This window comes from Arachis hypogaea, chromosome 12 (genome assembly GCF_003086295.3).
Source record: "Arachis hypogaea cultivar Tifrunner chromosome 12, arahy.Tifrunner.gnm2.J5K5, whole genome shotgun sequence".
NCBI classification, from domain to species: Eukaryota; Viridiplantae; Streptophyta; class Magnoliopsida; order Fabales; family Fabaceae; genus Arachis; species Arachis hypogaea.
This window is the reverse complement of record NC_092047.1, coordinates 6095771-6167859: the sequence shown is the minus strand read 5'-3', so window position 1 is coordinate 6167859 and position 72089 is coordinate 6095771. Positions and strand designations below refer to the sequence as shown.

Sequence of the window (72089 nt, the reverse complement as noted above, 5' to 3'; positions counted from 1 at the left end):
TTCTAAACATTTTTACATTGGACAAACTAGTGTATAATAAAAAATTTTACTAATTAATTACAATTTTTTAAATTATTAGACAAATTACTTCTTAAATAAATTAAAGGATAAATTGATTCTTAATATTTTCAAAAGAAAAAGCTTTAACTTTCCTGAAAAAAATAAAGAATAAATTGATTCTTAACACTAACTTATTGATATATAACTGATTTAGTACTAACATTTTTTCAATTTAATTCTTTGTTGATCATTAAATCTGTCACTAATTTTATTATTAGCGAGAGATTACAAGCCTATTCCTTAACTATTGATTTAGTGGCCTATAATTTTTTAACCTAATTTTATGTTAGTCGCTAAATGAGTTACTATTAATTAAAATAGCGATAGTGATCGGTTTAGTGATAAACTACTGCCTCATAATATTTTGTTTTTTAGTCACTTAATTGATTGTTAATTTAACCATTAACTATCAATTTAAGAATCAACTTCTTAGTGAACAATTTAAAAATTAATAAATTTTCAACCAATATTTTTATGTTAGATGCTAAATCCATAGTCAGGAATAAAATTAGCCATCAATTTAACAACTAAAAATTTGGTTTCCAAAAATTCTCAAAATCTAACTTTTCGTCTTAGTGGTTAAATCAATCGCTAATTCTCATTTAACGAACAAATGGTGCGGCTTTGTGTCAGACCGATTTAGGAACCACGGTTTTTTGTCATAAAAAAAATTCGATCAGTCACAAAATAGCCGGTATTCCAAAATATTTTTGTAGATATAGTTGCCTCTATTGTAGTATTATATATGTTCCAATACTAAAATTTAAATTATTTTATTAATTTCATGTAAAAAAATATTTTATTAAACTTAACTACATATATTATATAAAGATAAAATATATTTTTCATCTTTAAAATTTGTTAAAAATTTTTAAAATATTCTTAAATTTTATTTTGTTTTAATTTTATTCTAAAATTTCAAATTACATCAAATATACTTCTGACGGTTAATTTTTTAAAAAATTTGGAATCAATTCAACAATAATTTTGTAAGAACAACCTTCAACACAAATAAACTAAATATAGTTGTCATATATTATTACTGAATTGGCATGAAAATTTAGCTATTAAAAATATATTTGATGCAAATTGAGGATTTCAGAAATAAAATTAAAACAACATAAAATTTAAAAATATTTTTAAAATTTTTGACAAATTTAAAAAATAAGAATATATTTTATCCATTATATAATTATCATATTAAGTTTGATTTAACACTAAAAAGAAAACTGCGTAATAAACTACAATATAACTCCCCTAACAAAAGCTGAAATTCCCTTCCCCAAAAAGAATAAACTAATATATATATAATAAATTGTTCAATATTTTCAAAACATGAAAACGAGAAATTTTATGGATATCCATTATTACTCTCATAATATCACCATATTAAGTTACACAGGTTTCTCACACCAAGGAACTTTATGGAACGCTTTCATTTGTCCCTCCAACCCCAAAGGAAAGGCCCCTTTATTCTTCACATTAAAATAGAACAAATTAAATATTAATGATATATGAAAAGTAAAACCATGGAAGCAAATTTACAAAAATTTATCATTTTCTTTCTATGAGGTATCAAAAATTTTTAGAGAAGAGAATGAGAAACACCAGCAGAGAGAGAAAAAGAGAAAAAGATCTAGAAAACTCTTTTTATAATGTGTGAATTAGAGAAAATGATTCCATTGACTAATTGTTACATTAACTCTTAGTCTTATATAGTAGCTCTTATAGTAACTACTAACAACCACTAACTATTCTCAATACTAGCTAACTAACTCTGCCAGCTCAGCGCAGCTTATTGGCTCAATTGCTATTTATCCCTAACATCCCCCCTCAAACTGAGGAAGGTTGTGAAACCAATCTCAGTTTGAACCTGAGACGTATAAATGCATCATGAGATAGAGGTTTTGTAAGGATATCGGCAACTTGATCAAAGGAGGGAATATGCACAACATATGCCTGTTGTTGAACAACCCTATCCCGAACAAAATGCAGGTCAATTTCAAAGTGCTTTGACCTGCTGTGAAGTATTGGATTTCTACTCATTATTACGGTACTCTGATTGTCACAGTACAGTGTAGGTGCTGGGCCTTGAGGAAGGTGCATTTCAGAGAGAAATGTCTGCAACCACATAGTATCCGTCATAGCATCAGCTAGCGCCCTGAACTCCGCTTCAGTGCTGGACCTGGACACTGAGACTTGTTTTTGGCTAGACCAAGTGATGATGTTCGATCCTAGGAACACACAGTAACCCGTAGTTGATTTGCGATCAACGGGATCAGCGGCCCAATCCGAGTCACAAAACGCTAAAATCCTGAAGTCCTCACTCTTATGGAACTCAAGCCCCATGTCTGTCGTGCCTGCCAGATAGCGCAAGTTGCACTTCACCGCTTTCCAATGTTGTTCTAAGGGAGAATGCAGAAACTGTGAGACTTTGTTCACAGCGTATGCAATGTCTGGCCTTGTTATGGTGGCGTATTACAAGCCACCAACCACCGATCGATACAGAGTTGGCCTATCAAACACTGCTCCTGAAGCATCAAGCCGAAGACCGCTCATTATAGGGGTAGGCATAGTACGAGCATCAGCCATATCAGCCTTCTTGAGCAAGTCCTTCACATACTTCGTTTGTTTCAGCACTAAGGAACCAGCAACTGTTCTTTCAGCCTCAATACCCATAAAGAAGCTCATTTCTCCCAAGTCCTTGAGCGTAAAGACCTCATTCAAATCAGTAATAAGCTTGTTTACCTCACTTGCAGCAGTGCCGGTCACTAGAATATCATCGACATACGCCAAAAGATAGATAGTGGAGAGGGAACTGTGCTTGACAAACAAGCAGGGGTTAGAGGTACTACTGTAAACCCAAAACTCTCGAGGGTACTCTTTAGCTTGAGGAACCATGCACGTGGAGCCTGCTTGAGGCCGTATAACGCTTTATCTAGCTTACACACTAAATTAGTGCCAAAATTGTAGCCGTCAGGTTGCACCATATAGACATTTTCAAACAAATCACCGTTGAGAAAGGCATTGTTAAAGTCAAACTGACGAATTCGTCACTGTCTCGACAAAGCAACTGCCAAGACAGCACGGACTGTTGCAGGTTTAGCCACCGGACTGAATACTTCCCCATAATCAAAGCCTTTCCTTTGATGAAAGCTTTTCGCCACCAGCCGCGCTTTGTACTTCTGGATACTTCCATCTGGCTGCTTTTTAATGCGGAATATCCATCGACATCCAATTGGGTCTTCTGCTGTTGAGGGGTCTACAAGCTTCTAAGTTTTGCACTTCATTAGGGCAGTATACTCTTCGTCCATAGCTGCCTTCCACTGTGGTGAGGTAAGAGCCTGAGCAACTGAAGAGGGCTCCACTTGTGTGAGATCAAGTGAGGAGGAGCAAAGCTGGGAAAAGTATGTCTTGGGCTTGAAAATACTTGCCTGACTTTTGGTTATCATAGGATGAGTGCGCCCAACCTTTGCTTTAGGCGCAGGAACAGCACATGTTGATTGTTCAGTTAACCCTGCATTACTTAAGGGAAACTCAAAAATAGAGTTAGAGATACAAGTGTCAGCAGTGAATGGGCAAGAATCAGTACAAATAGGACTGACAAAAGACTCAATTATGGTTGGTGGAGAGGTTGAGGTTGGATCGGATGGAACTGGAATTGGAAGAGGAGATATAACAGTGGCTGACTCTGGAACTCTCCTTTGATGAGTGGACAAATTAGATTGAAGAGGTGAGGACTCACGGGAACTTGATGAGGGTACTGCTGTGGCTGGGGAATCTATTCAGGGTATTAGTGTTGTGGGTGCTGGTGTACTAGGGGGTGACTCATGAGGAATTTCGAGAGGTATTGGTGGATGACACACATGAATAAGAATAGTGATAAGTTTGGTTGTTTGAGGAACTGACGCCTTTAGATTTGAGTCCTTATTAAAAAATAGCAACTGATAAGAAAATTCAGATTCGTCAAAGACTACATGCCTTGCAACATAGAGTTTTCCAGATGGACAAAGGCACTTGTATCCTTTGTGGTATGGTGAGTAACCCAAAAACAGACACTTGTGAGTCTTAACGTCAAATTTGTGTGGTTGGTAAGGGCGGAGCTGAGGAAAGCATGAGCATCTAAAGATTTTAAGGAACTTATAGTCTGGAGCTCTATTGTTCAAAAGTTCATAGGGTGATATGTATTGTGTGGTGACAGAGGGAAGCAAGTTAATGAGGTGAGTTGCAGTGAGGCAGGCTTCATCCCAGAATTTTAGAGGCATGGATGCTTGAGAGAAAAGGGTTAGAGCAGTTTCAATGACATGCCGATGCTTCCTCTCGGCTTTCCCATTCTGTTCATGGGTGTAGGGCAGCTAAGTCTATGTGCAATCCCATTCTCAATCAGAAATTTGGTAAAAGCTTGTGAGGTATATTCTTTTCCATTGTCAGTTTGAAGTATTTTAATCTTATGTCCATATTTATTTTCAATCAACAACTTGTATTGGACAAATGCTTGCAGGGCTTGGCTCTTGTTTTGGAGAAGATACAAACAGGTATATCTGGTTTTGGCATTAATAAAAATAATATAGTATCGAAATCCTGAAACACTAGTAATAGGAGAAGGACCCCATATATCTGAAAAAATTAACTCTAGAGGGTGGCTATAGACTGTTTGAGAATCAGAAAAAGGAAGATTATGGAGCTTGCCTTGGCAACACACATTACATAAGTAGTCTTTAGATAAAGATTTGCTTTTATTCATATAGCCAACATTACAACTTTGTAATACTTTTTCAACAATTCGTGCACTTGGATGCCCTAACCTCTTGTGCCACATATCAAACTCATACACTGACTTAGCATTACAGACAGTGCCTACATTATTAGTGTTACTTGCTACTGTAGAACTAGATGTAAAAGAACTGAGGTTACAGACTCTATGAGTGGATGACAGATGAGGGTTCTTAGACCCCGAATTGCCTGATTTATTGCTTGACGATGCTGCTCGTACAAGCACTCCAACATGCTCAAAATGGTATAACCCTCCTCTAAGAGACCCCTTTAATAGAATTTCCTTGGTCTCCTGAAATTTTACAAAACAATCAACAGGATGGAATTCAAAAAACACATGATTGTCAAGAGCAAACTTGGCGACACTTATTAGATTTTTGGTGATAGAAGGTACATGAAGCAGATTTAATAGTTTAAAGTAGTGAGGGTTGGTCTCATTGAACAGTATAGTTTTACCAATACTATTTATACTCATACCTTGGCCATTACCTGTTAGCACTTGATCTGTTCCTGCATACTCTGAGCCTGCAATCAAGTTGTTTGCATCAAAGGTCAAATGATGTGAAGTTCCGGTGTCCAGGTACCAGGCTTTGTCAGTAAGAGGTGTTGCTGTAGGTGTAGTGGTTAAGAGAGCTTGAGCTTGCTGGTCTTGTTGTGGCTGGTGGAAGGAAAAGGGAGGTGGTGCTGGTGCACTACTAGTAGTCTGATGTGGATTCTGGAAATTGTGATTGAAGCGGTGGAAGCATTCCTACACAGTGTGCCTAAATCGATTGCAGAGTTGACACTGTGGCCTGGAGTTACCATAGAAACCTGATCTGTCACCTCTAAAACCACCTCTTCCCCGGAATCTTCCTCTAAAATTCTGACCTCTACCTTGAAATTGTTGTTGCTGCTGTTGAAAATTAGGTTGATACAATTGATAGCTAGGTTGCTGACTTTTTGACCTTAAAACTACATTTTGTGCTAAATTCACCTGCATTGTGCCTAAAACAGTCCTTTTAAAATGCTCTACTAGTTCTTCCTGACCCACTAGTAGCGATTCTACTTCACTCTCAGTTATTTCATCAGCTCTAGCATTAATCATGGTTATAAAAGCACTATAATCCTCATTCAAACCTTGAGTCACAGCTTCTACAAATTTCTCACTTGAAAGAGGTGCACCTAGGGCAGAGAGAGCATTTGTTACCTTCTTGAGCTTAGACATGTACTCCATTACAGAACCTTGTAGCTTGATGCCTTTAATCTGTGTTTTAAGTTGCTTCACCTTTGATTTTAGCCGTTTTGCAAAATATTTCTCCAATTTGTACCAAATCTCACACGCAAATTCACAGTTCGCTACCTAACTTGTGAAGCTCGGATCTATTGAAGCAAACAGCCACGACACCAAGAATTGATCGTCCTGCTCCCAATCGAGGAACTCCTGAGTCTCGATCTCTGCTTGGCAATCTCCGTCGGTCCTGAATTGCTTCGGTATCTTCATCGGATTGAGGTGTTCCTTGAGTCTGTTGGATTTGATGAACGTCAGCGCTTGCCGTCTCCAAGGTATGAAATTATCTTCATCTAGCTTGAATGAAACTGTGTTTATTGCTCGCGCACTTGAGGTTGCGGAAGCTTGAGGCTCGCTCGGAGTAGCCATGGATCAGAACCTGAAAGCTCTGATACCATGTGAGGTATCAAAACTCTTCAGGGAAGAGAATGAGAAACACCAACAGAAAGAGAGAGAGAGAGAGAGAGAGAGAGAGAGAGAGAGAGAGAGATCTAGAAAACTTTTTTCATGGTGTGTGAATCAGAGAAAATGATTTCATTAGCTAATTGTTACATTGACTCTTAGTCTTATATAGTAGTTCTTATAGTAACTACTAACAGCCACTAACTATTCTCAATACTAGCTAACTAACTCTGCCAGCTCAGCACAGCTTACTGGCTCAATTGCTATTTATCCCTAACACTTTCCAGTAATTATCTTAAAGTTACATAGTTATATTTTATTTATCAAACATGAAACAAGATTTTTTTTTTTTATGAATTCCTTAAAACTTCTTAGATTCGAAATATCATTATTTTATATATATATATATATATATATATATATATATATATATATATATATATATATATATATATATATATATATATAAAATGAAGATCAAGAAGAATTTGGTAAAAATTTTACTTCCTAAAATATCTTTTTCATATATTCTAGAAAGAAAATACCTTTTGCCATTTCTAACAAGATTCAAACTCAAAATTTGCTAATATAAAATAATAAGAATAAAGCTCTACGTTCAAGCTTCAAATCACGCGTTCTTTCTCCTTTTCCATTTTTTTCTCCTTCTCCTTCTCATTCTCTTCCTCTTTGTATTTCTTCTTCTTTCAAATTCGTGCAGGTTCTTCTTTTTCTTCTTCTTCTTCTTCTTCTTCTTCTTCTTCTTCTTCTTCTTCTTCTTCTTCTTCTTCTAAATTTGCACACGCAGGTTTTTCTTTCCTTCTTCTTCTCCTCCTCTTTCTTCTCCTCCTCTTAAAGATTATCAATTCAATTTAGAACGTACACCTGCGTCCATTCAATTCAAAACAATTCAATTCAATTCATAATGAACCGAACATGTTGTTAAGGTGAAATAATTGTATAATACTAAATGAACGGAACATTATCCATGATATAAAATCAAATTCAAAACAGCTTTCTATATAATGAACTGAACACGTTATTAAGGTGAAACAATTGTATAGTATTAAATGAACGAAAGATTATCCATTATATAAAATTAAATTCAAAACAGGTTTCTGCATAATGAACCAAACACGTTATTAAAGTGAAACAATTGTATAGTACTAAATAAACGGAATATTATCCATTATATAAAATTAAATTCAAAATACCTGTGTCTACAATTTAGAGATTATCAATTCAATTCAATTCAGAACACCTGCGTCCATTCAATTCAATTCAGCAATTGCATTCCATTCAATTATATTGAAAAAATAATCCATTAGCAAAATGTTAGTATTGTTAGTGATGACCATAACAAAAGAGGAGAAGAAGAAGAAGAAGAAGAGGAGAAGGAGGAGAATCAGAAGAAAAATCTTCGTGCACGAAAAAGGAGGAGGAGGAGGAGGAATGCGTGAATTTGAAAGAAGAAGAAGACGTATGCGTGTATTTGAAAGAAGAAGAAGAAGAAACGCGTGTAATGACATTCTTTTAATGAGAGTGGTTTTTGTTGGTGTTGGACCTACTTAAATAAATTTGGATAAAAAAATACTTGAATGTGTAGCAATCCTAAAATAATAAAATGCTTAAAATATTGACTATCTCAAATTTATTATACATTTAGTAAAAGTAAAGTATTATTTTATTCTAAAAATTAAAATGCTGATAAATCTATCGATAAAATGAATAAAACTAATTTTATACATATGAAAAATAATTTTTGTGTGACAAAAGAACTCAAACATTAATTTATGGTGAATTCTATCATACCCTCTCTAAAATAAAGGGTAAATTACCCCTTGTGATATATCTAGTGATTATTGATAATTATCTTTCTACCAAAGTTTCAAGATTTACGTTATCTTCTCTTTTCTTTTCAATTAACGTTATGTTTCTCTTGATACTTGATAACAATGTCATTTTCATCATCTCCACCAAATACGCTTCTTCTTCTCCAATTTTAAAATTTTAATTCCTTTCAAATCGAATCACCATTTTCAATCAATTAAGTTAGGATTTTGAACTTGTTCTTATGTTTTTAATCTCCAATTTTAACTAGCACAACTATCAATTTTTCAGCTCTCTTCTTTCTAAGATATTTTTCATATTAGAAGATATTACGTTTGGAGAAAAGCAAGAGGGTATAGGTTTAAACTGAAGACAAAATTTGAATCAAAATCCTTAACTCTAAACAGCCACTATTAAACTGAATTAATCAAATATATAGAGAAAAAAATCTAAATCAAAATAACCTGAAAGCATAATTTGAACCAAGAAGATATATACAAATCAAGGCTATTATAATCTTGACGCCCTTAAGCACATCTCCCAGAACTTCTTGTGCGCCTCCGAAGACCTCACTTGGTACCCGAGCAACACGACGCCGTCTTCGTACACCAAGGCTTCCATGGCAGAAATCAAGTGCTGCACTCCTCATGTAAACCACGTCTATTGCCAAAACCACGTCAAACGGGGTTAAATGCCTGGATCTGATCCTTATTGTTCCAGTACAACACGGAGTGCTTCAGATTCTTGCATAGCACGAGCTTGTTCACCTTCAGGTTGCGCTTTAGCGCCGGCATCATAGTGAGAGGAGCGGCGGTGAGAGAAGGTTGAGTCAGCAGCCACGCGACTCCACGGTGAGACAGCGGCGCACGGTGGAGCAGAGAACAGGGTTCCACTCTCCTTTCACGGGTTCTCCACTATATATTTTGGGTAATTTGAAGTTTTGAACTGATTTTGGGTGAAATTGGGTTAGGGTTAGCTGCGGGGCTTCATCGAATCGACGCTATCCAAATTGATTATGCGTCACATTGAAGAGATCGGACGCCAATCACAATTATCTTGGCAAATTGCAGCAAATAGAAAAACCGCAAGTAATTTCTGGCCGCTATCCTCCGTGTTTCCTGTAGTGTTTGTATGACAGATATAAATTTGCACCATAAATAAAATTCTTGTAAGTAATTAATGACATGAATAATAAAATAATTAATTAATATTTGAGGCGAATGTGAATATTAAAATACTTATTTTATTTTATCTTATTATTATCTGAATAATAATTTAATATTTGTTGTGACAATATAATAGTTTAATATGCTCCCACTAATGCATTAGTTTTTTTTTTAAATTAGAGAAGAGGTGTATTTGGTGAAGATGATTAAAATGATACTGTTATTAAATTTCAAGAAAAACATTAAAAAAAGAGAAGATAACGTGAATTTTAGAGTTCTGATGAAAGGATAATTTATCAATAATTACTGTATATGTCACAAAAGGTAATTTACCCTTTATTTTAGAGAAGGTATGGTAGAGTTCACCTAATTTTATTTATATATAAATTTGCCAACATTTTAAAACGGTAATGAATAAAAATAATAATTTACTCATTTTTATAAATATAAATCTATTTTATTTATTTATAAATAAATTTATCAATATTCTAAACATTTATCCATAAAAATAATTGATTCACTAGTTTTTTTAAACAGCAATTGCGTGCCTTCATGAGCTATACAAATACAATCAAAATTTTGGGCCACCTGTGCTGATAAAGTCCTAGCTAGATTCTGCTATTCTTCTTGACACAATCCCACGTTATAAATAAAGTTCCAAAAAAGTTATGATGATGACCATGACTACTCCTGAAAATGGTGTTTTAGATACATGTGTTATGACCATGACTACTCTTGAAAAATGAAAATAATGGTGTTTAAGATACATGTGTTGTGAGCAGAAATTGAGTAATGTAGTTGATTTCTTCAATAACTTGTCGAAGAACAAAATTGTATAGTGTAGTCGATTTATCCATATCCCATTTTCTTCTTCAATAACTTATTAAATGAGAAAACTTTTTTGGATTAGCAATTTTTAGTATTTTTAATTATTATTTAATTAGTATGAATATTAAATTATTTTTAATAAATAAATTTTATTAATTTATGTGTATAAATTAAAAACATATAAATATAATTAATTCATATTAATTTATATGTATAAAATTCTGATAAATATAAGTATAAATTATATATTTTTTTATATATAAAATTTCTGTAAATATAAATAAAAATAATTTAAAATCAAATGCAAATAAAAAATAATAATATTTTTTAGTCATGTAGCATTGTTCTTATTAAATAAAAAAGAATTACGTTACGTGTACACTAAAATCAGCCATCATAATTAGCCACCAGTATAAAATACATACTAGAATATAAATACACATTAAAAATAAATTAAACTATACATATATTTATATATAAATATTATATTGATAGTTGATTTTAGTGGTTAATTTTAGTATACAAATAGTATTTTTGAATAAAAAATACATGATAATACACATCTATAATCATTAACCATGCTTAGTTGTATCATACAAATAAAGGATGGAAAAATCAGATGTGCGAGCATGGAATCTGGCTTATATATGCCAGGTCTTGAAATTTTTTTAGAAAGGAGGAAACGGCTAAAACCCCCTTAGAATTTTGAAAATGTCGACAAAAATAACCGTCATTTTGTTAGCTATACATGTCTTAATATATTATAAAATACTACAAAAATATCCATATATATATATATATTACTAAAAAAATTATTTTTAACGGTAATAAAAAACGTCACTAAAAAATTTTGACAGCAATTATACAATTGCCGATAAATATTTTTTTAATAGTCGCAAAAGGTATATAATTATCATTATAACATATAGTAATAACGGCATATATATATATATATATATAATTGTACAAAAAACATAAATTAAACAAGACATGTAATAATTATTATGCTATTGCTACTAATGCCACTAAAAGTAATTTTTGTTGTAGTGGTAGAAGTGCGAGGCACACGTGCAAGCACAGAGAATAGGTATAGGCAGGCACAAGCAGCATGGTAACAACAATGGAAAGACAACAACATAGTAGAGATAGCAACACAACGCAACGCAAAGAGAGAATGAAAAAGGTAGATCAAGAAGTGATTGAGTGAGGTGAGAGTGGAGAGTTCATAGAAAAAAAGAGTGATTATAATTGTGTGTGGCAGTTGTAAAGAGAAGACAGGAGGGTGACTGCGGAGTCGGTTAGGATTATATTAGATTTTGGGTTAAGTTGGATTTTACTCTTCCTATGATACTGGTATGTATCATTAGGTTCATAATATTAGCAATTTAAAAAAAACGAAAAATATCAAAAAAAAAAGAAAAAAAAAATGGTACAGTGGACGCTCGCTAGTCTGCACTGCCAATGCTCGCGGGCTAGGCAATACAAGTTTAGGCTATTTTTATTTGCAGTCTAAAATTTGAATCTCGACCCGTCTTTTTAGACGAATTAAACAGTTCGGCCTGTGCGAATTTCGCTCTTATTCTAGAGTGAATAATCTTCAAACTATTTTGGTATAGCTTGTCCTCGTGATGATCCTCTCGGAAGACTTCAGTTGAAAAGAGTTATACTTCGATTACCGTGAAATAATGAGAGTGGATACCTATACAAGACACTCCGACGCTCAAATCAATGTATGAAACTTTCATAAGGGGAGGTATTTAATGTTACAGTTCATCAATTACGATTATACTAATAATGAGAATTAAAAGTAGTTCATACGCTTGGATGATTTTCTATTGTAACAAATTGTATAACCAAATTAACAGAAATATGACCGTATTATAGCTCGGTCATATTGTAATGAACATATCAGGTCTATTTGCCATCTCTTTACTTAAGAATGTAAAATAAAGTAATTTTAGACTATTTTAAACTAATTTTTTATTATCTCCTAACTATTTTTTTTTTCTTATTTATTACCTGTTTCTAGCCACCATACTAAAGCTGTTTTTTGGGCCTAGAAGGTTGACTCAACTTATGTTCACATTATATTGTACTAGTTGCTAGATATGTTAAATAAATAAACAAAATTGGTAGGAAGGACATAATAGAAATTTAGGTCTCGAAACAGATAAAAGCCAAGTTAGAGCTATAACTATATTTGATTTACAGTTTTAATTAATATAAACTCTCCAAAGATTCTTGATAATCTGATGGCCAACTTGAAGGGTCACTAGGCCTTGGCCATATTAATATTGTAAGGGAGTTTGGCACTGGATTTTCCTTAAAAACATAATCCTTATCTCTAAACCTAAAAATTAGTCCTACCTAGTAGGGGTGCACAGACCCGGCCCGGCCCGAAGGTCCGACCCGGTCCTGAACACTTTTGGGGCTAATTTGGTGTGATTTCATCGGGTTTAGGGCCGGGTAAGGGTCTCAAAAATAGACCCGGTCATTATTTCGGGTCGGGTCCGGGCCATAGCTCGGGTCACTCGAAGTCGGCCCAGTGACCCGGTCATCATACACAATTAATATTTTGTGTTATTAGTGATGGATCATGACTATTCTTATGTGGAATTTAAGTATTGTAAATCTTAATATTTTGTGTTATTAGTCATTATAAGACTATAAGTTAATGTTTTATGTTTAGAATGCATAAGATTTTAGACTAATGTATAATATTATGTTATTTGTATTGATTTAAATATTTGGTATTATTAGACAATATTAGTATTGATTGTGGTTATACTTTAGTATTGATTGTGGTTATGTTTTAATTTTGAAGAAGGGTTGGTTCTTGTTATATTTTTCTAAGTGAATTTTACCATGTTAAATAATGGTTGGAGTCTTGAAAATTTGGATATTTTTACATGCTAGCTTACAAGAAGGTATCAACGTAATTTAATGTTAACGGCTCGGTTTTCACCCAGTTTTCACCCGGTATAATGGTGGCCCGAAAGTGTATTGGTTTCATCGGGTCTAGGCCGGGTTCGGGTCTAATAAATAGACCCAGTGTATATTTTGGATCGGGTCTGAGTCACATCAAACCCGGCTTTACCCGGCCCATGTGCACCCCTACTACCTAGTTAGTAAGGATGACTATATAACCCATACCCACAGGTATTTGCTCCTATGCACTCTGATATAATACAATATATATAATATTATTAAATAAAATATTAATATAAATCAATTGTAATAGATATACACACACAAAATTATTTTTATCCATCATCCAATTATATAATTCTTTTCACAATATATAGGTATCTAATTTTGTCATTTGCTATATTCTTGTTTTTTTTAATTCTTTTTCTTAACTTGTAACTTGCACTTCATGTTTCTATTTGTAAGTTTACATTAAAATGCCACTTTTAGTATAGATTTCAATAATCTTAATAGTTTATGTTTATTGGAACACTAATGTTTCATTTTTTTAGTGGAACATTTTAGATGTGACCGTTTTACATTTTTTTTTTTTTTTTTGGTATACGTTTTACATTACTTATTACTCTCAAATAAAGTGTCAATATTCTTGTGGGTGGAAACAAAATTGTAAAAGTTTTCTTTTTAAATTTTTGGGTTTAGAATTGTAAAAACTTTCATCCCATAGTAATCTATCAAGCCCAAGTGAGAGGTTTTTGTGTTTTGAAAGGCCTGGTGAGAGATTTGTTAGAATAGTATTAGCAGAAGTATGAAACACTGAAATGAAGGCATCAACATTTTTGCCAAAATTTTTCTTTTGGACGTAAACCTAAAATCTCAATGAAGGTGTCTTGAAGGCCCAATTTTCAACCAAGCTGGGAGCAATGTGAGTTAAACCTATTAACATATTAAACTTTTATTTGGGCTTCAATGTCAATAAAGCCCATTTGGATTTTTTTGTAATAGTCCATTTTTAGTTTCTTAGTTCTAACTTCCAAATGCATTTCCATTGCTGAAAGAAAATTGACTCCCTTTCCTTTTTTTTTTTTCATTTATCTTTCATCAATATAGCATAGCCAGAAAAACAAATTTAATTATACTATTAGTCTCTACAATTTTACTAAATTTATAATTAATTTTTTTTTACTTTGATCTTTGCACTACTTTTAATTTTATAATTATTTTTTTTAATGTCAAAAACATTAACATAATATTCCTCCCAACAAGCATATCGTCAAATATTAATTAAGTTCTTAACTGTAAGTATTTTTAATTTACGAAAAATTATTCTGTTAATTACTTAATTCTAACATATTTTACATCGGCAAGAACCTAATTATACAATTAAAAATAGTATAAGAACTCAATTGAAAGAGAAAAAATATAAGAAATTGTAAATTTGGAAACTATAGTAACTAACAAAATAATAAAAAATTACCCTAAAAAATAATATTCCCTTTAAGGAGAGCAAAAGTGGTTTAAAAATACTATATGTATTAATTTTCTATATTTCTTGAAAATCAATTTCATATGTTAATTAAATCTCTTTGAAACATAATTTTGCTAACTCTGTAAACTTAAAAAAACAAAACATGTATTTAACAGTTGATAATGTTGATGGTTAATTAATTTTTTTATGGTTCTTAATTATGAGTATAAAGGACAATATTGCTCTGAGACTATGTATGTAGTAGTTCAAGAAAATTTTCATGAAATATTGGAGGTTGAAGAAGATATAAAAACATGCCATAAATATGGGGATATTTTTTGTTGTATTTCTTGTGTGATGGAAACATTTTGCTTTGTAGATAGGAAACTTCTTTGTCCAGATTTAAATGCTTGACAAGTGACCAAACCCTACACACACCAAAGAAAAATGGAGTTATGTTCCTTGTTCCCTCCTAATCAAAATTTGGTAAAAGGACAAGCAATTTGCAGCTTATATATAAAAAAATATTTTTGGAGTTTTTTGCCATGCTCAGAGATTAGTCCTAGAAAATAAATTTAATTTAATTAATTTCAAATAAAAAACAAAGTCATTAAGTGAGTTCCAAGAGAATCTAGAATAGTTTGACCAGTCTAGGGGTCTTGAGAGTACTTTTAGCAGCTGAGTCTTGAAGTAGAGAAGTGGTCACCATTATTGTTTAGTTGTAAGCATTAAGACAATAGCCACATTGATTCATGTGCCTTTTTCTGATTGTTCAGCAAAAATATGCAGGTCATTTTTATAGTTTTATCATAGATTTATTTATTTTGTGTCTTAAATATATATGTTAAGATTATAAATTAAAAAATATTTTATTGAAAATATAAAAAATTTAAATTTTTAATGTATTTATTTTATAAATTTAATTTTGATGTATTGTCAATATAAAATAATTTTACACATACATTCAATTATATAACATCATATCAATAAAGGTAATTACTTTTTGCATTGACCTCGTGAACGGTCATTCAAAAGAACGGATGCAATTACACGATTATATAAAACGTTTTATACTGTTAATGTATCAAAATTATATTCTTGTTTTATATCTATTAAATTAAAAAATTTAAAACTTTTCATTAATAATAAACTCATTATAAGGTATTTAGATTCACATTTAATTTTAGGACATTGAAAGAGATATAGTGCTAAAAAAAAGGATTTTGTTAAGAATACTGGTTAGAAAAATGTTTAACATTTTTAGTACATTTAATATGTTAGAAAACTTTAAAATTTTTATTGAAGACAAAACGCTAAAGCTTTTTAATTGAAATAACTTTAATGATAGAAAAAAATCCAAAAATAATTAGAAAAAAAACCAATGTGTGAACTTAATTGAAAAATTAGAGTATATTAGACTATAACTAACTAAACTAATCTAATTTGTATGTATTAATAATGTGAACATAATTATTTATTGGGTCCAAAATTTATACAAGTAAGAGGACATTTGAACACGTTATCTAATAAAATTACTAATAGATCATGTTACTATATGGAAAAATATTACTCTCTTGTATTATTGATAATAATAATAATAATAATAATTACTATGTATAAGATTACCATATAGATGATGGTTTTTTCATTTAAATAAAATAAATTTTTTATTTATCCATTTAAATCAGAATACAAAAATTTATTAATTTGTGCATTTAGTTATGTTTTTGCTGACAAAAATAGCAAAAACAACAATTACATTATTAATACATTTAGTTGCATTGTGTTTTTTTTTTACTAACAAAGTACAACTAAATATTTAAAATGATATACTTTTGTATCTCGATTTAAATTAGTAAATACAAATTTATTTTATTTAATAAAAAAAAGGCCTATACGCTATAGACGATTGACAGTAATTTAAGTAAACATTTCTCATAAGAATAATGTAGCTTAAAAATTGAGAGTATCAATAATGACATGAATAAACCAAATAAGATATAATAGTAATTCAAAAAATTGAATATAATATTATACCAATAAACTATGTAAATAAATAAATGGTCATATTTATCCCCTTCTGCTTTCCTCAAGTTTTTACTGAGCAAAACCACATGGTTATTGGTTGTTTCTATATAAAAGATGTTGAAGGTGGTCCATAACCCCATCACGTGATTTGTGTCTCGGCTTGCTCACACAGCACGTGACACCATGAGAGAAAGAGTTTCATTTCATTTTTTTTTTTTACCCACGGTATCCCCAACCCGATAGGTCAAGGACTAATCTGTCATGGATTGGAGTTCCATTTAAGGGTTTGTTGTTGGCCAATGAATTACTGCATACACAAGGCGAAATTCAAACTCCTGACACTTGTTTAAGCGGACGAGTGAGCTGACCACTCGTCCAACCCAAGTTGGTTAAAGAGTTTCATTTCATAAGCTTAGTGACTTCAACTTGTTTGTTGTTTAACAAAGAAAGGGAAAAGGATAAAGGAGGATGCATCTCTTACTCAAAAGCCCTATTATATCCCCCAAAAGAAACACTTTCTTTTTTCTCATTCCATTATAGAAAAAGCCACTTTTAGCCTCTCTCTTATCCACCACCTTTTCCTCAAGCTCGCCAACTTGCTTTTTATAATTTTTCTCCATCTGAAAAATATTATACGAGATTTTGCTTTCAAAACCTTAAGCCCATAAAAAATATATAAATAATTATATTTTTAATATATTTTTTAATAAAAATTTTATTTTTAAATTTATAATATAAGTTTTTCTTATTTACTTATATTAATTTTTTTACTTTTTTTAGACTAATAAAAATCTAATTCTAAATTTTTTTAGGTTATAAAAATTATAATATTATATTATAAAATTATATTTTTTAAAAATATTTTTTTATGAGAAGTTATGTTTAAAATATAATTATTCATGTATTTTTTATTAATTTGAAATTTAAAAAAATAAAAAATCATGACAAATAATAATTATTCAATCCTTTTTTAGTATTAAAATATGAATATTAAGTTTTAATTATCTAATTTATATGAGAATTAATGGTTAAAATAGCACTAATATATTACCTTTGACACTCAATATTCAATAACTAGAATTAAACATGATTAATGTTTGGCTCCCTTAATGGATTCAACTTCCAATATCACTAACACACATAAACATGCACATGCATGCACACAAACACACACAACCTTCCCTTTATGCTTTCAATTATTATAATTAATTTATTGTTCATTACTACCATTCATCAATATTAAAGCTTGAGTTAAAATTAGTTTCTGACACTGTCCACCCATGCCACTAAAATCCATAAACTTTGTAGACATAGATTAAATAATTTCCATAGAAATTGATATTCTAACGTAGCTGCCCCCTCACACACACAGGCTGTCTCTGACTGCTATTTAAAATAATTCAATTTGTGTTACATAATCTAAAAAGTATAAAAATCTTGTTGTACAACTCAACAAGATGATCTTGTGACATATTATTTAATTATAATAATTGAAAATATTATTTTGTAATATTTAATTGTAATACAAAAATTATAATATAATTTAATTTTCAATAGATTATTATAATTAAGTCCTTAGAATACTTTAATATTATGAATTTTTATATAATTTAATAGATAGATTATTATTTAATATTATATGTTCAAGCCTAAATGCATTATTCATCTCAACACAAAAAATTATAATAATTAATAAATTATTCTAGAAACATTATTGACTTCCCTTTGTTAAAATATAGATATTTGATTAAAAGTTTTTAAATTACAAAGATCCAATTAAAAATTAGGCCACCCTGTAAGAACTTAGTAAATTTATTTAAATATATATTTATGGTACGTTGGTCAACATCATAATTTCACGCATTACTATACCTTTTATATCTTCCAGCTTAAATATCAAAATTGAACCAGCAGTGAGTTAATTAAAGAGTACTTCCAACATTTAATATTTTCATAAAGATTTTAAACGAGGGTGACTCAGATAAATTTTACACTGCAAATAAAGGAAGATTCATTTATTTTATTTTGCACTGTTAAGAAAAGGAACTCACACCATAGCCATGAAAATAAACAAAGACAACTTTATCGTAGCATTTTATTGCTGAATTTGTACTATGTATACCAATAATTTAATTCTGATGTACTCTTAATATAAGACAATTTTATATTAATATTTAATTATATAATATTATACTAATAAAAATAATTATTTTTTATATTAACAACATAAATAATTATATAAAAAAATAAATGTGATTAGATAATTTTATACAAAATTTTATATGATTAGTATATTAAAATTAAACTATATATAATAATTAAATTTCTTTTATAAAAAAAATAATACTATAAAATTAAATCATAAATTTATATTTTTATTATTTATATTTATTTTTTATTTTTTATTTTTTTTATTTTTTGTCTTGGAGTCCTTTTGTTATTACTTTTCAGTTTCCACCACCAGCCTTAAAGTTAAGGACTTGTGTAGAGTTGGATTTAGACTTCTCTCTCTTTGAACAATAGGAAACACTTTTTTTTCCTTTTCTTTCTTTGTGCTGTGCTGTAAATGCAAGAATTGTTGTTGAGTTTTACCGTGAACTTCTCTTGGTGATGGGGAAGAAAGGAAGTAGTAGTAGTAGTTCATGGTTGACTGCAGTCAAAAGAGCATTCAGATCTCCAACAAAGGACACTGAAAACAAAAGAAGCAATAGGAGAAGAAGTGAAGAAAGCTTTGATCAAGAAGAAGAAGAAGAGAAGGTAATTAATAAAAGAAAAAAAAGAAAGCACTCTTTCTTTGTTAATTTTCTTTAGCTAATGAAATTGTGAAAGTATGAACATTTTTTTTTTGTAGAAGAGAGAAAAGAAAAGATGGATTTTTAGAAAAGCTGTGAATCATGAAAGCAACAACAATAACAACACTAATCAACAAAACACAACAAAGTTGAAGCATAATCATAATCATGATGTGGCTACAGCAGCAACAACAGCTACTACTAATAATTGTTCTACAGCAACAACAAGTGGAGGATCAAGAAGTGAACAAGATCAAAAGCATGCTCTTGCAGTTGCTGTGGCAACAGCTGAAGCTGCCATGGCAACTGCTCAAGCTGCAGTTGAAGCTGCAAGGTTGAATAACCCCAGTAATAATACTACTAACAGTAATAATAATGGTGCTGCTAATCACCACCATCATCATGCTAGGGTGCATTATTCTGCTATAGTGATTCAAACAGCTTTTAGAGGATACTTGGTAAGTCAAGAATTGCACATTTTGAAGTTAGATCTATGTTGAAGAATACGTATTATGTATTGCTCTATAATTTTTGGCTGCATACATTATATTCTTTGTTTAGAACTTGTACTCGGGGTTGTTTTATAATTTTTTGCCGGATGATAAGCGCTTGATCCAGTAGAATTTGGGTAGGATTCGAATTCTTCCTAGAGCCATAGTATTGCAAAATGAAGCTAATATAAATATATGTTTTTTTTCAAGGCAAGAAGAGCACTAAGAGCATTGAAAGGGTTGGTGAAATTGCAAGCATTGGTAAGAGGACACAATGTAAGAAAACAAGCAAAGATGACACTAAGGTGCATGCAGGCACTTGTTAGGGTGCAAGCAAGGGTTCTTGATCAGAGAATAAGGTCTTCATCACATGATGGAAGCAGAAAATCCACATTCAGTGACACTGCTAGTGTTTGGGATCATTCCCGGTACCTTCAGGATATTTCTGATAGAAAATCACTAGTAAGTTCCTTTAACGAAACTCTCAATTTTTTTCTTTGTAATTAGTTTAATCAAAACTTTGTGGTGATATCTTTTCATGATTTCATATTATTCATTAAATCTTATATGTTAGTTTAGTTTAAACAAAATAAAAAGTACTTTTAGGTTATAATTGCAAGGAAATACTTGAGAACTTCTCTGTTTTGGTTTTGTTTTTGAAACTTTTTTTTTATGTGTGGTTTGATTTTTGGTAGTCAAGAGAAGGAAGCAGCATTGCAGATGATTGGGATGAACGTCCTCACACAGTTGAAGAAGTGAAGGCAATGTTGCAACAGAGAAAGGAAGCTGCCATAAAAAGGGACAAGTCCTTAACTCAAGCTTTTTCCCAGCAGGTTTTGTTTTTACTCTGTTTTCTCTCTGTTTTACTTTGTTTTCTCTGCTTCTCCCTAACTTGTGCATTCTTGATAGATATGGAGGAATGGAAGGAAATCGTCAATTGGAAACGAAGATGAACTTGAAGAGAGGCCTAAATGGCTTGACCGATGGATGGCCACGAAGCCTTGGGAGACAAGGGGAAGAGCTTCAACTGACCAAAGAGATCCAATTAAGACAGTAGAAATAGACACCTCGCAGCCTTACTCGTACCTTGGAACCAATTACAGGAGATCACATCCAAACTATCAATATAACCCTCACCACCATCAACCTCAAAGGCATTCCATCGCTTCACCGCTCCATAGAACACACCAAAATGGATCCCTTCACCCCTCCACTGCAACACCATCCCCGGCAAAATCTAGGTCGATACAAGTCCGGTCTGCGAGCCCTCGGTGTGTTAGAGATGATAGAAGCTACCACACTTCTCAGACACCAAGCTTGAGGTCTAATTATCATTACACCGGTAGCTTGTGTCAAAATGGCGGACGAGTAGGAACAAGTAGTGGTGGCAGCGGTACATTGCCTAATTACATGGCAGCAACCGAATCTGCGAAGGCTAGGATTCGGTCACAGAGTGCACCAAGACAGAGGCCGTCCACACCAGAGAGGGATAGAGTTGGTAGTGCAAAGAAAAGGCTCTCTTTTCCTGTTCCGCCTGATCCATATAATGTAGGAATAGGATATGGAAATTATGGCCATAGTTTAAGGAGTCCAAGTTTTAAGAGTGTGAGTGCTTCACATTTTGGGTTAGAGCAACAATCCAATTACTCTTCTTGCTGCACTGAGAGTCTTGGTGGTGAAGTTTCTCCTTCATCAACTAGTGATCTTAGAAGGTGGTTGAGGTAAATTTGTTACAAAGTCTTAGAATATGACCAAATGGTTTGGGATTCAATTCTTCTATCCAATTTTATTGTGTCTAGAGAAATGTTTTGTGTGAGAAAGGAAAATGTTTTGTGTATTCATTTTGTCTTGTGCACAAAATCGACATATATTTCTCTATTCTTGGATGCTCACATAATATTCAATAGGCAGAGATATATTTTCGCTTCGACTATAAAAAAAAATGAGTATAAATGACATAGTATTGTTATTTATTCGTTATCTTTATAATTTTGTGACGTTAAGAGGAATTTGAGTTAACCCTTCCACCTCAACTCACCTGCCACTTAAAAAAAATTATAATGTATTATTTTCTTGATAGAAAAATAAAAAAAAATTGATATTAAATGTTCTTGTATCATTCAAATTTTAATAGTTGTGTTTAGGGTGCCACAGTATTAAAAAGAAAAAGATATTTTAAAAATTTTATGAAATATGTGGTGGTCTACCTCACTTGGGATGTTGTATTGATGTTGAAAAAACTAGTTACAAACCATTTGAATGCTCTTTAATGACATTCATGTTACAATAACATGTACTCATTTTTTTTTTTGTAGTGTAGTGATTGGATGTGCACTACCTTCTAATTCCTTTATTCTTTTGTTCTAACTTATAATTAATTAATAAGTACATAGTAATATTTGCACGAGAAAAATAATATAATAATTGATATTAGCAATCACTTAATTTTCTTTTTTCTTAGAGTCTTTGGTCATGTCATGCTCTTCGACATTTATGTACTATACATGAATAATAATTGAGTTCTTGTGTTCTCTATTATTATCTAGTGTACTTTTTACTATCTACAATCTCACATGGTACCTGATATATGTCAGTACTACCACAAAATTATCAATATTTTAAATTTATGGCTAACCCAATATCTGGTATTTCATCATTCATATGGGTAAGGTAAACACTGTTGTATTAACTGTTGATCTTAATTATAAAAAATATATATAATATATATAATTAAAATTAACGATTAAAAATTATTAAAATATCAATGTATCGGTGTACCGATATATTTAAAAATTTTTCAATTAATTATTGTCCTATGATAATTAGCAATATGCCTAAATTTCAATGGGACTTTTTGCAAATTCTTATCTTTATTACTCTTTGAATTTTAACTTTAATTTATTTTATATTAGAATCAATAAATCGCCAATTTAATATTGATAATTTAGTTCTTAGATAAAATAAAATAAGTACACAGTTTATTAAATATAAATATTATTTGACAAATGTGTCTTAGAATACCTCTTTTTGTTATTTAGATTTTAAAATATTTTATCAAATATTTTTTTAGGAGTGAATGATGTATTTATTGTTTTTGGAGTAAATTATCAATATTTATATAATTTTTTATGTGTAAATTAGTAGTTTACTAGTTGTAAAATTGAAAAGAATTTACACTAAACGATATCATTCCAATCTTTAAATCAATTTAAACAAATGTCTAAATAAATTGATGAAATAATAATAATAATAAAATCAAATAAATGAAAGAGAAAAGAGATTTGATTAGGTATTTCCAACTATTATTAGCTCTCTGGGCATGGTGCTTTTTCATGCAATCACTTGGCTTGAAGCAAAAAAGGGTGAAAAAATGAATAAGTGCATTTAATGAGAAGATATCAACAACTCTGTTAAACTCTATACATTCTTAACCTTCTAAAAACCATGGATAGAATTAGAATCTTTTGTTTCTCTAAGAACTCTTAGTTGTGATTTTATGAAGGTGCTTCATCTCACTCACTCTAGCATAATATAAGGTCATGAACCATTTTTGCATTGTGCTATGTTTTCTGAATCATTATTACACAAGATAGGATTCAAACTTGAACAGCTTTTTTGCTTCACTGAAAGTTATAATAATCAGAGGGTATCTTGGAACTGTGAGCTGTCTTGGGTCCCATATCCTAGTGAGTAACAGTTGTTAGGTGCCACAGGGAATTTATAGCCTAAAGTCCATGATGACTATAATAATAAATAAATAAATTTTGGGTTGGGAATACTTATGAGTTATGATATGGTAATTACAAAATAGTACGCATGGACAAAGACTGAAATGCACATGGGAAACTTCATAATGGGCCCAAGTTTGGATCACAATGATATTTAACATTATATAAATTTACAGTTGAGGCTTTATCTTAGTGGTCCATCATCATGCCTCTTAAAATACTTTATCTTGGTTCTAAGTCTCATTAGAGACCGTGAATAAACCATTAATAAAGTTTGTGTGTTGAATCAAGTTGGGTTGGTCTAATAATTAATTCACTAGTTTGTTTAAACAAATATCGAGAAATTTGAATCTCATATTGTATATACAATAATGTATTGACTAACAGCAAAATCTTAAATAAATTTCAGTATCACGACAGATTAGTCCTTACGTTGAGAAAAGCCGTGAAAAATAAAAAAAAAAAGTCTGTGTGTTGAATTACCCAAAAAAAATGTGTGTTGAGTGTGAATGTTGTATGACAAAAAAAAAAACATTATAAATTTATAATAAAATATGATCCTAATTTTTGGTAACATATAATAATATGATGATCTGTCTGTTTGATGACTTGGTCCGACCCAAAAATGTGATTCTACCCAAATTTTTTTTAATCAAATTTTGCGTTTTTAAATTTGACCTATGTTTTGGGGCTAAATTTGAGTGATCTTTGAATTGGACTAAAATTAGTAGAACATAAATTAGTTTTTAAAAGCCTATAAATACAACCTGAATAAACTATTTATGAAAAAAAAATTTGATCAAATCAAATCTATAAATAAGTAGAACATAAATTATATAAGATAACAATAAAAAAAAGAAAGCATTACTTTTTGGTATATCATTCATTATGTGTATACTTTTTTATGGTAGAAAAGATAAGTTTTTATTTTTACTATATATATATATATATATATATATATATATATATATATATATATATATATAATACTTTTCAAAATATATATGATTTTTTATATTTATACTGCAAATAAAATAATTTTTTAATATCTTATTTTTGGTGTAGTTATCTTATATAATTGTCAAAGAATGCTAGAGTTGACACGACATTATTATAATATTATCGATCTGTGTTTATTAATACAAGTTGAAAACGTGCTTTGCATAATAATTGGGGATTGATGAAGGGAATTAAGTGTGGGATGATTAAGAGTGACGAAACTAATTAGAATCAAACTCATAATCATTTTTCAAGTTAAGTTTCAAGTATCTGTTGCCCGATTGTGTAGTATTATTATTAGTAGGTTGCAACGTCATCACTGACCATAAATTTAATGCTTTGTAATGAATTGAATTGTCAGCACAGTGTTATAAAATAAATTAGGATTTAGTTAACCTGTGCTTAATTTATTATTAATAAAAAAATTTAAATATTTTTATTTAATGAAAACAAAATAAATGGATTAAAAATTTAAAATTTTTATATTTTTAATAAAAAAATTTTACTAACAAAAATTTTATCACATGCTCTAGAATATCTGTTAGCTAAATCCAATAAATTAAATCACGAGGTGCAACAAAAATACAAAATTTACATTTAACTAGATCTTTCAAATATTTAGTTAGATGCTATATATATATATATATATATATATATATATATATATATATATATATATATATATATATATATATATATATATATATGTATATATTGTTACGTTCTAACTTCTAAATTGAGGCTTAGGCTAGTCATTTGTCATAATTAAATTTCGTCATAGAGTTTAAATATTTTTAATTTATTATGCTTTGTTATACATAAGTTTGCATATTTTAAATAATTTAAAATTTTAGATATTGTTGTAAACATTAAATTTGGTATAACATTTAGACTTTCTAACAAATTTCAAACTAAATTGATCTTAATAGTAAGTGAGACTTAGTGTTTAAAAAATAATTTATAATCATCTGCTAGTTGAATCAAGTCAATTAATTACATTATAAACCTAATTTAATATAAGTAAAGTTTGGTCTTTCTTTCTTTTTTTTTTCTCCTCTAAATATAAATTATTCCTCCTTCATATCCAATTTAATAACTTTTTAAATAATCAAATTTTATCTTATATATATATAATAATTTATTGTTTATTGACTAACAATAAATTTTTAATTAAAATTTAGATTTGTCACAAATTAATGGTTAGTCCGTCGGAATATGAATAAGTATCAAATGTGTTCGAATCGTGTGATCTTTTTTTTTTTTTTTTGAAGACATGGAATAATATGAGCTTTGAATGCTATGATAGCCCTTATTTTGTTTTGGGCAGAGAACAGTAGAACACTGTGATAGGGTATGGGGAAAATTATAAATGGGCCAAGCTAAAATATAGCGTGAAGGGCCTAACATTTTCTTTTTCGTACGTAGGAACTTTTTTTTTTGGGTTAGCGTCGTATATAGGAACTTGTAGCACTTATTTTACATTTATTGTGCTTACTAGTCGTACACAAAAAAGTTTTACTTAGGTTGACCCAGAAAATAAAAAGAAGTAATTTTACTCAGTTGATATTCCAAAAATTATTTTTAGTATTGTAAAATAAATAAGAAAGATGTTTAAAATATAAAATAAAAATGAGTAAATAAAAGACTCTAATATTAATATAATTAATTCAATAAGAATGATTCATATATTTATATGAAATAATCTAAAAAGAGAGAGATTAACAGCGTATAAAAAAAAGAATGTTTATTGCTGTGTGTTATTAACGGATGCTTAACCTCCTATTTATATACATATTAGGCTTTGATTTTTCAAACTTCATTAAAGCCTTTTGTCATTGAGAAACTGAGTCGTCCATGCATTAATGGGCATCCAACTCATCCCTTATCACAACACTCCCCTTGAATGACCATTTAGAATTATGTCTCGTTAAAACTTTACTAAAAAAAATTCAATGAGAAAAAAATTTTAGAGAAGGAAAAAGAGTACAAAATCCTTTGTGATGAAGACTATCTCATTAAAAACCTTGTCAAGAAAAACCCAATGGAAAAAAAACCTGATCAAGGAAAAAAGAGTACAGTCTCCCCCTCTTACTGACATCATTTAATGTCTCGAAATTGGCGCATCCCAATCTCATGTACCAATCTTTCAAAAGAGGATTTTGGGAGTGACTTTGTGAATAAATCTACCAGATTGTCAATTTGTTGGACATCAATTGTCCCTTGATTTTGAAGATCATGAGTGAAGAAGAATTTTGGAGAAATATGCTTTGTTCTATCACCCTTAATGTATCCACCTTTAAGTTGACCAATGCATGTTGTATTATTTTCAAACAGGACAGTTGGAGCTATCTTATGATCAATCAGTCCACATGATGAAAGAATATATTGGATCAAACTCCTGAGCTAAAAACACTCGCGACTTGCTTCATGAATCGCTAGTATTTCAACATGATTATAGGAGGTTGCTGCTATCGTATGTTTCATGGACTTCTATGATATAGTTGTACCACCATATGTGAACAGGTATCCTAATTAAGATCTCCCTTTGTGTGGATCAGACAAGTATCCAGCATCAGCATAGCCAACTAATTGTGACTTAGATCCATATGGATAAAACAATCCCATATCAATCATTACATGAAGATATCGAAAATTTTGTTTAATTCCATTCTAATGTCTTCTGGTTGGAAAGGAACTATACCTTGCTAGTAAATTCACCACAAATGATATGTCAGGTCGTGTGTTATTAGCAAGATACATTAGCGTTCCAATGGCACTAAGATATGGTACTTCAGGGCCAAGGATTACTTCATTTTCTTCTTTAGGATAGAATTAATCATTTTCCACATTCAAAGACCTTACGATCATTGGGGTACTTAATGGATGTGACTTATCCATATAAAATCTCTTTAAGATATTTTCTGTGTATGTTGTTTAATAAATAAAGATCCCATTTTTTGTATGCTCGATCTGCAGGTCGAGAAAACATTTTGTCTTTCCAAGATCTTTCATCTTAAACTCTTCTTTTAGAGTTCTATAATTGTTGGAATCTTTTCAGGAGTTCCAATGATATTTAAATCATCAACGTACACAATAATTATAATGAACCCAGATGCATATTTCTTTATGAAAACACATGGGCAGATATCAACATTCTTGAATCCATTTTTTGGCCAGATACTCAGTAAGACGATTATACCACATTCGTCCAGATTGTTTCACACCATATAAAGATCTTTGCAATTTAACTGAGTATAATCCCTGTGAATATTCATTGGATGGTTTAGATATCTTTAGTCTTTCAGTGACTTTCATATAAATATCACGATCTAATAAGCCGTATAAGTCGGCTGTTACCACATCCATTAAATGCATATGTAGTTTATGATATGCGGATAAACTGACCAAATAATGCAATGTTATTGCATCTACTACAAGGGAATCTGTTTCTTCATAATTTATACCGGGCCTTTGTGAACAACCTTGTGCTACAAGTCGAGCTTTGTAGTGTACAACTTTATTTTTCTCATTTCGTTTTCGTACAAATATCCATCGGTATCCAACAGGTTTTACATCTTTCGGTGTACGGACTACAGGTCCAAAGACTTCACGTTTTGCAAGTGAGTCTAACTCAGCCTTCATGGCTTCTTCCCATTTTGGCCAATCATTTCTTTGTCGACATTCTTCAACTGATCTTGGCTCAAGATCCTTACTTTCATGCATGATATTTAATGCCATATTATATGCAAATATTTCATTAACAACTGTCTTATTTCGGTCTCATTTCTCTCCTGTAAAGACATAATTTATCGAGATCTCGTTATTTTCACAATATTCAGGTACCTAAACGTTTTTTGGCGTTAAAACTATATTAGAATTTTGGACAACTGCAGGTGTCTTTACTATGTCTTTTTCAACAGGAATAGTATTTACCTCTTTTCTTTTTCGAGAATTTTTGTCTTTGGAACCGACAAGCCTGCCACGCTTCTGGCGTGAATTCGTTTCAGTGGCTATTTGTCCAACTAGGACATCAATTCGAATTTGGGCATTTTCTGCTAGTATATAAGATTTGGTTATCCTCTTTGTATCGGAAGATGCATCAGACAATTCATTTGCTATTCTTTGCAAATGTATAATCTTTTGAACTTCTAGTTCACATTACCCTGATCGAGGATCTAAATGCATCAAGGATGATGCATTCCAATTAAGTTCCTTTTTAGGAAGCTTATTCTCTCCCCCTAATGTTGGAAATTTTGATTCATCAAAATGGCAATATGTAAATTGGGCTTTAAATACATCCCCAGTTTGAATCTCAAGATACCTTACTATAGAGGAAGAATCATATCCAACATATATCCCCAATTTTTTTTTTGGGTCCCATTTTGGTACGAGAAGGTGGTGCAACGGAAAAATATATCGCACGCCCAAATATTCTTAAATGGGAAACATTTGACTGTTGGGCAAAAGCTAATTGCAGAGGAGAGAATTGATGATAACTTGTTGGCCTCAATCGAATAAGTGCTGCGGCATGTAAAATAGCATGCCCACAAACCGAGGTTGGGAGATTTGTTCTCATAAGTAAGAGTCAAGCAATTAATTGGAGGCGTTTAATAAGCAATGTTGCTAACCCATTTTGTGTGTGAACATGAGCTATTGGATGTTCAACACTTATTCCATTAGCCATACAATAAGTATCAAAAGCTTGGGAAGTAAATTCACCAGCATTATCAAGGCGAATTGTTTTGATTGGATTTTCTAGAAATTGTGCTTTTAATCGAATAATTTGAGCAAGTAATCTCGCAAACGCCAGGTTGCGAGAAGACAATAAGCACACATGTGACCATCTCGAAAATGTGTCTATTAGGACCATAAAATATCTAAAAGATCCACATGGTGGATGTATAGATCCACATATATTGCCTTAAATCCTTTCTAGGAATTCAGGAGGACTCAAATCCAATCTTTACTGGTGATGGCCTTAAAATTAACTTTCCTTAAGAACATGCAGCACAACAAAATTCACTAGATTTAAGAATCTGCTGGTTCTTTAGTGAATGTACATTGGAATTTTTAATAATTTTCTGCATCATGGTTGTTCCTGGATGACCCAATCGATCATGCTAAGTTATGAATTCATTTGGGCTAGTAAACTTCTGATTTACAATGGCATGTGATTCAATTGCACTAATCTTGGTATAATATAACCTAGATGAAAGTGAGGTAACTGAGAAAAGGATAAATAGGTCCCTGACCTTTTGTCCCGTAGACATTTTCATCCCTGACCATTGGAAAATACTTTTAAGTCCCTGACCTTCACAAAACTTGGACGGATCAGTCCCTCTGTCCAAATGCCTCCGTCAGGGACTGATCCGTCCAAATATTTCCGTCAGGGACTGATCCGTTCAAGTTTTGTGAAGGTCAGGGACTTAAAAGTATTTTTCAATGGTTAGGGACGAAAATGTCCACAGGACAAAAGGTCAGGGACCTATTTGTCCTTTTCTCCTTTTATTTGAATCATGAGTTGTGATACATAAATACTCATGATTTTTCTCATTCATTGTTTCAATATGATATCTATTTCGGCGAATATATTTGAAACCAATAAGTTTTTTAGAGACTTAGTAGACAATAGTGTATTATTTATTATGAATCTTGTTCCTCCAGAAAATAAAATTATAGCTCTTCCGGAGCCTTCTATCACATTGCCCGAGCCAATAATAGTATTAACATATTCTTCTTTTGGCACAAGATGGGTAAAATACACATTACTTTTGAGAATGGTATGCAAACTTGCACTATTCGCAAGGCAAACATCTTCACTATATATCCATGTCATTCTCTTCAAAGACAAATAATAAAATGAGTAGAAATATTTACACAGTAAAATCATTTCCTTGATTAAAAATATTTTTCTAAGAAGTATAGTATATACTAAAAATTTTATTATTATTATCTTAGCATATTCAAAAATTTTGAAATTCATAAACATAAATATTTTATCAAACATTATTCATATATATCACACTTAAAATTCAAATGCATAAAACTTAACAAGAAGTTTCTTATATTATTTATTCACATGAATATTTAACAAATGCACATATTAAACTATTCCATCATTGATTAAATGACCAATATTTTCTTCAGGATCCTCAAAGAAATCAGATACATCATAATAAGTGGTGTACTTTTCAGCATCATTTGAAACAAAATTTGTTTTCTTTTCTTTGTCGTCTTTTTTCAAAGATATTTGATAAAGATCGACTAGGTACATTGGGGTACGACAGGTACGTGACCAATGCCCTTTTTACAACAACGAAAATATTTATCCTCTGCTGATTTATTTTGCCCATTATTTCTTTCTTTATCCCACTTCTGGTGAGATCCTTTCTTGTGAACATAATTCTTTTTTCTTCCATAATTTTTCTTGTTACTAAAACCTTGCCATTTACCTCTTCTGGAGTAATGATTTATCGCATTTACTTCAGGAAATAGGGCGGTGCCAGCTAGGCGCGCTTCATGAATTTTTAAAAGCAATTCATTGTTGTGTTCAGTAACAAGAAGGCAAGAAATTAACTCAGAATATTTTTTAAATCCTTTTTCTCGATACTACTGTTGCAGGAGCACATTCGAGGCATGGAAGGTCGAGAAAGTTTTCTCTAATATATCATTATCAGTTATCTTTTCCCCACATAATTTCATTCGTGAGGTGATTCGAAACATTGTTGAATTATATTCATTTATAGATTTAAAATCCCGTAGACGTAAGTGTGTCCATTCATATCAGGCTTGAGGAAGTATCACCATCTTTTGATGATTGTACCTTTCTTCAAGGTCTTTCCACAGATCTACAAGATCTTTTAATGTGAGATATTCATTTTTCAATCCTTCGTCAAGATGACGACGAAGAAATATCATGGCCTTGGATTTATCCTTCTGAGATGCATTATCTTCAGCCTTAATGGTATCTCCAAGATCCATTGAATCAAGATGGATTTCAACATTTAGTATCTATGATAAATAATTATTTCCAGATATATCAAGAGCATTAAATTCAAGATGAGATAGTTTTAACATAATGAAAATTTGTTACCTGAGTCTTCCTAAAATTTGATCAGAGTCTCGTGCTGATAACGTGTTGTAAAATAAATAAGGAAGATGTACAAAATATAAAATAAAGATGTGTAAATAGAAGACTCTAATATTAATATAATTAACTCAATAAGAATGATTCATATATTTATATGAAGTAATGTAAATAGAAAGAGAGAGAGATTAACAGTGTATAAAGAAAAGGAGAATATTTATTGCTATGTGTTATTAACGGAGACTTAACCTCCTATTTATACACATATTAGGTTTTGATTTTTCAAACTTCATTAAAGCCTTTTGTCATTGAGAAACTGAGCCGCCCATGCATTAATGGGCATCCAACTCATCCCTTATCACAACATTTAATATGGAAATAAGAGTGGTGTTTTTGTCTAATATTTTGACAATTGGGGACGCAGGGGTATTACTGCAGCGTTGTCAGAGATTCGTCAAAACATGACTCACATGTCGTGTTCAACACGTATTTTGTGTGTTAGTTGTAATCTAAACGTATATCTAACATGTATTTTGTGTGTTGACTCACGTTATATGTTGGACCTGTTCTACTTACAACGTTTACCTACCTGCAATTACACTAAAAAAATTCATTTTCAACAAAAATATCTAATTTTTTTATAGGAAAAAATGAACCTTGATATTCTTTTGTTTTTAAATTAATTCTTATTCAATTTATTAAAATTAGTGTCTTTAAAAAAATACACCTAAATATATAAATTTTTCAATAAATTCAAAAAGTTAAAAAAAAATTTAATAATACATGTATAAAACTTGATCCGTCACCTTATAACTTGGTCTTTATTGTGCATTATGAGTCATAACTCAACTTTATTTGCCTTCGTTCTAAGTTTGTAACGGACAATCTTAATAATTATTATTCTGGCTTAATGATCAACGGTCATAACATCAGCTCTATTCATCAATCCTATGCCTATAAAGACACCAATTTATCTCAAAAGGAGACCACATGATAAGTTCTATTTTATGTCTAAGATTCTATATTCATAGAATTATTATATACCTCTTAAATACTTACTGACCTGACGTCAGAATGCCTTTTGCAGATACTCACCCTTCGTATTCTTCTTGCCGAAGTATAACATTCTTTGGAGATGAAAAGACAAGTTCAATTTTCTCTAAAGCGAAATATACCTCAAAAGTTCATCCACATAAAAACAAAACTTATTTTATACAATTATACTACGTCAACACAAAAAATTAATCATCGTATAAAAATAAGTATTTAGTATTCATAAAAAAAAATTGTTATGAAAAAATTAATTATTTTATTATGACAAATTTATTATTCTCTTATATATGCTTATTAGAATAAATAATCACTCTTTTTAAAAAATATATAAAACATATTTTTTAAATAATTATTCTATTATATCAAATTTTTTAATTAAAATATGGCCAATAATTTGTTTAAAAAATTTATGTAAAACGTATATAAATATCTACACATATATAGGGACTACTTTCACTTTTGTATTTTATATTTTTTTTTTATTTTTTTTCATCTATTTTTTCTTGTTTTTTGTTCATTTGTTTTTGTTTTCTTTGAAAAGTATACAACCAAACTTTTGTTTGTGGCGGCTGGCCAGTGAAAAAATAAAGAAGTTAATAAGAAACTTGGTATATAACTAGTTATTTACTAAGGGTATAATAGATATTTTACCAATTCTTTTAACTAAAGAGAAAATATAGATAAACAATATATAGTGAACAATATGAATAACGGTTTAAAAAAATAAAATTAAAATTAAATTCAGATATTTAATTAATTAAATAATTATTAACAGATTTTAAAATTAAAAAAAATTAGGATTAGCACATAAACACATTTATTTATACATATGTGATTACTTTTAATTCTACTATAATTAACCACTTTTCGATGACCGTGCCCGTTTCTCTCACATCTACGACTATTATTCAATGTCGTCGCCGGAAACAGTTGGTGAGACGTAGAAGAACATTGCTGTTTTTTCTCCCCGCCACACTAGCTTCTCTCCAAACCCCTTTCAGCGCCGCCGTTGTTCATCCCACCAGTCCTCTTCATCGGCGTCGACCTCTCCCTCCCCAAACACTATCGTCGCCTCCGAACTCTTGTTGTCGTCGCTCCTTGGACCACCAGCCTCACTCATCATCGTCGTTGCTTCACCAAACACCCTCATTAATGTGTTTGGGATTGTATACATGGTGTCGCTACTACTGCTTCGTGATATTTGGGCGGCGCTGTTGCTGTCTCGTTGTCATTCTCCCACTGCCGCTGTGATTCTCCTCCTCCTCTTCTTCTTTCTCTTTTTTCGGATGTGGATGTTCATTTTATTAGGTATATGGATGATTATTTTCATTCTAAAGTAGATGTTCATTTAATTTGGATTGAATTTATGTAGATACAATGAAATTTGCTAGATGTTCATTTTACTAAGTGTGTGTTTGGATTACGGTTTGCAAACGGGAGTTTGCATAGAATTGATTTTGCAAACTTGATTTTGATGAAAAGTAAGTTTGTGTTAACGTGATTTATGTTTGGCAATCTTTATGTCAAAATGGATTATAGTAAAATAAATGTTGTTTGGATTATACTATTCAAAATCACTTTTAGATGAAAAATTACTAAAAGAGACATCAATTAAAATAATTTTAAATATTATTCTATTATTTTACTTTAGATATTTGAATAAATCTTTTTAATTTATTTTATAATAATGTTAATATTTACTTACTAAATTAAAGTAACATATAAAAATTGACAATATAGGACTTTTTTGACATCTAACATTCATAATTTTATTAATACTTATGAATAATTTTTTATTTAATTTGTCTTTTTTAATGGGATCAATTAATCTATATTATAAAAAAGTTACAATAAAATATAATATATGAGAATTATAATTATAAATTTTACATCGTCGAATAAAAAATAAAAAAGACACTTTACATATTAAACATAAAGAACAGTAAATAATAAAAAAAATTCATATGAACTAAAAAACAATAAGAAATAAAAATATAAAAGGGAGTACTATACATTTTATAATATTAAATAAAAAAATATTTTATAATTTATTTTAGTGTCGTTAGTACTTTTTAATCTAGTGTCATTTTGGATTATAAATTTTTATTATTTATAACTCTTTTGTTACTTATAATTAGTATATAATAAAAACAAAAATAAAGTACAGTAAGAAGTACAATAAAAATAAAAAACAAAAACAAAAAAAAATCATACAAACATAGTATATAATAATCACAACCAACGACATATATTATATGAACAAAAAAATTATAATAAAAAGTAAATAAAATTCATATAAAAAATTAAATAAAAAAATAAAAAATTTTATACACAACATAAATATAGTACAATAAAAGATAAAAAAATAATTTATATAAACAAAAAATAATAAAAATATCATAAAAATTAATAAAAATAAAAATTTATATCAACAATAGTTGTCATATAAATAAAAAAAATACAATAAAAATATAACAATAAAAAATTAAAAAAATAACATCAGAAAAATAATATGAAAAATATTTATTATATAAATAAAAAATACAATTAAAAACATAAAAATCAAAATATGAAAGAAAGAACTAAAAATAAAAAAAAAATTAAAATCTTTACCTTGGCAGTGATGAAAATAAATCTAAAAAAAATTTGGAAAAAAAATTTGTAACCAAGAACATAAAGAGAAGAACATACAGAAAGTGTGAAATTATGTGGTTATGTACATCCTTTTTATAGAAGAAATGAATGGTACAATTGGTAGATATGGAATAAATTTCTTATCTATTTCCTCCAACAATAATTAACTTTCCCAACATGAATGCAGAAGCTTGAATTTTTAGCTTCACGTGAACATACGTTCAGAGGTAAAAGCACTTCTAGGTTAGGGGTTCCAAAAGGTTGCCAAACATGACAATGGGACGTTCAAGACGTTCAAACGGACTTTTCTATTCTCCAACGTGAATCAAAACACACCCTAAATATGTGGATGGTTATTTTCATTATAAACCGATGATTTGATGGAGAAAAAGCTCGACGACATTGAGGGAGAGATCCACAGCGCAATTAAAATTCAAATTTCTAACTAATAAATAATTATTAATAGATTTTAAAATTTAAAATCAATAATTTAATATTTAAAATTTAGAAATTAGTAACAACAGCAGCAGATGGTTAAAATTTAAAAAAATAAAATAAAAAGTTTTTTTTTATTTAATTTGAGTGAATTTTTTTTATTTTTGATGGACTAAAAAATAATTTATTATTCATATTATTTAAATTTTTTGTTGTCTACTCAGTGGAACCGCTAACTAAAATCTTCTCACATAACCAACGTGAAAACATCTTATGACCAAGAAAATATTCACTCATTTTATTGTGTATTATCTTTTATATCTTTAATACTTATGTTACATTATTTGCATTTGTTACACAATGTATCAATATAACAAATGATTCAATATTTTAATACATATTTTTTTCATGTTATATCAATTATGAAGTACGAATATCTTGTTGATTATTGTGTCTATATATCAAATATATTTTAAATATGACATTTTTTTATATTCGTCCGGCACGTATCTTTTTTGTTCAATCGTATTTTAGTAAAACATAAAAAATTTTTTGCAAACACATTTAGATATATCTAAATACCATCATGTATCAATGTGTCTAAACTTATTCTTAACATGTATTCTTGAGATGATTTAGAAATAGTATATATTATTATTTATCAAAATAAAAAATATTTTAAATATTATATATGATTAAAAAATTAAAAATAAAAGTTAAAAATTAATTTATATGTTAATATTAATAAAATATAAAAATATCATTATAATTTATTTAATTAAAATATTATAAAAAATATAAAGATCAAATTTTGAATGTATATCATTGGTCCATATAATAAAATTTTGATTAATTTTACTATGGGTACATGTAAATTTTATCATAATATACAAATAGTTTATTTATTTATCTGAATTTTGTGGTAATATTTCAATTAATATTTAGAAGATGCATTAAAAATTAGAAATAAAATTTAATCTCTAATTTTTTTATTTTTTTATAATATTTTAATTAGATAACATTTTGATATTATATAGTTTGTCCATATAATAATATTTTGACAAATATATGGGCCAAGTGTGGGCCAAGTGCCCAAGTATGTCCCAATAGTATGAACTTTGAATGCATATTATGATAGCCCCAAGTATAGGGGAAATGGTAAATGGACCAACCTAAAATGTGGCTCCACGGCCTATTTCTTAGTATAGAAACTCGTGGCACTAATCAATTCTGCCTTATATATATATATACGTATATAATAATTTAATAGTTATTAATAAATTTTTAAATAAAATTCAGATCTATAATAATTAATTTTTGGAATACCGTGAAAAAATCAAGATACTTACTTTTATATTTATTATTTTAAATTATTGTATTGTTGAGAAAAATTTTACTCACTTGATATCATCTCCTTTCTAAATTAATTATTTCTTTTAATTTTTTATTTTTTAAAATTAATATATTTAGATAAAAGATTATATGTGTAACACTCTAATTTTCAGCACGTCATGATCGTACTAAAAATGAGGCATTACTAATCTGTTTTCCGTATTTACTATCTAATATTGAGTCTTTAGTTCGATTTCACGTTTCAATTTTTAAGAAAAAGACGAAAAGTTTGTTTTTATTAATTAAAATCATATATCAAAGATCTCCAAGCAATACTAGTCACATAGTTAGTATGAATAATAAATATCATACAAAAGAATTCAAATGAAATTCAAATACAACTCCTATTCCTCTGTATAAAATAAAGGTTTAATTACTCTGTTGGTCTCTATAGTTTTGTGAAATTTTCAATTAGGTCCCTACAGTTTTTTTCCTTTCAATTGGGTCCCTGTCCCCAATTTTTTTTTTCAATTAGGTCCCTAGTGACGGTAAACGTTACAAAAAACGTTAAGAATGAGTGATTTGACCATTATAACCCTCACTTATCCCTTACAAATGAAGGAGACTCACTAGGGTTATGAGTTCTAAGTCTCTTCTTTTCGCCTCTTCCTCAAACTTCTGCTCCTCTGTTTACAACCCTTACCCTTACTATGTCAATACTCAAATCAGAGTCAGTTATCTTCAGGAGTCTGTAGTTCCAGAACCCTCGTCAAGAAGAGACATCTTTATTTTTGTGGTGAGGCAGTTGCTGTGATGTCTTCTTCGGCAGTAGCAAGCCATGGAAGAAGGTATGTTGATTGTGGGAGAATGCCAAAATGCAAGTTCTTCGAGTGGATTGATGATGAAGAAGATGAGAAGAGCGAATGGTTGAAGCAAAAGGAAAGGAGGGTTCGGTGCTTTTGTGGAGACACTCTGCTTCTTCGTAGTTCAAGTACATCAAAAAATTCAAACAGAAGATTCATTTCTTGCCCTAATAGGAGATGCAAGTTTTTTTGAGTGGGTTGATGGGAAAGAAAAAAGATATCTGGAGAAGATGGAGTGAACAGTTCACAGCAAGTACTTGAAAGGGTTAGAGAATTGGAGGCACAAGAAAGGAAGATAGACAGATTAAGTGTGGATCTAGAGAGATTAATTGCAGAGGTTGGAGAAGTAGATGCCTGGGTAAGAAGGTCATGTGCTAAGCTGAATTCAGTGGAGGAGCAATTTGCTAAGATGGAAGATAGTATGAAAAAGCAATACAAGATGCTAATTATGCTGGGCTTGATATTAGGTATTTTGATTGTTGCAGTGTTATATGTAAAGATGTAGAAAGCATGGATGTTATGATAATGTAATAGTCTATATAAGACAATAGTGTACTGTTTATGTTGGGTGCAATGAAGTTATATGAAATGTTTAATTTTTGTAAATGAAAGTTGTTCCTTTGCTATTTAATATGCATACAAGTATGATACTGAGAAAAAAGTAGGTAAAACAAAAGATTCATTGAATTATAATAGATACCATTGTTTTTTACATTATATAATGTAGGACACCTAGATAGCCACAAAATAAATGTGACACCCACTCATAACAGTTTTCTACCCACATAACAAAAGTGGTCCACAACACATAATAACAGTGGTCCAAACCATAAAGAAACCAGAGTCACAGGTGAACACAAATCCTACATAACACAACAGATATAAAAAAGAAACCCTAAACTCTCTTCAGCCTCAATCAAGTGTAAGGTCAACATGTTCAGACGGATGATTTGTTGCCTTCCTAACTCCAATCTTGAGTCTTCCACTTCTTCTCACACCAAAGATTTTGGTCTTAGGCAAAGGTTGAGATGCTGGTGCAGTGGGCAGTGATGCAGGTGTAGGCAAAGTGGTGGGTAGTGATGCTGGTGTGGGTAAGGTGGTAGGCAGTGATGGTGGTGCAGGCTGTGATGGTGGTGCATGGGTGTTTGTAGGCTGTCAGGGTGGGACAGGGGTGTGTGGTGGCTGGGATGGGGGTGCAGGGGTGTGTGGTGGCTGGGATGTGGGTGCAGGGGTGTGTAGTCAGAATAGCACCTTGTCATCAAATAGCACCTAATCCATTCAAACATAGTCAGAATTGGCTTGTCTCTTGCCTCTAGGATTCTTCCATTGAATGCCTCCGAGATGTTGTTCATCAGCATGTCACTCTTGGCCAGAAATATAAAGTGACTCTTTGTCCACAATTTTGGATCCAAAGCAAACAACTTGTCATAACAGTCTCTGTTGACCTCCTTTAGTTGATTCATCCTTCTTTCCCATTCTTCCACATAGGTAGCTTTGGCAATAGACAGAATTAGGTCTCTTAATACAGTACCACCCTCATATGCTTTTTTACAGTTGGCATATAAATGCCTCAAACAAAGCCTATGCTCCATTGTTGGCAATGCCTCTTGAAAGATTTGCATCAGCCCCTATTTTATTGATTCAGTCCAGAACACAATATACCCATGTAACAGATCAATATAGCATCTAAACATAGTCAGGTAAATGTTCACTAACATATCAAATTTTGAAAATTAATGTTCAAAAGCTTAGCCATTACATCTAAACATAGCATCACTAACATAGCAAATTTATGTTCACAAGCTTAGACATTGCATATATGATCATATACATATCAGATTAATATTCACAAGCCTCCAGTTGCATATATCATCATAAACATAGGAGACTTATATTCACAAACTCATATCAGTTGCATATGTCATCATATACATAGCAGATTTATATTCAAATCAAATTAGTTGCAAAAAATTAAAGTGATACCTTTGTTGGTCACTCATAAAAATTCACTTTTTTGATTCTCCAATGTCATTTAATAGCATCTCCAAGAACCACCCCCCAACTGTCCTTAGTCTCTGCCTCTACTGCAGCTATGGCTATCGAAAAGTAATTGTCATTTGGATCTCTGCCAACAGCAACTAGCAGCTGCTGTCCATGGTCGCCCTTCAAGTGACATCCATCCATGCCAATAATAGGTCTACAACCCGCCAAGAAGCCTTTCTTGACTGCATCAAGGCACATGTACATTCTCATAAATCGGGGCTGGTGCGCAAGAGAAGGCCTATCAACCAATATGCTCAGACTAGATCCTGGATTTACCCTAAGTATCTCTGTACAGTAATCCCTTAGTTTAGCATACTGTTGGATTGCCCGCCCATGTACCTCTTCTCTTGCCTTCCTCCTTGCCCAGTAAGCCTTATCAACACTGATATTGGCCATGTATTTGTCTTGTATAGTCTGAATAACTGTCGCAAGCTTCATCTCCTCCCCTCTACTAATGTTGTTGGCAATCTTCTTTGAGATCCAACTACTTGATGTAAGTCTTCCGCTATAGTTTCTTCCACATGTATGCTTTCCATTCAAAGTCTTGATCCGGAAACAGTCAGAACCCCCGACCTTACTCGCAAAACAAACCCACTTGCACTTTTCCTTTCTTCCTTTGCAAACAACTCTACACCTCACCTTATAATTTTTTCGAAACCTAATGTCCCTACCATTCAATAGGGCATGCTCCTTAACAGCCTCTTTGAATTGACTAAGTGATTTAAATTCCAGCCCCACCTGAAATTCATACTCTCTATTCATCTCTGCCTCATTGTACTTAGGGAACCTCCTCTTTTTTATCATATCATCAGAGTCCCCCTCATAACTATCTATGTCATCAGTTTGATATCCATCAGATAAGCCCCCAACTTGCTCATCACCCTCCTTTAAACCTTCATCACCTTCAGCTGTTCCAGCTGCTGCAGTTCTCTCATCATTTAGTGGGCCAGTAAATCCCCTAAATGCATTTGATGGTGGATCATTATCCTCCACCTCAAACCCAAACTGATCATCATGGTCACCATCATCAGCACTATCATCAAATACCTCTTCTTCAGTAGAAGGCTCTGACTCAGCATCCATTTCAACCTCTAGCAACCTATCATCATCAGCACTGTCTTCACCTTCCTCTGGCACATAATCAGCATCAGTTGAAGTGATCTCAATCCCTTTACTTTCTCTGGCTCCATCGACAACATATACCTCGCAATGTTTGCAGGAATTTGACACCAGTGACCTAGCCATTCTCATCGCATCCCCATCGGACTTCAACTCTCTAAGACCTGACTTCAAATCCATCCCGGGTTCCTTGTACCAAATCCTAGCGAAACCCTTATACCCTAGTTGCTTTAGCTGATTGACAATCTCTTGCAATGACCATTCATCAACCTCAAAATGTAAATCCTCCACAACCATTCCTCCTAAATACTCTAATCGTTGTCCACTGTCAACAAATTTGCCACCATGATGGATTTCGATACTGAAATCCAAATCACCCATAACTGCATACCAAAAAAAAAATAATGCCATAAATTCCTCTTCAAACAGTTTCAGAAACAAAAGGAAGCTCTAATAAACAGAATGACAAACTTTCCCAGGAGAAAAGAACAAAAACCCTTCAACGAGTGAAACGTTGAGCGTTGTCTTACCTAGAGGTAGAAGCAACGTCTACGACGACGGCAATGATACCGGAGACGCCAAACCCTCCAGCAATATTCCAGTGGAGTTGATCTCTGCAGATGAGGGAGTTGGGAAGCAACGAATGTGAACGACTTTCTTCTCTAAGTTTTGGAGAAGAGACCGAACAGTTTCTAAGTCTGGGAGGGTAAAATGGTATTTCAGAAAAATATGAGTGAAAGATAATTAGAGATTTCACATAAAGTTACAGAATCTTTAACTTAGGAATGGAATATTCCGTTAAATCTAACTGTTTGGTCACGGTAGGGACCTAATTGAAAAAAAAATTGGGGGCAGGGACCCAATTGAAAGGAAAAAAAGTGTAGGGACCTAATTGAAAATTTCGCGAAACTATAGGGACCAATAGAGTAATTAAACCTATAATAAAATCTTAACTGGCGAGGGATTTCTAGAAATACGGTTCAACACATAAACTTAACTCAAATAAGACTAATAATTCCCCGCAGCTTCAAATTGAGTCTTCGAACCTGTGTCACTGAAAGGGTGAAAAATTTTGGGGTGAGAACAAATCACGCGTTCTCAGTAGAAAATGGGAATGCCGTAAGAGTAATGAAATAAAATGCAAATAATTAACTTTACTCAATAAAATTATATTTTTATCAAACCTTTTGAAAATACTTTTTACTATTACTTTATATAATTAATTACCTTCTTTAAATTTTCGAACTTAAGATAAATCTCAATCACAACCTCAGTTCTCAGTCACCTCAATACACAAACAAATAGCAATAAGACAAACAGTACAATCACAGAGAGACAGGATAAGCAAACACAATCAAATGCAAATGTGCAAACAATAATGATGCATGTCTAGTCCTATCGCAGGTAATGAGCTCATTTGTCGGTTTCGACCCGCACCCGACGCAATCCGACTCGCAAGTCAGATAAGGCATTCAAGCGGCATAACCTCTGCAAGTTTCTACTTCTTGCAGACGCTGATTCTCCAACTGAAGTATGCCGAACATGACCTCTGCAAGTACTTGCAGGTGCTGATTCTCCAACTGAAGCATGTGCCACTTTCTCCTGGAAGTCATTCCATACACACGGACATCCCCGCACAATCATTCACACACAAAGCCCACGACCTCCAGTTTACGTATCGCCGTCCTCACTGAGCCGTCTCTATTGTGTCAAGTGGGCATTACGTATCACCGTCCTCACTAGACACTTGACACTAAGACCCAACAACACTCAATATATATCTTTTCAGTCACTACTCTCTGCTCTTCTATGGCAGAGGTCCTTTTACTTAATAAACCGGATTCAAGTCATTTTTATTTAAAACCAACACCTCTCTTTATAACATTTTCAAACCTCCGAAACCACTTTACTTACAACAAGTTCTTTCATACAAAAATCAGTTCTTTCTTAACCATGATTTTCCAACCCAACTTCAAAACCATTTCAAATTTAAACCTCTTTAAAAGAATCATTTATTAAATAAATATCACGGTAGGGTCTCGAGACTTTAGGGAGGACGACAATCAAACTCAAAACATAAAGTCTTTCTTAATAAATCAAACCCAAACATAAATCTTTTCTTAATAAATCAAAAGTCAAATAATACTATTTCTCAAGTCCAACCTTTTTCTAAATATTTCAAACAAAATATTAAGTTTTATAATAAAATTTTGACAGCATCTCCCCTTAAACTCAGACTTTGCCACCCCTTTCGGGTCCCAATCAAACCATTCTTAACCTCTTTTCAAATATTTCCAAAATCAGAAATCATTTTCAAATCTCAGTTCAATACCAACAAATCAAACCGACTTTTCAACTCAACAATTAGAATTCTTAGCATTCCTAAATAATCAAGAAATCAAATACATATTCATCACATTCAGTCACAAATGTAATTCAAAATTAACATTCAATCATTTCAAATAATCATAAATTATTTGCAAATATCTACTAAACTTTCATAGCATTCATAAATTAAAACAGTTAATTTTAACATGAAATTTTCTACCTTCGTACGAAATCAGGATCAACGAAAATTTTGAAGAAACTTTTTGACCGAACTGCTGAAGAAGAAAACGTCAGAAATCGTCTGTGCCTCCTAAAACTCTAATAGCTGAACTCAAAAAAAAGAGAAATTACATCACTGTCAACTTTTACCAAATAAAAATAATACCAACATATAAAAAAAGAAAATGCAAACACTTTACCAAATTAAATTTTTTATTAAAATTACAGTTCACAAGAAATCGAAATTAGAAGTTCATTGAGGAGGTCACGGTTCTCTTTCTCTTTCTCGGCACTTTGCTTTCTTTTTTCTTCAAAGAATGAAAGCCATGCGTGTATGATGATGATTAATTAAAAGGGTGGATTATGTGTCACATTCATATACATATATATGCATGCATAAGCCATGTTTCTAATTCTTTTTGGTCATATATATATAAAGGCAGCTATGCATTACACGTTTTCAATTTTCAATCCCCTTTTTTTTTTTTTACTTTGTTCCCCTTAGTAATTTTGGTTTATGGAATGGAACCAATAATAATAATAATAATAATAATAATAATAATAATAATTATTATTATTATTATTATAACAATAAAAATCAATTTAATTTTTATTTTATTAAATTATTTTTTTAATAAATAATTTAAATTTAATAAAATAAATAATAATAATAATAATAATAAATCAATTTAATTTTTATTTTATTAAATTATTTTTTTGATAAATAATTTAAATTTAATAGAATAAGTAATAATTAAATTAAACTTCAATAGTTATAAAATTCAATTTAATTATTTTTATTAAAAATAATTTTCTTAAAAATTACATCTCAATATAATATATTAGTTCATAAATAACTAATTATTTAAAAATTTTTAAAAAATTCGAAGTGTTACAATATAAAAATATAAAATTAAAAAATAAAATTATAGTTTTTTTTTTTTTTTAATGAGATGGAACATCAATAAAAGAGACATCTTAGTCACACAAATGTAGCACTTATTTTAAATTTCTTTTCTATTTATTATACTTCATATCACTTTTCTTATCTTCCTTTAATTCATTTTGTTATCTTTAGAAGGTAAGATTGCCTATGCACGAAATTTAATTACACATAGAGAAAGTATAAAAAATTAATGTTTAGTTAAATTAGTCTATTTTAGTATTAAGAATTTATAATTTAGAGTACAAAGTTAAGAGTTTATAGGATCTAGAATTTAAGATAAATAAATAATTTAAAAAACTAAAATTAGCTAAAAAAATTTAATTATCTCATATTATCCATTTTAACTTTTGAGTTACTCATTTTTCTTTTCTTTTTTCTTTTATAAGTGTATCTTAAATTATTTGTACACAATATGTCAATATCCCAAATGATAAGATATCTGATGAATATGTTTCTTGCGTTCATAATAATTTTTAAAATTTTAAAAATATTTATTCCATTTATAATATCTATATAGTATTAATTTCTTTTTTAATATTTACTCCTATCTAATATATAAATATATAAATAATGTAAATTGAAAGAATAAAATATGTGTAGCCTTAATTACATTACTTGAAGTTTAAATAATTGTGTTAATTAATCACTTCCCTGTCTTCTTTTTTCACTTCACAACCTTATGGTACATAATATTTTACTAAATGCATTGTTGTCCTATTTTTTTGTTGGGAGAGGGGATTTGTTTTGGTACAAAAAATAAACCAACTCTCAATTACTTCCTCAGCAAGAAAATATATTTTTAAGGTAGTAGTTTTCGTTTTCATCAATATCAAAAATATAGATCATACTTTTAAGTTATTATCTCGATTGGACATTCACCCACAAATTATGCTAGGGTAAGAAAATTAAACTAGTACTTACTTATAAGAAATCTGATGAATTAAATGGAAGAGTCCATGAATAATGATGGTCCTTAATAATAACTACTTACCTTACGACACCCAACTCTATCTATTATGAGTGAATATTTTATCTGAATCCTGATAATTACTTCAAAAAAATAATAAGATCTCCAAAAAAAATACTCAATTCAGTCTTTTATTTTTTTTTTTAGATTTTTTTTGTCAAAAATCTCATTTTCTTTTGAGGTAATTATCATGAGCTATTTTAGATTTTTTTCATCTATTTATTCGTTCAAACGGAAGTAAATTAACTAATGTTCTTCAAAATTATTTCTCTTGGATTTTTTAATGTTTTATAATAAACAATTTAAATACAATAATCTAATAGTTGGCTTCTATTAAATAAAATGAACCATTATTCAAAAAAAATAAAAATAAATACTATTCTGAAATTTTGATATTAGGGCCAAATAATAATCTTTGAAAAAGAAAAAAAAATGTTATCAGATTCAAAAGTATTCTTATATACTTAAAAGAAAAAAAAAATGTTATCAGATTCAAAAGTATTCTTATATACTTAAAATAGCAAATAAATATAACCTTAAAAATCATAACACGAAATCATAGAGACATAATGATAATATAAACTACTATCTAATAATATTATATACATTTTTTGTTACCTATTAATTAGTATATATATACACACATTTTTTTATTATGTGTATCATCACTGCTTTGAATCCTCCTATATGAGGAATGTCTTGTGAGTTTGTCTTATTGTATTATGGCTTCCCATTCTTCATCATTTATTCATGTCATGCTTTCTCCTCTGCTTTTTAATTTTGACCCTGCATTTTGCTTTTTTCAGTTTCTCAAACCAACACCAAAGAGAATCTACTTCTTTATTATATTTCTCTAGGTCAAGCCAATAATAATGATAATATGCCAAAATAAAATACTATAACACTATTTTAGTTTTTTTATTTATTTTAAAAAATATTAAAAAATCATCAAAATTTATTATTTTTTATTATCATTTGGTCAGTAATAATTTGTACTCATATTTATAAATATCTATACACAAAAAATATATAATTTACAATTATATTTACAAAAATTTATACACATGAATCACTACAATTTGTATTCATATTTTGTAGAGTTTGCATACATATATAATTTTAAGTCAGTATTTGACAATAATAATTTATACTCATATTTATAAAAATTTATACACAAAAAATATATAATTTGCACTTATATTTATTAGAATTTATATACATAAATTAATATAATTTAATATTTATAATGACTAATAATGACCAAAATTATAAAAAAGTGATGACCATATAGAGTTTCTCTTTTATTTTTTTAAATATTCGCTAACATACAACTCTACATGAAGCTAGCTATATATATATATATACCTTGATTACCTGTTTAATGCATATGATATTGCCTCTATACCTATTGCAGCTTATATTACCAGTTAATTAATTTAATTGTGAATACTCCAAATTATTCCAGCTTAGCTTGTACGGAAAAATTCAGAATAATAATCATGAAGAGAAGAATTACATGAATCTGACCCCACTATCCACAAAAATAAAAGAAAAGAAAATTAAAGAAGAACAATTCAAATAAGACTTGAGGAGATGTTAGAAAAAAACAGTGACTCAAACACAACTTTAGACATTTGGTTTCTAAATATGATATATATATTTCTTTTAATTTCTGAATTATTGACTTATAAAATAATAAATAAATTAAATCACACTGATATATGAGATATGGTTAGATTATACACCACATAACATAGAATAAGATTATCCATCGTTCAAATTTTATAAAAAAAATAATATTGAACTAAATATCATCATCATATATGACTTGCATTTTAAGAAAAATTGTTACTCTACTATATCCATTTATAAATAAAATAAAAATTGAAAAAATAAAAATACCATGTATACTAATATTAAAATTTTTTTAAAGAAGGTCGGTTTACCATTAAAAAAAAAATTGAAACTGTTAGTGGATTTAAAAACATCATCACCAGGCCTCCACTAACAGTAAACAATTAAAGGCATTCGTATATTTATATAGATATGTGGCAGGCTTGTGTGTTCTTATATGTGTTGTCTTCAACAATTGAGTTGGTGGACTATAGAACAATATTATATCACTTCTAACTAATTTGGGTTGGTCGAGTGGTCAGTTCACTCGTCCGCTTAAGTAAGTATCGGGGGTTCGAATTTCGCCTTATGCATGCAGCAACCATTGACCAGCAGCAGACTCTTAAATGAAGCTCAGATCTGCGACGAATTAATTCTTAATCTGTCGAATTAGAAGATACCGTAAAAAAAAAATATTATATCACTTCTAAGAAGCATATATTATATATTATTTATTTGTCAACCCTTCGTTTCAAAGGCTGCAAGAGCAATATTGAAGGTACAACAGCACTTGATTATTATTTTTTTGTAACCCCTCCATTTATTTATTTGTGATTCAAATTTAGGACAGGTGTATTTCTAGCTCCATGACTACTAACCCCTGTGACCAGAAAAAAAAAAACTAATAATGAATAATAATCAGTTGATGACAAATAAACTATACTTTTTTTTCAAGTTAAAATAATAATCCTACCCACTTATCACGTGTAGCAGATACACAGACTGTAATTAGCACCATTACTTGATTTTTGGAAAAAAGCTAGGTCAGCTAATGAGATTAACAAGTATTTTAATTAAGAGCAGTTATTAAAAAAAAACAGAAAATTTTAATTTTTATGTTTTTAATACATTTTTAATATATTAAATATATAAAAATTTAATATTCTTAAGAAGTGTTTTTAACTAATTTAGTTTGTTATAAAATACTTATTTCAAAAATTTAAGCTAATAATATAAAGAGACACGTGAATAATTATATTTCTAATATATTTCTTTACGTATGAATATCTTTTGAATTTGTCTTATATTGATTTTTTTTCCTTTTTTTCGTGAATAACAAGATTTTTATCATAAAAATGATGATACTATATATTATAAAATAACTTCTTTCAAAAATTTAAATTAAATAAAAAATATATAAATAATTATATTTTTAATATGGTTGATAAAAAATTAATAAGTATTTAATATATAAAATATATAAATAGCTCATGGATCAAAGAAATTATTTTTAACATACCACACTAAATGCATTACTATATATTTAACCTTGACCTTGAGTTTATACCAAGAAATGATGAATTAAAGGTATGTCCTATATAGTTTCCTTGTCCTACACTCATCCTTAATAAGCAAGACACATACATCATATATTTATAGAACACAAACATTTTTCTAAGTTTAGAAACATTATTCAACCATGTCTCAAATTACATCATTCATGTTATTCCCAAGATCAACAATAATAGTTGTACTATTGTTATTTCTCTTAGTCTCTTTGGTTTCTTCTACTCCTCCTGAGGATCCAATCAAATGTTCTTCACCAAACAACACAACATGCACCATCACAAACTCTTATGGGATCTTCCCAGACAGATCCGAGTGCAAAGCATCTCGCGTTGTGTATGCAGCAACAGAGCAAGAGCTCGTGTCAACAATAGCAGAGTTGACGAAGAACAAAACCAAAATGAAAGTAGCAACAAGATTCTCACACAGCATACCAAAGTTGGTATGCCCTGAGGGGCAAAATGGGATTTTAATAAGCACAAAGTACCTAAACAAGATTTTGAAGGTTGATGTGAATGCAAGGACTATAACAGTGGAAAGTGGTGTGACATTGAAGCAATTAATCAATGAAGCTTCTAAATTTGGATTGGTTTTGCCATATACACCATATTGGTGGGGTTTGAGTATTGGTGGACTCATTGGAACAGGTGCTCATGGAAGCACATTGTTTGGGAAAGGAAGTTCAGTTCATGATTATGTTTTGGAGCTTAGGATTGTTGTTCCTTCTTCTTCTCAAGATGGTTTTGCTAGGGTTCTTAGCCTTGATCAACAAAATGAAGATCTCAATGCTGCAAAAGTTTCCCTTGGAGTTCTTGGTGTTATTTCACAGGTATCATCATTTACATACTTTGATCTTTTATTATTATTATTATTATTATTATTACCTATGTGTTGTTTTTTTTTAATATTGTGAGAAAATAAATAAAATATAGAGACATTAAACCAATAAATATAGAAAAAATTTATTTAGTCGTTAGTTCACTAGTTCGCCTAAATAAGTATTTGAAGTTCGAATCCAATTTTATGCATGCAACAATTCATTCAAACCCTTAAATTGAGCTCTGATCCGTAACAGATTGGTTATTCACTTACCGGATCGAGAGATATCATAAAAAACAAAAAATATAAAAAAATTTGTCTTTCAGTGTCTTCACATTTTAAATGAACAAAAAATATAAAGATATTTACTTATTTATTCAAATTAACTAAAAGATAAAATTAAACTATTTAAGTTTTCTTAGATAATAAGCTGGGGATAATAATTTATCTCAAAATAAAAACATTTTATCTGTTTCATTTTTTAAATAATATTGTTGAATGCAAAAATATCCTATATTTTAATACTCAAAGACTCTCCAAAAGTATCCTTAAATCCTCAATATATAATCTTAGCTTGTTAAAGTGTAGTTAGTTTAAAGCATGAATATGGTAGATTCAAACTTTTACTCCAACCAACTTTTTCTCATATGTTTGAGCATGCTTCAAAAAGGTTGTAGAATAATTCATAGACAAGGTTGAATTATAACTTCTTGTTTTGCACACATTTCCCACAATAAAACTTGTTCTATTTTAATGCATGAAAAGATATGCTCAGAACATTATTTTCCTTTTGTTAATGATGAAACATCATTGAAATGGACCAATGAGGAGTATTATATATCAACACCAAATAAATGAATGAATAAACAAATAAATTGAACATCTATTTTGCCAAGGTTGTGAACAACATATGCTCCTAATAATTAAAATATTCTTCAATCACCATTTAATTATTATATATATATAATTACAATTATTCCATTATATTAGGTAGAAAACAATAAAATTTTGAAACATATTTAAAATTATTGGCCACCCCATAACGCTCTTTGTCCTCTTGTCATCTATCACCGAATTCCGAGAATATAACCAAAAGGTAACAAACAATAAGAATGCAATAGTACATGTCTACATGATCACATTATAAATACAAAACAATTAGCTAGCTAGATCAATAGTACTTCACTTTTGTTTATAGGTTTTTTCTTTTGTTCAAATTTAAATTCAAATCTTGGCATGAGTTTGATGAGGACATGCCCATAATTCCCAATTCTTTTGAATTAATGTTATATCTTATGGTTAATTATTTTAGAGTTATTTATAATTTTATTAAATTTTTTATTAAAAAATAAATTTTTTAGAATATTTATTTTTATATTTGATACAGAATAAATTGTGAAATATTTTAAAAGTAAATATTTTTATATTATTGCATTATTTTTGAGAAATGACAACTAGTAATTAAGAATTTAATTATAATTTTTTATTTAGTATAAAGATCTAAAAATAATAAACTTTTAAATTGTAAGACCTAATTAAAAATTTAATAAAATTATAAGAATTAATAAAATAGTTAAATATATATTTTATTAACATTTCAATAGGTTCTAACATATCTATTGAACTTTTTTTTAGATATTACTATAATTTATTAAATTAAAATATTAAAAATATTATCAATTATATAATACGTAAAATTTGTTTAATCATGATTATATTTTAATGGTTAAAAAATATGTATAAAGAATATAACAAAAAAATTTATTAAATTTGACTCGCTCCTCTCGCTCGTCATAACACTTTTAAAATTAATTTAAAAAATTTATAGGTAGGAGATTTTGGATCTCACACGTGAGAAATGAGAGGTCAAATCATGATACTGTATTATTGTTAGATGGATGGAAAAAAAGTCTCCATTTTTAATTTATTATTTACATATTTCTAAAATGTCATATCAAATAATACATTTGTTTGACAACCTAAAATAACAAATATTAAAAATAGTGACCACTATTTTTTTATTGATATTAAACTGAAAATAAGCAAGCAATATAATTGATCTATCCACTTAAAAATGAATATGCTAAAACCCAAAAAGAAAATCCTAAAAAAAATGCTTAATATAATAATAATTAGCATATGATGATTGTTCTTATTATACAACCTAATAAGTAGATTATAATTAATTAATTAAATTGCCCCAATAAATATAATACATTACCATAAATTTAGACCTAGGACTCCTCCTCAAGCTCTCATAGCTTTCTTTTGATGAATAAAGAAGCATTGACCACTTAGGTGATTTTGAACATGATATTTCTATTTATACATCAAAATTAATGTCTCTTCATTATTGATAGTGACCTTATTTTTTGTTTGATGTGATGCATTGTGCTTATTATTAATAATTAAACATATATATGTTTTCAACACTATTAAATTTCTTCATTCATATGGAGGAGTGCTACTATATTTGGAAATTTATAGGTATATGATATAATATGTTAACTGACAAAAAAGAACCTACAAAAGTGGTAAGGAAAATAATTGAAATAAAGAGAAAGAAAAGTATAGATTAGCAGCAAAGGAATTAAACGTTCTTATTGGCCTCTTTGATAAGGGATTTCCATTCACACACGATGTCATAGATTGGACCTTAATTAATGAATTTTTTTTTTTTTTAATGCAAGCTAAGTTAGATCAGTTTTAATTTTTTTATTGAAATAATTAAGACCTCTCTTCATCATTTAGATTTTTTCATGGTTGATAGAATCAAACCGAACCCATCGGTCCAGCCTAAAAATCAATTTAAAAAAATATTAGTGGTTTTTTGTTTTGTTTTTTATAATTAGCAGCAAGTTTAAAAAGTTCATAAAAAACATACTTTATTATTGATGAGTAAATTGACTACAAGGACGTACATTTATCAATTAAGACTTGATCAAGGAGGAAAAAGTTGGAAATGGTTAAATGTATCACTATCAATAATCCTTTAATTTGTAAATCACTCTTTCTTAGTTATTTAATTAATAATATAAGACTCGTCAATCGTGAACATTATATTATATTATGTATGTAATTTTTTTTTTGAATGTATCATGTAAGAAGCTTTAGGCTTATATGATTATGATTATTATTACATTTTTTTTTTTTTTTGCAGATTACTCTACAGTTAGAACCAATGTTTAAGAGATCAATAACGTATTTGACAAAAGATGATTCGGATTTGGGAGAGAAAGTAGGAACTTTTGGACATGAACATGAATTCGCAGACATGATTTGGTACCCAAGTCAGCATAAGGTTGTGTATCGTGTCGATGATCGTGTCCCTCTCGCCACCTCCGGCAACGGCCTCTATGATTTCATCCCATTCCGCCCCACTTCCTCCGTCGAACTCGCGCTCGTTAGAACCACAGGTTTGCTTAATTTTAAAAGGATAATATTAGGTAGAAAAAAAAAAAAAACAGTGAAAATTTGTCTTATTTAGCATTAATTAATTGTCGTAACAAGTAATGAATGCTAAATAAGGTAAGTTATAGCTATTTTTGACTGATTTTTTTTGTTACCAAACATTTTCATTTACGCTAAATAAAATTTTTTGAGCTTTTGTAAATGGCAAAAAAAAAGTAAAATAAAAAATCTATAATCGAAATTCGTTTTAATTTTTTACATTACGATTTTGTTAAGTAGACAATGACTTTTGTAAACAATATAAACAATGGGCTTTAGAATAAAAAAAACACTTCGCACCTAAATTACTTCCTAAACTTTAACATTAAGATAATCATATTCTGCATACATAGTGAATTGAACATCAGTCATTATTAACCGTGCATGCGTAAATCGTATCAAAAGAAATAACCATCCAATTAAAAATAATGAATATAATTATCTGCATACCTATTGAATTGAATATCTGACATATCCATTGTTCACATTGTTTAGTATTCTCATTGTCTATCTATACTTTTTCTTTACATAAATATTTTAAACAGTTATTTAAATATTTCTAAATTTTTTTGTATGCTACAGAGGATATCCAAGAATCCACTAGTGATGCCAATGGAAAGTGCTTGCTTGCAAAGACAACAACTAGTACCCTACTCAATGCTGCTTATGGACTCAGTAACAATGGTAATTTCAACAAAATAAAAATAAATATGTGATATTTTTTAATTTCTCCTTATTTTCTTTTATAGTTTATTATATTAAAAAAAGCATAGTCATTTTTGAGGTTGATAAAAGTAGTTAGATTCCGAGATTTTATTCGTGATTTTTTCAATTTCATTACAAAATATATTTTTTATGATAGACATTATTTCGACACTAATATTTTATTAACAATCAATATAGGCGTTCTTTTATTTATTTATAGGTTTAATTATTCTATTGGTCCCTATAGTTACATGAAATTTTGAATTAGGTCCTTATACTTTTTTCCTTTTTAATTGAGTCCCTCCACTATTTTTTTTAATTAAGTCCCTCTTAATAGTAATTGACTTAATTTTATAGGGATCCAACTAAAAAAAAAAGAATTAGTATAAGGACCTAAATAAAAGAAAAAAAATGTAAGGACCCAATTAAAAAAAAAATTTGGTGCAAGAACTCAATTAAAAGGAAAAAAAGTATAGGGACCTAATTGAAAATTTTACGAAACTACAGGAACCAACAGAATAATTAAACCTTATTTATAAGAAAATAATTTATATATTTTTTGTACTTGGATATGTATATTTTTAGGTATAATTTTTACTGGATACCCTGTAATTGGATTTCAAAACCGGCTTCAAGCATCTGGAACATGCTTAGATAGTCTTCAAGATGCAAAGATCACAGCATGTGCATGGGATTCAAGAATCAAAGGAGAGTTTTTTCACCAAACCACATTCAGCATTGGATTATCACAAGCAAAGAATTTCATTGAAGATGTTCAAAAGTTAGTTCAATTAGAACCCAAGGGCTTATGTGGCATGGAAATTTACAACGGTATCCTTATGCGTTATGTCACGGCTTCAAGTGCCTATTTGGGAAAACAAGAGGATGCTATTGACTTTGACATCACTTATTATAGGAGCAAAGACCCTTTTGCCCCTAGGCTCTATGAAGACATTCTTGAAGAGATTGAACAACTTGGGATATTCAAATATGGAGGGTTACCACATTGGGGTAAGAATAGGAACTTGGCATTTGAAGGGGTGATTAAGAGGTACAAGAATTTCCAAAAATTCTTGAAAGTAAAAGAGAGGTATGATCCACAAGGGCTATTCTCTAGTGAGTGGAGTGATCAAGTTCTTGGGATTAAAGGGAGTGTCACAATATTGAAGGATGGTTGTGCTTTGGAAGGTTTATGCATTTGTTCACAAGATAGCCATTGCAATCCAAGCAAAGGGTACTTTTGTAGGCCAGGCAAAGTTTACAAGGAAGCTAGGGTTTGCACTCGCTTGAAATCAACATGAACGACTAGAAAATTACATATTACAGATGAATATTAACGACAGATTTTATTTGTTAATTTTAGTATACTAAATTATTCTGTTTTATTATTATTTAATAGTAACAAAAACAGATTAAGTTAGTATACTAAAATTAATGACTCATCAACTCATATATTGTCAATTAATTAAGGCTAATCAAGCTTAATTGACAACATTATGTTGAAAAATAATATTACTCGTTGATGACATTTGTATATGTAAGACTATTATTGTTTGTGCATATAGTGAGGATAGTGGATTCTCTTCTTCACCTAGGTAGAATTATTATGTATAAATAAAGGAAAGTATTACATTTATGTAAATGTTTGAGTTTTCTAATTAGAAAATGTATGTGTGGAAAATTATGTATTAATAACTATGATTTTAATTATGTATATATAATGGTGGATTCGATAGAAATATTTCACTTATATTATTTTTTTTTCTTTCCAGGGTGATATGAACACTAACAATATTAAACATTAGAACATCTAATGATATCCATATATTCACCCTCTCTTTGATTGGAAAAAATATTACGAGTCAATATTTTTTATTAATATTAGCTAATATTTTAGTTAATATTTAATTTTTATACTATTAAAATTTATAATTTAAAGTTTAAGATTTAAAATCTAATCTTTGGTGTCTAAAATTAATTAAATATTAATAAAAAATAATGAATTTTATTCGTCACATACCATTATAAAAAATATATTGTAATACTAAATTAGTATAGATATCCGTGTGATAGATTGAAAATTTCTATTTTTTTTATATTTATGTCTAAAATATACTTCTAAAATAAGCTATTTATGAATATATTTGTCTTAAAATAACTTTAGATATTTTTTGTTAATTATGCTAATATCAAACTAACAATCTATAAAATAAAAAAATTCACAAGGTACTTATATTTAATAAGAAAAAAGTATCGTATGTAGTAAACAAATAACTCAATGTCTATAAAAAAGATGAATTAAAATAATTTAAAGCAAATTTTATATGTATTCACTAAATATTGTCAAATTAATAATAATAATAATAATAATAATAATAATAATAATAATAATAATAATAATATTGTGTATGATTGATTGCATAATATTTTAAAAAAAAATTAAAAAGAAAAATATATATAAACTGTCACTAAAATATACTATGTTAGTATGGTTGACGCCATATCTTAATTCGTCGTAGAATAATATAATGAGCCGATTGAAATATCATATATATGTAGGCTTATATATACAACTCTAAAATAATGTTCATGAGACATGTAAGTTGTATCAATAAAACTATTTTATATAATAAAAATATTATTCGTACATCAAAATTAACTACTAATATAATTGTGTATAAATATATATAGTTTAATTTATTTTTAATATATATTTATATTTTAACATGTATTTTATACTGATGACTGATTTTGGTATATACATAGTTCAATATATAATAGTAATTACAAATTAGTTTATTACAAAACTATTTTATATAAATTTTTGTTCTTTGTTTTTTGGTCAGACTCTATAACTCTTATATCGAAATGCTAATTGGGTCAAATATAAGAATTTTTTGTGGCTTTTTCATTATTTTGGGTCATCATAGAAAGTAAAGTATCAACTCTACACATTCTTATGGGCTGAGGCTGAGGCAGAATCTATGGGCTTAGTTAGGAGAATTAGGTTTGAAAAACGCCGCAAAACCCAACCCGAAATTGAAGGCACCACTTTCACATAAAAACGCAAACACCACACTTTCTCTCACCATCGTGTTCTTTCTCTCTCTGTCTCGGACAACACTCTCTCTATCTTGAAGGGCATCAACAACTACAACACAGAAACACAGAACCCTCTTCCCTCTCTCCCTCTTCACACAAAAATCTCACATACAAATCACATACATGGTATGCAAAGTCACTTCCTTTTTCTCTCTAGTAATATTCTCTCCAATAAAATATGCCACCTTTTCTTCTTCTTCTTCTTCATCTTGTTCTTCTTCTGGGTTCTGGGTTGTGGAGCTCTCAAAAATTAATGCCCCACTTCACATACCCTTCTCTTCTCACCATTCTCATATATCTCATAATTCAAACCCCCAATTTACCATTAAAGGATCAATCTTTTCTGTTTTTTGGTATGTTTACTTCCCCCCTTTTTTATACCCATCTGTTATTCGCTTATTCCTCTTTGAATTTTGAGTATATATGTTTTCGCCCCTTTTTAGATTTTTACAAAAAAGGATTTTTTTTTTCCAATTTAGCTTGTGTTTGAATTTTGAAGCTTTTGAAATTTAGAAATTTGAATTTTTCATGTTTGGATCCAAGAATTTAACAGTGGAATTTGATTAAGAAACACAGATCGAGACTCCCTTTTTCATGTATTTTAGGTGTTTGTTAGAATGTTTCATTAAATTAGCTGACATCCCTCTTTTGAGCTTGAGATTAGCAATATATTTTGTGGTTTTAGCTTGAACATTTTAATGGTAATATACATTTTGTATGCATCTAACTATAAACCCTATGAAGTTATTTCAGTAAATAAAGGAAATTGTGTTGCAATTAGGTTCATTCATTTAGCATTTTTGTGAAAACAGTAAATGCTTCAGCTGGCCTTGTGTGTCTGTGAGTTAACCATGCGGCAACCTAGGTTCATTCAGTTCTTGTGATTATTGTGTAGACCTTCAGGTATTAGTGACAAGGATTTGAATCAATCATGTCGGAAGGTGCTGAAATCGATGAGCGTGTGGACTTTGATGATGAGAATTACATGGAAGAGATGGATGACGATGATGTCGAGGAACAATCAGATGGCGATGATGAGGATGATGATGATGATGGGGATGGCGATGATAATAATAACAACGATAATGCGAACGATAATGATGACGACGATGACGACGACGACGATGATGGAGTGGATGGACAAGGTGAGGAAAATGCTGAAGAACAGGAATATGAAGACTCGGGGGAGGAGGCTGGTGGGAAAGACCAAATGGCCAAAGGGGATAGAAGTGGCATTACCACTGGGTCCGAAGGAGATGGGCTGAAACCACCTTTCATCGATGAAGAAGAGAAACAGAAGCATGATGAACTTCTTGCACTGCCTCCTCATGGTTCTGAAGTTTTTATTGGTGGACTTCCTCGGGATGTTTGCGAGGATGATTTGAGGGAATTGTGCGAATCGTTGGGTGAAATTTTTGAGGTCAGAACTGCTTATGTGATGCATTTTGTTATGGTCTTATGGAAGACTCTAGTTTTTTGGCAAGTGAGAGAGAAAAGCTGAAATATCTAGTTAGAAGTTTATTTTTGTTGTTACTTTTTCAGGTGCGATTGATGAAAGACAGGGACAGTGGAGAAGGTAAGGGGTATGCTTTTGTGGCTTTCAAAACAAAAGAGGTTGCACAAAATGCCATAGAAGAGATACACAATAAGAAATATAAGGTATTCATGGTGCTTTCTGCAATCGATCTTATATGGTGATTAGTTTTGATCTTTTAATCAAAGTCGAGATTTTCCTGTGACAGGGTAAAACTTTGAGGTGTTCACTATCTGAGACAAAACAAAGATTGTTCATTGGTAATGTTCCGAAAACTTGGACTGAGGAGGAATTTAGGAGAGTAGTCGAGGGTGTTGGTCCTGGAGTTGAAGTCATTGAGCTCTTTAAGGTGCAGTCTTCAACTAATCTATGCTGATAATATATACTTACATATGTTGCAAGTCCTTTAGTGCTATTCGGTTGTGTTTATTGCAGGACGTTCAAAATCCTAGCAGGAACCGTGGGTTTGCGTTCGTGTCGTATTACAATAATGCATGCGCGGATTATTCAAGGCAGAAAATGTCAACTGCAGGTTTTAAGCTGGAAGGTAATACCCCAACTGTCACATGGGCAGATCCAAAGAATTCAACTGATCATTCAGCTGCTTCCCAGGTAAATTCCTTGATGAAGGTTGAACAGTAATATAAGTGGTTTTATATAAAAGGGAATCCTGTCACCCATAATAATGAATAATGAACTAATCAACTAACCATAAATTTACATATTTGTTTTGTTGGTTTAAATATGTTTTTAGTCCCTATAAAATATAAATATAGGACATTTTTTAATATTAGACACACACACATGGACACATTTTTGCCCTTGTTCCTTATAAGTACTTTAGAATATACAATTTAGTTTTTAAAATATTGCCAATTTCACTTTTGGTCCTTACAAATATTTTTTTAATTTTATTTTTCACTTATTATTAGATCTAAGTGGTAGGAGCAAAAAATCTAATAAAGAGAAGACGGACCAAAACAAATGTAAAAAACTGTAGACGGGAAAATAAAATCATATTTACACCTAGAAAACTGTTTTTTGGGAATTCTCAGGTTAAAGCTCTTTATGTGAAGAACATACCTGAGAATACTACTACCGAACAACTTAAGGAACTGTTCTCTCGTCATGGAGAAGTAACAAAAGTGGTCATGCCACCTAGCAAAGCCGGAGGGAAGCGTGATTTTGGTTTCATCCATTATGCAGAGAGGTCAAGTGCATTAAAGGCCGTAAAAGACTCAGAGAAATACGAAGTTGATGGTACTTCTTTATGATTCAAAGTTATAAACTAGGTTTCTGTCTGACTCATATGTTAAAACATACACCTCTTTGTGATGAATTGGAACTTCAGGCCAATTGCTTGAGGTTGTTCTTGCGAAACCTCAAGCTGAGAAAAAACCCGATATGGGTTACGGCTATAATCCTGGACTTGCACATCCTGGGTTTGGTGGTGCCTTTGCTGGAAATCCGTATGGCTCGGCAATAGGTGCTGCAGGAGCTGGATATGGTGTTGCTCCTAGCTTTCAACAGGTAATTACCGATCCACAATCAACTCTTTTGCTTCTTGATCTATTATATCTCCAGTATGTCATGTTGTTGCATCTCATGTTATGGATCATCATCTACGTATGAGCAGCCGCAGCAACCAGTGATATATGGTAGGGGTCCAATGCCGGCTGGAATGCAGATGGTTCCGATGGTATTGCCAGATGGTAGAATCGGCTATGTCTTGTAAGTTATTACTACTCTTGGACTCAGGCATGTTTGAATTAATAGCTTATTGAAGTCCTTGTATTCTGATATGTAGTAACAAAAATTCTCATTTTTTTAATTTTTCAATAATCTTGTGAAAATGCTTATTTTTAAGAGTAAATGCTCAAATCAGTCTCTTAAATTTTGCATACGAGTCAAATTGGTCCCCCTAAATTATCTAATGTGCATCACGTTAGTCCCTAACCCAACATCATTTTGTTGCATCCTATGTGGTACTTAATAGTTCAATTCTGCCTGGGTCAAATTACACGAGGACGGAAAAAGGGTTACAGACCAATTTGATTCAACAGAAATTTGAGGGACTAATTTGACTCGCATAAAATTTTCGGGATCAATTTGAACATTTACTCCTTATCTTAACTTCTCTAAAAACACTACTATACATAGATTTTTTGTGTAGTAATAAGCCATATGGTCAAATGGGATAGTTTAAAATATGACTATTGACTTCCAAAATGTTTAAATAAACAAGTCATGGAGTGTTATTCAAAAAGGTCTATAACAAGTTTCATTTTATTTAGTATGATACACTGAATTAACTTCCATATTGGTCTTTGCAGTCAACAGCCTGGTGTACAGATGCCAGCACCTCGTCCACGCGGGCCTGGGAGGGGCAACAGTTCAGGGGGTCCTGCAGGAAGAGGGGGAGGCAGTGGCAATGAGGGCAGCGGTAAACGCGGTCGGAGGTATCAACCGTACTAGGCTGCAGTTACAAGTGATATGGCCATTTTCTTAGCTATGGTGAGAGGGGTTTGTAGAGCAAGAAACATGTAAACTTGTTTGCTATAAATACCTTGAAACCAAAACCCCCACTGCATAAAATATTCCATTAGTAGGGTGGAGGGGGGAAAAAAGAAAAGAAAAAGTCTATATAATACTGAAGATAAAGTTGTACCATTAGGACTATGATTCTGCTGTTTATTATTGATTGATCTTAATTCTTAGGTGAGTATTAGCTTTTGATTTTAACTGTGTATTGCTTATATAGGCAGCAGTAGAAAATGTTGATTTAGTTTTGACTTTTGATAAACTTCATGGATTTGTTGCTTTTGAGAAACTTCATGACCCTTTTAATTAATTAAGGCTATTAGAGTTTATTAGGCCTCTGTCTCTTCAAAGCTCAAACTCTAACATGTATGTATTTTTTATTTTTCTTTTTTTAAAGATAGTTCTTAAACTTTTCTCAAACATAGGAGTAAATTTATTTACTGTAATTTCTAATAGTAATTCTTTTTTTATGGTGCATAATCATCCAATATTTCTTTGCATATATGTCTTAGACTAACAAACAAGTCTCTTAATTGGATAATTGTTGTGACCAATTATCAAATAGTAATTAGACAAAAGTACACATGAAATAGTTTAGAATGAATAAAAATACACATTAAGATTTGTAAATATCAAAGTTTATTTGATTCATAAATTGTTTTTGATGGACAAAGATATATAACGGACATTTATAAATATCAAATCCTTTTTTTACTAAAGATAAGAGACTCGCACTCCAGCCTCTTAATTGAATATGGGGAGACTATGCTATTTGAGCTATAACTCATTGGCATAAATATCAAATCCTTTGTTATAAATATGGTATTTTGGTTTATAGAAAATAATTTCTTGGTGTATTTTGATATTTATAAATTTTTTGTTCATTTCAAAACCTTTCATGGGTACTTTTGTTATTTTTTTACGATCTAATGTTGAAAAAAAACGGTCTATACTCATCATACACAATATAAGGTGCACATATAACATTGTATATTGAAGTTGCAATTGCAAAAGATGACTAATAAGATTTCTTTTCCACTTGTCTTCCTTGTTTTACTCCTTTCAGGTTTAACTAATTTCCTAACACCCAATTTCCTTGTCTCACATCATTTTTCCAAACGGAACAAAAAAAAAAAAACTAAATGTGACTAACATCCAATTTTCTAGGTAGGTTTAGGTTCAATTTGACACAGGTCTCGGTTTTTTAAATGGATAAAAAATTAAATGAATTTTGTCTTAAAAAATAGATATTTTATTTGTTATCTGATTGCTAGTCACCATGACATATCCAAGCCTTCAATTTCTTACCTAGTTGATCAATATATGCTCACACCATATATTATATTGATCCTATATTTTAATTTCAATTGTATTCTTGTGTACCAATATGGTCAACTTCTATAAATGTTTAAGATTTTTGCCTTTTAGGTCTTTGGATCGTTTGAAAAACCTCTTTTCTAATTATTTTTTATCTGATCTTCAATCTTTTTTAATTGTAGATTAAAAATCCTCATTGATCCCAAATAGTATACACTATACAGCATGTGGCGAAGCGAGATGAAAAATATTGGGAGTTAGCCACTAATTTTTATTATGGGCAAAAATTAGAAAAACCTTCAAATTCATGAAAATAACTTTTTGAGTTTGGATTCAGGAGTTTAATAATTATGCATATATAGAAATTTGTGAAAATTTAATCTCATTGTATTTTTAACACATTTTTGGAACAATTCTAATGAAATATTTTTAGAACATTATTTTTAATATTTACAAGGAGTAAATTAATTTAGAATTAAAATTTGCATCAGAAATAATAGATAAAATGAAATGATACTTATTTTAGAGAGGCGGTAACATCTAAATAGAAAATCAATAAAATTTTGTCAACTGTATAATTTATTTTCATAGAATAATTAAAAATAATATAAAATTCAAATTAAATTGAAACCAAACATTGGAGTGACAAATTTTAAATTTTATTTTAAATAACTGTTTAAGTCATATGGTTCAATAAGCGCTAATTTGACATTTTCTAGGACTCAATAAAATTGAAATAAAATCTAACATTGAAGTTGCTCTTATTTTATCTACCATGTCGTTACAAGATTGGATATACGTCCTTATAAAACAACTTTACATCTATAGGGTATCAAAATTAAATTTATATATTAATAATGTAATATAACTTAAATGCAAAACTTTTATTATTTGCTTAATCTTTGACAAAATATGGTGTTTACATAGCACAACTTTCTTCTTTAATTTGTTCTAATTGAGAACACATCCAAACAACTTTTCCAAACTTAAACGTATACATTAATATTAATACACTATTCACACTTAGATTAATCTATATATATTAATTAAGCTTTAGGAACTTGAACAGGGTACTTATCAATGGAATCATCCCAAGGGTTTCCCCTCCAATCTTGTTCAAGGTTGATAACTCTTAAGGCCTTCCAAACAGCACTATTGCATTTAAAACCTGATCCAAATGCAATTTGCCAAACCCTATCTCCTTTTTGAACTCTTCCCTTGGCTTCAGTATAAGCTAATTCATACCACAATGAACTACTTGATGTGTTTCCAAATCTATGAAGTGTCATTCTAGAAGGTTCCATATGCCATTCTTCAAGACTAAGATTCTTTTGTAATTCATCAAGCACAGCCCTACCACCTGCATGGATGCAAAAATGCTCAAAAGCATACTTGAAATTAGGTATGTAGGGTTTCACCTTGGCCCCCATTTTCTTTCTAATCAATGAAACTAAGAACATGAATTGTTCCGAGAAGGGTAGCACCATAGGCCCTAATGTTGTTATGTTTGTCTTTAGGGCATCGCCGGCGACGGCCATGAGCTCCTTCGCCAGGCAGACGCCGACCTTTCCATTTTGATCTTCTTTTTGATAGACACAATTATAGTTCTTGTCATCGGCTCCCTTGTGTGTTCTAACTGTGTGGACTAATTGGTACTTCGATCTACTTCGATCCGACGGCTTGTTCGACAAGAGGACGGCGGCGCCACCCATCCGGAAAATGCAATTGCACAGAAGCATGGAACGGTCATTACCAAAATACCTATTTTAGAAAGAATGCCCTAGTCAATAAATTGAGATAATTTTAAAGTAAATAATGATTTGATTTTTTTAAGATAAAAGCTCAAGTACACTTAATTTCACGTGAAGTTGATAGCTGACAATCGTTAAATGATTTAATTAATTTGACTAAATTTTTATCTAATAACTCTCAATTATTAACTTTGCATGGAGTTGATTGCGGATGAGTTTTTATTTTTTATTTTTAATGACGATGAGCATATAACTAATGGCCCCAAATCAACATCAAACTAAGAGAAAGATTATTAGCTTGGCTCTTATTTGTATCTTTTTAAAACTAAAATGTGACATTAAATCTTTAAAGCATGCATCACATTGACTCATGACGTGAATTTTTAGAAACAATTTTGAATATTATTAATCCTGATAATGACAAAATTTATCTATTTTATTAATGGGACAACATATATTAGGCTTCTAAAAAAAATTATTTTTGGTTGTCATTTATTTTATTTTTAGCAACGATTAGAATAGCCGCTAATATATTTACAACGTTAATTATCTTATATTTTGTTGTTAAAAAAATTTTAGTATGAAGATCTTTTTAATGGCTACAAAAAATATATAATTGCCATTATAACATATTATAATAACGGCAAATATATAATTACTGCAAAAATTAAATAAGACATATAGTAACTATTATATTATTGTCACTAAAATTTGTCACTAAAAATAACTTTTGTTGTAATGTTATATTATGTAAAGTATTTTACGCACGAAAAATTAAATTCACAAAATTAAATAACATAACAAGCGACAAAGAGATATAATCATTTATATGTGTTTTTTTTATCAATTAAATTTTTAGAATAAATAATTTTATGATATAGTATTAAAATTTTTATAACTAAAAAGTTTAAAGTTTGATTCTTGCATTGTTGATTTTAATAGAATAAAAGATAATATATATATATATATATATATATATATATATATATATATATATATATATATATATATATTATGCAAATTTAATAAAAAATATTAAAGATATAATTATTATTTTTTATTTTTGTATCATTTTAAATTTTTAGAATAAATAATTTTAAGAGAAAACTAATTTCTAACAACAAATTAACCAAACTACGACCCACTATCTAATATCTAACCAACACAATAAATTCTACCTAATTTCTATGATAAATATAAAACATTACCAATTGAGGGTTATATTCTCGGTGCTGACAACAATGGCATAAGAGTTAGGGTTAGCATTGAGAAGGTCCTTGGCCATGTCAATAGAAATGAGGCCAGCACTGCAACCCATGCCACCAAGGTTGTAGGTCTTCACGTTGGTTCGGAGCTTGTAGTGGTTGACAATCATGGCTGAGAGTGATGGAGTAGGATTGAACAAGCTACAATTCACAACCACAATATCTATATCTCTTGGATTAACCCCTGTATGTCAAGGTAGTTATCAGTTAGGTATTTTTTTAATAACAAAGTCATACCAATTATTGTTATTTCATGTTATACAGAACACACATTATTTTGTAGTTTAGTTTTGATACTAAATTTTACATTGCTTTTACTTATGTGAAAAATAATTACTTTTTGTGGTTAGTATAATAATATTTAATTAAATATTTATGTATAAATATTGTTATCTTTAATATGCATAGACATTATTATTATTATTATTTAAATAATTTAATTTTTATGCAATGTGACATTATTAAATCAGCAAAAATGTTTGAGTATTTAATTATCTATTAACTGAAAAGTTTCATAACATAAACATATAATAGATGAGAAAATCTAATGATAACTATTAATATATAGCAACTAATTAAAACTTAGTTAGAAAAATGCATCTATCACCAAGAAAAAGGATCAAATTGATATTTTTATTAAATAATTTGAAATTTTTTATACCTGTTTTAGCAAATAGAGCATCTAAAGCACCAAACATCACAGCTTCTGCTTCGGCACGTGCCTCTTCCATGCATAGTCTCGGTGGACGAGACATAACTCCTCTAGGAAGATATGTCTCGTCTCCAAGACCAGCACGTGATGAAATTCTTCTTTGAAATTGAAGAGTCTCATCTTGAAATTCACCGCTCTCTTCAGACATGTTAAGAAATGACTCCACGGATATCTTTCGCTCTTCCTCGGGCTTATAGCATGCGAAATCCACGAGGTACACCGGCTTGGAGCGTTTGGCCAAGTAGAGGGCAAGGAGGAAGAAAAACAATGGTGGCGCAACAAGCTGAATAAGCTTATCCAAAGCCAAAACCGGCGGTTGAGCCATTAGGTTTGACCAAAGTTCTAAGAGCTTGTCCAAATTGAAATTCTTGAGTTGAAGAAATGGTGATGATGAGAATGAGATGAAGAGTGGAACCATGACAAAGATAGTGATGAGAATGGTGGTGATATTAAACGAATAGCCACAATCTAATAACCCTAATTTGACATACTTGAGCTTCACGGATTGGAGAAAATCCGGCAGCTTTCGCCGGATTTTGATGACGGCCGAGGACGAATTCTTGAAGTCCATCTCGGCCGTTATTCTTTCCTTTTCCATGTCTATGCTATTGCGTCTCATTTTTGTTCCTTTTTTTCTTCTGTGTTTTTTTCAACCTTGTGAAGAAAATAAATCTTTTTTTTTTTTAATGTATTGTGTCCTTTCTTTCTATCTATTTTTGCTAAGTGTATTTGCTACTTCTCTATGTGTGTGTATAGAATGTGAAAGAGGTTGGTTTGCGTTGGTTTATAAAGCAGGGTGGAGTTTGGAGGAAGTTGAAGCACATGATTATTGGAGTTATTATTGTTATGAAATAATAGTAATAAATAATAATAATAATGATTATTATTTATTATTGTTATAGTTGATGGCATGGAAGCAAAGGTTGGCCTACACGCTCCAAGAACACATGGGTTTAGGTTATTATCCGCAAGAAAGCTATTATTGTTCATGAATTAAATTTGAGGGTATGATAGTAGGTTCAAGTGGTGGATATATAGCTCAACCACTTTTGGAATAGGCAAAAAAAAAGAGCTTTACGGAATCAAATTAAAATAATAATTCAAAACGTGAAAAACTCAAATGATATAAATACATAACTAATGATCCAGAAGCTAAGGAAACTTGATATGGTTTTGGATTTTGTTTGCTATCGGTAAGATGCAATATTTTATATTTGACCGATGGGTCTTGTTGGGAGACAACAAGAGTCAGCAAAAGAAAATAAAATGTACTCAGAAAATTTGCTATATTAAATTAGTTATTTATATATAAGATAAATGTTAAAAAATTAATATTAAATAACTAATTTTTTCAGTTAATATTAATTAATTTTTTAAAAATTATTTTATTTTTTTAATTTTAAATTCTAAACTATAAATTTTTAATTTTTAATTTTAAATAATAAATTTAAATACTAAAATTAACTAATATTGACTAACTAAAAATTATTTTTCTATATATTCTTATATTAAAATATAAAATACATATTAAAAATAAATTATACAATATATAGTTAATTTTTTGTGTGTACATAATATTTTTAAAAACACTCCACATAATTTAAAAATAAGTCACCATCAAATTAGGCAAAATATATATATATATATATATATATATATATATATATATATATATATATATATATATTTTAATTACTAGAATAATCAAATCTGTTATAATAAAATATTAAACATGTTTATAATAGTATAATAATAATTTTTTTATAAAATACTAAATATGTATTTTTATATATGGTGATTGAATTGATAATTAATTTTTTGTGCATACGTCATATAATTAAAAAAAATTACCCATTTAAAATTTTGAAAATTATATATTTAAAATCCATGTTAACCGGTTATTGGTTTTTTTTATTATTTTGTGTCTAAATTTATCCCTACCCAAATGGGATGATGCCAGATTAGTCTCTGCTTAAACAATAAACAATATACAATATACTTATTTAATTTAATATTATTATAGATTATATATAAAGGTCCTTGGCGTCTTTTTGTGCTATATTTTTCGGCATATGTTGTATATATAGCTTAATTTTGACAGAAAATATATGTGTTTGTAGGGTCCAAGTAACACCTCAATACTATTTAATTTTATGGGCATGTGTGCCTAATGCAAGTAAGGGGGTGAAAGAGAAAGGTAGTTTTGGAAAATTTAATGGTACATGGACGGTGGTTGTTGGGAGCTGGCCATCAAGGAACAATTAATATCATATTAAATATATATATGCTAACTTATGGAAAAGCTCAACTCTCCTCCTAGTAACTTGAAAACCAAAAAATTTTTAAAACTTGATTATATGTAGTATCTGCTGTGAATTCAATCAATCTGATCACAAGATTTCAGAGTTAGAAGCTGAATTTTTTGCATCTATTAAATATTGAAATTATGCAGTAGCTGATCTAAATATCTAACTATATTATTGTTAATAGGTCGGGGGAAATATATATATTGGTTTAGGTCAACAAATTCATGAGCAACGATATATCTATACTGAGTCGTATCCACAAAACCGGTCCGACGTTATATTTTGGAAAGACCATGTCCAACAAACAAAACGCGAGATATTAGGTCAAAGATCAAGCTAATTAGCTTTAAGATAAGTATCCGTGCTTAAGCTCGGATACGGAGCCGAGGATTTCGAACTAACTAACGTACCTCTCCATCTTAAATAGCGCTACTTAAATAGACTCAGGACAAAACTAACTCCACTATTGTGATAATTGTTAAGATATTATTAGCATTCCTGTGTAGAGACTAACTTAAATATCGGAGTCCCTTTTGCAGGTGTTCCACATACACTGCTCGGACGAGGCTGAACCAGTGGCACAACCCTCAGCTGAAGAATATCACAAGCATTCCAGTAGCTGTCACCGATCTATACCTCGGATCGAGAGCTGAGATAGGAACATTTGGCGCCCACCGTGGGGCCCTCACCTCATTTTTTAATTTTTATAACACCTCTGTATTCGCCTTGTACCCCTTTTTTCTTTGCAAAAACTGAAGCATGACGGACCTTTTAGAGACTCAGCAACCTCCTCGAACCAATGCCGACCTCATGGCTGCTAATGCTGTCCTGCTAGCAAAAAATCAACGGATGGCCGAGCTGTTAGCGACAATGCAGAACAATGGAGAAAGAAAGAATGGCAAGAAGCCGAATGCCGATCAACACGAAGAGCATCAGTCAGAGTCCAATGCAAAGACAGGGGAAACACCCCCCAAAACAGGAAGACGACAAACTAATCTCTTTTCCGAAGAAATAATGAATTTTAAAATGCCTAAGAATTTTACACTCTCCATGACTTTGGCACCATATAAGGGGATCGGAGATCCTAAAGTTCATATCACGAAATTCGAGTCTATGATGTTTCTCAATAGTGATTTCGATCCCATCTTGTGCCGGTCTTTTCCAACTTTTTTAGATAGAGCTGCCCTATTATGGTTTTCTAATTTACCTGCAGGAACCATAACCAGTTTCGACGAGTTTGCCAAGTTATTCATAAATCATTTTGTAGCATCTAAAATCTATGTGCGAGACTCGGACTACCTCAGCACAATTAAGTAAGAACAGCACGAAGCCTGAAGGACTACATGACACGCTTTACAATAGCAGCCATGGAGATCCCTGACCATAATCCAGAAGTGCAGTTGCACGCTATCAAGAGTGGCCTCCGACTTGGAAAATTCTAGGAAGCTATCGCCGTTGCAAAACCGAAAACATTGGAGGAATTTCGAGACAAAGCTACTGGACAAATCGAAATAGAGGAGTTACGCGAAACTCGGAGGAATGAGAGACCACCGTTCAGGAAGGAAGAAGACAGGCCCTACAGGCCCCAGAATAAAGATTCTAAAAAACCTTTTAAGCTAGCTCCGAAATTCGATTCATACACCAAGTTCAATACCAAAAGGGAGGACATTATCAAAGAAATCCTTCACAATAAGCTCATAAAACTGCCAAGCAGAGCAGGTACGTACCAAGACCAAAGGTACGTCGACAAAACAAAACACTGCGCCTTAAACCAAAAGTTCTACCACACCACTGATGAATGCATGGTGGCTAAAGACACACTAGAAAGGCTGGCACGACAAGGGTTGCTGGACAAATACATCGGCAGACAAGTGCAAAAAGAGCTGTCAACCTCGGACGAGGTAGAACATCCAAAGACAAACAACGAAAAGTCCCAATGGCAGAATAGTCAACCACCAAAGAAAGTCATTAATTATATTTCAAGAGGGTTCGCGTGCGGTGGAGAAACAAGCTCGGCCAGAAAAAGAAGTTACAGAACTATGTTAACAGTATAAGATGTCACGCCTGTACCCAGAATTCCTGATATAACGTTCACAAGCAAGGACTTTGAGACCAAGACTCCTAACCTCGATGACCCTATCGTCATCTCAGTAACAACTGGAGACCTCCTAATCCGAAAAGTCCTATTAGATCAGGGAAGCAGTGCCGACGTTATGTTTCTATCAACCTTCAAGAAGATGCAATTGAATAAAAAAGTGTTACAATCATCCCCCGGCGAACTAGTCGGGTTTTCAGGGGAGAGAGTCCCCGTAACAGGTTACGTTTGGGTGAGGACGACCTTAGGAGAACATCCTCACTCAAAAACTTTAGACATCCAATATTTAATTGTTGATTGTTTTAGTCCTTATAATATTATTTTAGCGAGACCATTTTTAAATGCTTTTGGAGTTATAGTCTCCACTATTCACTTGTGTGTTAAGTTTTGTTAAGAGAAAAGAGCCATAGAAACAGTACATTCAGACAGGAAAGAAGCAAGAAAATGTTATAATGCAAGCCTAAAAATGAAGCATGCGCCGATAACGAGAATAAAATCGGTATACAACATCAAAAACGTACCAGAACTTGCCGAGCTTGACCGTCGCGTCAACCATGATCAATGGCCTACCCTAACAGACGACCTGAAAAGGGTAAGTCTAACAAACAATGAAAGTCAATATACTTACATCGGTTCCACTTTACTTGCAGGATACACAAAGCAAATAACAGACTTGCTACAAGCCAATGCTGACCTCTTTGCTTGGACCCCGGCAGACATACCGGAAATACACCCAGAGGTCATATGCCACAGATTAGCTCTGGATCCCAAAGCTCGGCCGATAAAGCAAAAGAAAGGATACCTCGGACATGAAAAAGCTGAAGCAGCGACTAAGGAGGTACAAAAATTATTAAGCGCAGGTTTCATCCGCGAACTACGTTTCACAACGTGGTTGGCGAATGTCGTGATGGTCAAAAAGAGTTCGAAAAAATGGAGAATGTGCACAGACTTCACTGATCTTAACCGGGCTTGCTCAAAAGACTCGTATCCACTGCCGTGCATTGACAAACTCGTTGACAGTACTTCTGGGTATCAGATATTGAGTTTCATGGACGCGTACTCAGGTTACAACTAGATACTCATGCACCCCTTAGACAAGGACAAAACAGCCTTCATCACCGACCAGGGGAACTTTTGCTACAAAGTCATGCCATTCGGACTCAAGAACGCCGGTGCAACCTACCAACACTTGATGGACAAAGTCTTCCAGGATCAGATCGGCAAGAACATAGAAGTATACGTGGACGATATGGTTGTAAAATCAAACACTCAAGAAAAGCATTTACCCGACCTCAGATAAGTCTTCGGCTAACTACGAAAATATAACATGCGCCTCAACCCAGAGAAGTGTGTATTCGGAGTTCAAGGAGAAAAGTTTTTAGGGTTTATGTTAACAGACAGAGGAATAGAGGCAAACCCTGACAAGTGCAAGGCAATCTTGGACATGAAGTCGCCATCAACAATCAAAGAGGTGCACCAACTTACAGGAAAGCTAGCCACCCTATCAAGATTCTTAACAACAATGGCAGCAA

General features: G+C 30.6%; 5 protein-coding genes across 8 annotated transcripts; 3 read left to right on the top strand and 2 right to left on the bottom strand.

The window, feature by feature from the left end:
* Positions 1 to 2538: 2538 nt before the first annotated feature.
* LOC112729568 (uncharacterized mitochondrial protein AtMg00810-like) lies at positions 2539 to 2961 on the bottom strand. Its single transcript, XM_025779741.1, has one exon. It carries the CDS (start codon positions 2959 to 2961, stop codon positions 2539 to 2541), a length of 423 nt encoding a protein of 140 aa, XP_025635526.1.
* A 16227-nt stretch (positions 2962 to 19188) lies between these two features.
* LOC112726584 (protein IQ-DOMAIN 17) lies at positions 19189 to 21905 on the top strand. The gene is made up of 5 exons (XM_025776020.3): positions 19189 to 19501; positions 19596 to 19994; positions 20238 to 20489; positions 20723 to 20860; positions 20937 to 21905. The coding sequence occupies exons 1-5, from the start codon at positions 19355 to 19357 to the stop codon at positions 21750 to 21752; spliced, it is 1752 nt and encodes a 583-aa protein (XP_025631805.1). The 5' UTR covers positions 19189 to 19354; the 3' UTR covers positions 21753 to 21905.
* A 27054-nt stretch (positions 21906 to 48959) lies between these two features.
* On the top strand, positions 48960 to 55673 carry LOC112726583 (probable L-gulonolactone oxidase 6). The gene is made up of 4 exons (XM_025776019.3): positions 48960 to 49789; positions 52940 to 53195; positions 53812 to 53913; positions 54520 to 55673. Exons 1-4 carry the CDS (start codon positions 49094 to 49096, stop codon positions 55233 to 55235), a joined length of 1770 nt encoding a protein of 589 aa, XP_025631804.1. The 5' UTR covers positions 48960 to 49093; the 3' UTR covers positions 55236 to 55673.
* A 1302-nt stretch (positions 55674 to 56975) lies between these two features.
* On the top strand, positions 56976 to 61440 carry LOC112726582 (heterogeneous nuclear ribonucleoprotein Q). 4 transcript variants are annotated; one of them, XM_025776016.3, is made up of 9 exons: positions 56976 to 57162; positions 57932 to 58456; positions 58579 to 58695; positions 58779 to 58919; positions 59006 to 59182; positions 59626 to 59830; positions 59922 to 60100; positions 60207 to 60301; positions 60904 to 61440. In XM_025776016.3, exons 2-9 carry the CDS (start codon positions 57968 to 57970, stop codon positions 61043 to 61045), a joined length of 1545 nt encoding a protein of 514 aa, XP_025631801.1. In that variant the 5' UTR covers positions 56976 to 57162; positions 57932 to 57967; the 3' UTR covers positions 61046 to 61440. The 4 variants fall into 4 exon arrangements, with proteins under 4 accessions (XP_025631801.1, XP_029146361.1, XP_072064710.1 ...); XM_029290528.2 differs by having other exon boundaries at positions 57019 to 57162; positions 57849 to 58456; XM_072208609.1 differs by having other exon boundaries at positions 57022 to 57389.
* A 1853-nt stretch (positions 61441 to 63293) lies between these two features.
* LOC112726581 (3-ketoacyl-CoA synthase 1) lies at positions 63294 to 67157 on the bottom strand. The gene is made up of 3 exons (XM_025776015.2): positions 66106 to 67157; positions 65388 to 65628; positions 63294 to 64189 (listed from the first exon to the last, which is right to left on the bottom strand). The coding sequence occupies exons 1-3, from the start codon at positions 66773 to 66775 to the stop codon at positions 63475 to 63477; spliced, it is 1626 nt and encodes a 541-aa protein (XP_025631800.1). The 5' UTR covers positions 66776 to 67157; the 3' UTR covers positions 63294 to 63474.
* Positions 67158 to 72089: the final 4932 nt, after the last annotated feature.

What these genes read in the sequence shown, in the direction of transcription:
- LOC112729568 (XM_025779741.1), bottom strand. Translation starts at nt 2,961, where the DNA reads ATGGTTCCTCAAGCTAAAGAGTACCCTCGAGAGTTTTGGGTTTACAGT.
- LOC112726584 (XM_025776020.3), top strand. Translation starts at nt 19,355, where the DNA reads ATGGGGAAGAAAGGAAGTAGTAGTAGTAGTTCATGGTTGACTGCAGTC. An exon ending in CAGCTTTTAGAGGATACTTG is followed by an intron (nt 19,995 to 20,237) that starts GTAAGTCAAGAA and finishes TTTTTTTTCAAG; the next exon opens with GCAAGAAGAGCACTAAGAGC. An exon ending in TTTCTGATAGAAAATCACTA is followed by an intron (nt 20,490 to 20,722) that starts GTAAGTTCCTTT and finishes GATTTTTGGTAG; the next exon opens with TCAAGAGAAGGAAGCAGCAT.
- LOC112726583 (XM_025776019.3), top strand. Translation starts at nt 49,094, where the DNA reads ATGTCTCAAATTACATCATTCATGTTATTCCCAAGATCAACAATAATA. An exon ending in TTCTTGGTGTTATTTCACAG is followed by an intron (nt 49,790 to 52,939) that starts GTATCATCATTT and finishes TTTTTTTTGCAG; the next exon opens with ATTACTCTACAGTTAGAACC. An exon ending in TTATGGACTCAGTAACAATG is followed by an intron (nt 53,914 to 54,519) that starts GTAATTTCAACA and finishes GTATATTTTTAG; the next exon opens with GTATAATTTTTACTGGATAC.
- LOC112726582 (XM_025776016.3), top strand. Translation starts at nt 57,968, where the DNA reads ATGTCGGAAGGTGCTGAAATCGATGAGCGTGTGGACTTTGATGATGAG. An exon ending in ATCATTCAGCTGCTTCCCAG is followed by an intron (nt 59,183 to 59,625) that starts GTAAATTCCTTG and finishes GGGAATTCTCAG; the next exon opens with GTTAAAGCTCTTTATGTGAA. An exon ending in GGTAGAATCGGCTATGTCTT is followed by an intron (nt 60,302 to 60,903) that starts GTAAGTTATTAC and finishes TGGTCTTTGCAG; the next exon opens with TCAACAGCCTGGTGTACAGA.
- LOC112726581 (XM_025776015.2), bottom strand. Translation starts at nt 66,775, where the DNA reads ATGAGACGCAATAGCATAGACATGGAAAAGGAAAGAATAACGGCCGAG. An exon ending in TGCTCTATTTGCTAAAACAG is followed by an intron (nt 65,629 to 66,105) that starts GTATAAAAAATT and finishes CTTGACATACAG; the next exon opens with GGGTTAATCCAAGAGATATA. An exon ending in GAGAATATAACCCTCAATTG is followed by an intron (nt 64,190 to 65,387) that starts GTAATGTTTTAT and finishes TTTCTAAAATAG; the next exon opens with GTATTTTGGTAATGACCGTT.